General features: G+C 43.9%; 1 protein-coding gene across 1 annotated transcript; it reads left to right on the forward strand.

Annotated features, from left to right (window-relative positions):
- The first annotated feature begins 25689 nt into the window (after positions 1 to 25689).
- LOC120018175 (zinc finger and BTB domain-containing protein 16-A-like) lies at positions 25690 to 52554 on the forward strand. The gene is made up of 7 exons (XM_038961224.1): positions 25690 to 25779; positions 28695 to 29986; positions 33769 to 33869; positions 36600 to 36686; positions 47881 to 48051; positions 50009 to 50176; positions 50396 to 52554. The coding sequence occupies exons 2-7, from the start codon at positions 28791 to 28793 to the stop codon at positions 50623 to 50625; spliced, it is 1953 nt and encodes a 650-aa protein (XP_038817152.1). The 5' UTR covers positions 25690 to 25779; positions 28695 to 28790; the 3' UTR covers positions 50626 to 52554.
- Positions 52555 to 65239: the final 12685 nt, after the last annotated feature.

A 65239-nucleotide genomic window follows, 5' to 3' on the forward strand; every position in this document is an offset into this window, starting at 1 on the left:
AGGGTCTATAAGGCTCTGGTCAAAAATAGTTCACTATGTAGGGAATAGGGTGCTATTTGAGCCACAGCCTTAGTTTGTCCCCCAGACTGGTCCCTACTGTAGCTAATTGAACAACACAGAGGCATTCATGAGATGGTTCACTTGCAATGTGTGGGTGTTGAACTTCAAAGCCATGCAAAATAAAATGCAGAGGTCCCTAGAAGTTCAACTCTTCTACGACACCTAACATGAGTTAACAGTGGTTTGGACTGGCGTGAGAGTAGCAGACCCAGACTGTTCAGTGTCAACAACAACAACAAGAGTAGCAGACCCAGACTGTTCAGTGTCAACAACAACAACAACAAGAGTAGCAGACCCAGACTGTTCAGTGTCAACAACAACAACAAGAGTAGCAGACCCAGACTGTTCAGTGTCAACAAGAACAACAACAAGAGTAGCAGACCCAGACTGTTCAGTGTCAACAACAACAACAACAAGAGTAGCAGACCCAGACTGTTCAGTGTCAACAACAACAACAAGAGTAGCAGACCCAGACTGTTCAGTGTCAACAACAACAACAACAAGAGTAGCAGACCCAGACTGTTCAGTGTCAACAACAACAACAAGAGTAGCAGACCCAGACTGTTCAGTGTCAACAACAACAACAAGAGTAGCCGACCCAGACTGTTCAGTATCAACAGCAAGAGTAGCCGACCCAGACTGTTCAGTGTCAACAACAACAGCAAGAGTAGCAGACCCAGACTGTTCAGTGTCAACAACAACAACAAGAGTAGCCGACCCAGACTGTTCAGTGTCAACAACAACAACAAGAGTAGCAGACCCAGACTGTTCAGTGTCAACAACAACAACAACAAGAGTAGCAGACCCAGACTGTTCAGTGTCAACAAGAACAACAACAAGAGTAGCAGACCCAGACTGTTCAGTGTCAACAACAACAACAACAAGAGTAGCAGACCCAGACTGTTCAGTGTCAACAACAACAAGAGTAGCAGACCCAGACTGTTCAGTGTCAACAAGAACAACAAGAGTAGCCGACCCAGACTGTTCAGTGTCAACAACAACAACAAGAGTAGCCGACCCAGACTGTTCAGTGTCAACAACAACAACAAGAGTAGCAGACCCAGACTGTTCAGTGTCAACAACAACAACAACAAGAGTAGCAGACCCAGACTGTTCAGTGTCAACAACAACAACAACAAGAGTAGCAGACCCAGACTGTTCAGTGTCAACAACAACAACAAGAGTAGCCGACATAGACTGTTCAGTGTCAACAACAACAACAAGAGTAGCCGACCCAGACTGTTCAGTGTCAACAACAACAACAACAAGAGTAGCAGACCCAGACTGTTCAGTGTCAACAACAACAACAAGAGTAGCCGACCCAGACTGTTCAGTGTCAACAACAACAACAAGAGTAGCAGACCCAGACTGTTCAGTATCAACAACAACAACAAGAGTAGCAGACCCAGACTGTTCAGTGTCAACAACAACAACAAGAGTAGCAGACCCAGACTGTTCAGTGTCAACAACAACAACAACAAGAGTAGCCGACCCAGACTGTTCAGTGTCAACAACAACAACAACAAGAGTAGCCGACCCAGACTGTTCAGTATCAACAACAACAACAAGAGTAGCCGACCCAGACTGTTCAGTGTCAACAACAACAACAACAAGAGTAGCAGACCCAGACTGTTCAGTGTCAACAACAACAAGAGTAGCAGACCCAGACTGTTCAGTATCAACAGCAAGAGTAGCCGACCCAGACTGTTCAGTGTCAACAACAACAACAACAAGAGTAGCCGACCCAGACTGTTCAGTATCAACAACAACAACAACAACAAGAGTAGCCGACCCAGACTGTTCAGTGTCAACAACAAGAGTAGCCGACCCAGACTGTTCAGTGTCAACAACAACAACAACAAGAGTAGCCGACCCAGACTGTTCAGTATCAACAGCAAGAGTAGCCGACCCAGACTGTTCAGTGTCAACAACAACAACAACAAGAGTAGCCGACCCAGACTGTTCAGTATCAACAACAACAACAACAAGAGTAGCCGACCCAGACTGTTCAGTGTCAACAACAACAACAACAAGAGTAGCAGACCCAGACTGTTCAGTGTCAACAACAACAACAAGAGCAGCAGACCCAGACTGTTCAGTGTCAACAACAACAACAAGAGTAGCAGACCCAGACTGTTCAGTGTCAACAACAACAACAAGAGTAGCAGACCCAGACTGTTCAGTATCAACAACAAGAGTAGCAGACCCAGACTGTTCAGTGTCAACAACAACAACAAGAGTAGCCGACCCAGACTGTTCAGTGTCAACAACAACAACAAGAGTAGCCGACCCAGACTGTTCAGTATCAACAGCAAGAGTAGCCGACCCAGACTGTTCAGTGTCAACAACAACAACAAGAGTAGCCGACCCAGACTGTTCAGTATCAACAGCAAGAGTAGCCGACCCAGACTGTTCAGTGTCAACAACAACAACAAGAGTAGCAGACCCAGACTGTTCAGTGTCAACAACAACAACAAGAGTAGCAGACCCAGACTGTTCAGTGTCAACAACAACAACAACAAGAGTAGCCGACCCAGACTGTTCAGTATCAACAGCAAGAGTAGCCGACCCAGACTGTTCAGTGTCAACAACAACAACAAGAGTAGCAGACCCAGACTGTTCAGTGTCAACAACAACAACAAGAGTAGCAGACCCAGACTGTTCAGTGTCAACAACAACAACAAGAGTAGCCGACCCAGACTGTTCAGTGTCAACAACAACAACAAGAGTAGCCGACCCAGACTGTTCAGTATCAACAGCAAGAGTAGCCGACCCAGACTGTTCAGTGTCAACAACAACAACAAGAGTAGCCGACATAGACTGTTCAGTGTCAACAACAACAACAAGAGTAGCCGACCCAGACTGTTCAGTGTCAACAACAACAACAAGAGTAGCCGACCCAGACTGTTCAGTGTCAACAACAACAACAACAAGAGTAGCCGACCCAGACTGTTCAGTGTCAACAACAACAACAAGAGTAGCAGACCCAGACTGTTCAGTGTCAACAACAACAACAAGAGTAGCCGACCCAGACTGTTCAGTGTCAACAACAACAACAAGAGTAGCCGACCCAGACTGTTCAGTATCAACAGCAAGAGTAGCCGACCCAGACTGTTCAGTGTCAACAACAACAACAAGAGTAGCAGACCCAGACTGTTCAGTGTCAACAACAACAACAAGAGTAGCAGACCCAGACTGTTCAGTGTCAACAACAACAACAAGAGTAGCAGACCCAGACTGTTCAGTGTCAACAACAACAACAAGAGTAGCAGACCCAGACTGTTCAGTGTCAACAACAACAACAAGAGTAGCCGACCCAGACTGTTCAGTGTCAACAACAACAACAAGAGTAGCCGACCCAGACTGTTCAGTATCAACAGCAAGAGTAGCCGACCCAGACTGTTCAGTGTCAACAACAACAACAAGAGTAGCCGACCCAGACTGTTCAGTATCAACAACAACAACAACAAGAGTAGCCGACCCAGACTGTTCAGTATCAACAACAACAACAGCAAGAGTAGCCGACCCAGACTGTTCAGTGTCAACAACAACAACAAGAGTAGCCGACCCAGACTGTTCAGTATCAACAGCAAGAGTAGCCGACCCAGACTGTTCAGTGTCAACAACAACAACAAGAGTAGCAGACCCAGACTGTTCAGTGTCAACAACAACAACAAGAGTAGCCGACCCAGACTGTTCAGTGTCAACAACAACAACAAGAGTAGCCGACCCAGACTGTTCAGTGTCAACAACAACAACAAGAGTAGCCGACCCAGACTGTTCAGTATCAACAGCAAGAGTAGCCGACCCAGACTGTTCAGTGTCAACAACAACAACAACAAGAGTAGCAGACCCAGACTGTTCAGTGTCAACAACAACAACAACAAGAGTAGCAGACCCAGACTGTTCAGTGTCAACAACAACAACAAGAGTAGCCGACCCCGACTGTTCAGTGTCAACAACAACAGCAAGAGTAGCCGACCCAGACTGTTCAGTGTCAACAACAACAACAACAAGAGTAGCAGACCCAGACTGTTCAGTGTCAACAACAACAACAAGAGTAGCAGACCCAGACTGTTCAGTGTCAACAACAACAACAAGAGTAGCAGACCCAGACTGTTCAGTGTCAACAAGAACAACAACAAGAGTAGCAGACCCAGACTGTTCAGTGTCAACAACAACAACAACAAGAGTAGCAGACCCAGACTGTTCAGTGTCAACAACAACAACAAGAGTAGCAGACCCAGACTGTTCAGTGTCAACAACAACAACAAGAGTAGCAGACCCAGACTGTTCAGTGTCAACAACAACAGCAAGAGTAGCCGACCCAGACTGTTCAGTGTCAACAACAACAACAAGAGTAGCAGACCCAGACTGTTCAGTGTCAACAACAACAACAAGAGTAGCAGACCCAGACTGTTCAGTGTCAACAAGAACAACAACAAGAGTAGCAGACCCAGACTGTTCAGTGTCAACAACAACAACAACAAGAGTAGCAGACCCAGACTGTTCAGTGTCAACAACAACAACAAGAGTAGCAGACCCAGACTGTTCAGTGTCAACAACAACAACAAGAGTAGCAGACCCAGACTGTTCAGTGTCAACAACAACAGCAAGAGTAGCCGACCCAGACTGTTCAGTGTCAACAACAACAACAACAAGAGTAGCAGACCCAGACTGTTCAGTGTCAACAACAACAACAAGAGTAGCAGACCCAGACTGTTCAGTGTCAACAACAACAACAAGAGTAGCCGACCCCGACGCCAGGTTACGTACATTAATGTTTATTTAGACCTTGTGTATCTGGCGTTAATGAATTAAAGTAGTGTATCTTGAGACGAACATCAATCCTATTAGCCATTAGCAGGGTTTCTGCTCTAGTTTTAATTGGCATGGTCTTGTATGTATAGGCACACTATGTTTTTGCCCTCTTCCCCATTTCACATGCTTTGGTTCTACTTCTGAAGCTGGAGTCTTAACCCTTATTGAATTTAGTCAGCATGGTGTTGCTTTAGAGTTACAGAGACAGTGACAGTTTGCACTGCTCTGACTAGGTAGCTAGTTCATTCTGAGGAATAGAATCATTTTAGTGAGTGGACATTTCATGAATCAACCATGGGTTTTGTACAGTACTAGAATGCCTGCCCTATAATATGTATACAGTAGATGTATGAACTATACATCAGACAGTATGTTGCTGTTGGGGAACACAAATAATTCAACACTTAGTATGTCAATATATTATTAATGTCTAGTTGAATTTCACACGATAAAGTGAACCTCTCAGCAGGCTGTGTGTAAAAGTGCAATCTAGGCATGTTATCCTGTCCACAGGAACCACTACTATACACCAGTAGCATTTAACATGCTGAGACCTAAATAGCCTGCAGTATCTGATTTCAGCCACCTCACTCTACAGCCATTGTGTGAAAAGCTCTTGATGGCTCCATCCATACAGCTTCTTGAACCATTAGTGATGTGCTCTGCTACTGTACACATCTCTACTATACAATACAGAGGGTTGTGATCTTTCTCTACAGTAACTCTGTCTCTCTCGTAAGGGCAGGCCATGTGTAGTGTCATCACCTTTTGAATGTACAGCCATAGGAAAAGCACTCAATGCTACAATGGTTTGTCTCCAGGCTCAGAGTTCAGTGTTACTATGATAAAACTACAGAGTGTTATAATGTATGGGTTCTCAATAATGCATGGATCACAATGGGGTATGAGGTTAACATTGATGTACTGCAAACAGAGGTCCTTTGTTGCTTGCTACCCTGTGATTTCCTGCCCTATAGAGTCTGGATGGGAACGTCGTAGTGAGGAGTGATGCTCGTGTGTCCTCCCTCACGCTGAAGTACGCCAAGTTTACCGACGCTGGCCAGTACCTCTGCTCTGCACGCAACGCCATCGGAGTGGATTCTCAACCCGCCTACCTGGAAGTCCGCTGTAAGAGCTCTACATGTCACAGGGCTGCGTCTGAAATGGCATCCTATTCACTATAGTTCACTACTTTTGCCAGGGCCCATAGGGTCCCAAAAGTAGTATACTATATAGGGAATAAGGACGCAACCACTGTCTCTAGTGTTCAGTCTTCATCAGGCCTGGCCTACTGCCTGCAGCTTCCAACGTTTGTGCCAAAACCTACTCTTTTAAATATTTAAGACAAAAGACAGCAGTCTCTTATACACATTGCTGGTTCATTCCTCCATAGATGCCCCTAAGATCCAGGGCTCAGTGACAGTGTATACCTGGGAGGGAAATGCAGCTAACATCAGCTGTGAGGTCCTGGCCCACCCCAGTGACGTGTCCATGCTGTGGCTGAGGGACGGGTTTCAGCTTCCCAATGCTAACGTCACCAAAGCCAAGGTTTTCCAGAGCCCCACAGCCAGCTACCTGGAGGTAGAGACCCACTCAAATACACACACACTCGCAAACACATAGGCATACTGCGCACACACACACACGGATGCTTGAGCACACACACATACACGAATACACACACAGAATTAAGAACACTCTACATGTCATAAAGATTTAATGTGTGACAGCTAGTTTTTGCAGGTTTCTCCCCCAGTGGAGAGACTGAGTGTGTTTTCATTATTCAGTAGAGAGAAGCACAGAGACAGAGGAATACAAACAGGCATCTCTAATGGACAAACAACAGTGGAACAAACTGACTCATGCATCTTAGTCACCTTGTGTTTGTAATGCTTTGCTGCCCACTTTCATGCATCGATTCTCTCTTCTGTTCCAGGTCACCCCAGAGTCTGAGAATGACTTTGGGAGCTACAACTGTACTGCTTCCAATGAGATGGGCACAGAATCCAAGGAGTTCCTCCTCATTCAGGCTGGTCAGTCACAATCACAATCTGTAGCTAATTATCCAAAATCGTCATCCTTCTATATTTTGAATCTAATATTGAATGTCGTCATCGAATGAAATATACTGTAGTTTTCTAATGAGTAACTTTGTGTGATTCCTCTCCTCTCTAGATGTCCCGTCAGCCCCGTCACTCGGGGAGGTGGAGCCGTTCTCCAGCTCAGCCAGGGTGGAGTTCCAGGAGCCTGATGCCACCGGGGGTGTACCCGTCCTCAGGTACCAGGCTGAATGGAAGACTGTGGGCAGGGGCAGCTGGGCGCAGAGGGTCTATGAGGTCCAAGGAGGTGAGTACAGGGGCAGGACGGGGGGGCTACGAGGGTAAAGAGAGAGAGAGTATGTGAGGGATAAAAAAAGGAAATGTGCTTTGCTTCTTTATGTTTCTTTTTCTCATTCATTGGCCTTTTTTAAATGAAACATCCGTCCTATATAATAATTTAGCTGGATGGATTTACCCTCAAATGAGAGAAAAAGCTCATGTTGTTGTCTGTAATCACTGCATCCCTGTTACTTGAAATGGATATTTCTGTCTGAGTGCAGTTTGTTGTGGATGTGTCAGTAATTGTAATTCTCACTTTTATCCTCAGGAGTTCTGAGTGAAGTTACCATCATAGGCCTGAAGCCTGAGACCAACTATGAGGTGAAGATGTCAGCCATCAACGGCAAGGGAGAGGGTGAAACTAGCCCCGCTCTGGTCTTCAAGACAGAGCCTGTCCGTAAGTCACACTTCACACCTCCCTTCTCACCTCCCCAACAACCACCTTGCCACCACCCATTGCACTTCCTCATTAGAATGAATCAATACATTCAGCCCTGTTGATACAGTCTGTTTGTCAGCTCCACCATAGACATATTGGTCAGCACTGGCTTAGAACCTTCAGATCAGACATATTGGCCCTATGCTGTGCTTGTAAATCTAGGAAGAAGCTTTTACTGCACAACAGGCTTGCATTCTCACTGCTAGGATGATGACGACAACCCTTGTTCTCTTTCTTTCTCTCTCTCTCTTTCTCTCTCTTTCTCTCCTTCTTGCTCTCTCCTTACCCTTGATCGCCCCCTGTTGGTTGTAAATGTTACTGGGAGTGGAATGTCTGCCCACTCCTAACTCAGGAATATTATGCCGTGCCCTGCATATGTAGAGTTGAACTGATCATTTGGTATCCGAGGACATTCTGATTGGTTGATGCTGCTATCATAAAGCCTTGATAGTTTATTTTCACACTCTTGTTGTGTAGTTTTCTGTTTATTCATTTTCTCTCATCTGTTTTTCTGTCGGACAACTCAGGTTATTCTTACGCAAGTAAGTGCCTCATCATCATACACACTCACTCTGAGTATTAGTTTGAACTTTGGACAAACTTTCTAAGTGTTTGCAAACAGTCTGTCTCCAGTTTTAAAATGGTCTAGTCTATTTATACAGTCAGTGGATTTCATGTGGCTTTCATTTGCCTCCGCATTTTCCATTGAGATTTGGCAGTCATGAAATATTGTTTCATGTTTCTTTTGCTTTCTGTTCTCTCAATTTCACCTAAATAGTTTAATACCTTTAATCTGCAGTAATATTATATTGCAGATATCAGATTTGTACGGACATACTAACAATTTGTGAAGCCTTTGTTTTTGCCCAATATCTCTTCTTCTATATGATTTCTTAGATGGCATTTTTCATTTTTTCACTGAGGACTCAGGTTTGTTATGCGGTTATTAGGGATTAGGCCAAAGATCATAGTTATTATGAGTAGTTAGCATTTGACTTAGACACTGTTATACCAAGACAAATAGCCTAGAACCCTCCCTATTACCTGCTGCTCTTCTTACTGTACAGTACCTACAGTAAGAAGCTATGGTAATTTACTGATACAACTTAACTCTCCACAAATATTATTGTGTTTTCATGTCATGTGTAGGTTGTACATGTACAACTGATACTACAATGTCCGTCAGTATTGGCAATACTAAGTAGTATTAGGAATACGTCTGTATTTCTGTCCCCTTTTTCAATGCTGCTGTTTTCTGTCAGTATTTCCAATATGTATGTCTTTATTGGAAATACCGCAGCGTTTCCTCTGTTGTCAATCATTTTGTCTTGCAGGAGAAGGATGGTTTGGGATGTACCCTTTTCCATTTATTACCATTGTAACGGCTTTCCTCTTCCTCTTCATCCGAAGAGGAGGAGCATGGATTGAACCAAGACACAGCGTTGTGATAAGACATGATATTTAATAAACAAAACAGAAAACACGACGAACACTTGAATAATTACAAAACAATAAAACGATGTAGACAGACCTGGACGACAACTTACATGAAACACGAAGAACGCATGAACAGGAAAAATGACTACATAAAACGAACGAACAAACAAAACCGAAAACAGTCCCGTGTGGCGTAACATACACAGACACTGACACAGGAGACAACCACCCACAACAATCAATGTGAAAACACCTACCTTAATATGGCTCTCAATTAGAGGAAATGAAAACCACCTGCCTCTAATTGAGAGCCATATCAGGTCACCCTTTAACCAACATAGAAACACATAACATAGACTACCCACCCAAACTCACGCCCTGACCGTCAAACACATACAAAATAACAGAAAACCGGTCAGGAACGTGACATAACCCCCCCCTCAAGGTGCGTACTCCGAACGCACCACCAAAAGTCTAGGGGAGGGTCTGGGTGGGCGTCTGACCACGGTGGTGGCTCAGGCTCTGGGCGAGGTCCCCACCCCACCATAGTCAATCCCAGCTTACGTCTCCCCCTTAGAATGACCACCCTCATCTTACACCCACTTAATTTAACTGGTAACTTTAAGATAAGGGGCAGCACCGGGACAAGGGGCAGCACCGGGACAAGGGGCAGCCCCGGGATAAGGTAGCTCAGGACAGAGATATAGCTCAGGACAGAGAGGTAGGTCAGGATAGAGAGGTAGCTCAGGATAGAGGGGCAACTCCGGACTGAAGGGCAGCTCCGGACAGAGAGACAGCTCTGGACTGAGGGGCAGTTCTGGATAAATGACCGCTCTGGGCTGAGGGGCAGCTCATGACTGGCTGACGGCTCTGGACGCTCATGGCTAGCTGACGGCTCTGGACGCTCATGGCTGGCTGACGGCTCTGGACGCTCATGGCTGGCTGACGGCTCTGGACGCTCATGGCCGGCTGACGGCTCTGGACGCTCATGGCCGGCTGACGGCTCTGGACGCTCATGGCCGGCTGACGGCTCTGGACGCTCATGGCCGGCTGACGGCTCTGGACGCTCATGGCTGGTTGGCGGCTCTGGCAGATCCTGTCTGGTTGGCGGCTCTGGCAGATCCTGTCTGGTTGGCGGCTCTGGCAGATCCTGTCTGGTTGGCGGCTCTGGCAGATCCTGTCTGATTGGCGGCTCTGGCAGATCCTGTCTGGTTGGCGGCTCTGGCAGATCCTGACTGACGAATGGCTCTAGCGGCTCCTGACTGACTAACGGCTCTGACGGCTCGGGACAGACGGGCGGCTCTAATGGCTCGGGACAGACGGATGGCTCAGACGGCACTGGGCAGACGGATGGCTCAGATGGCGCTGGGGAGACGGATGGCTCAGATGGCGCTGGGGAGACGGATGGCTCAGATGGCGCTGGGGAGACGGATGGCTCAGATGGCGCTGGGGAGACGGATGGCTCAGATGGTGCTGGGGAGACGGATGGCTCTGGCCGGATGAGGCGCACTGTAGGCCTGGTGCGTGGTGCCGGAACTGGAGGCACCGGGCTAAGGACACGCACCTTCAGGCTAGTGCGGGGAGCAGGGACAGGGCACACTGACCTCTCGAAGCGCACTATAGGCCTGGTGCGTGGTACCGGCACTGGTGGTACCGGGCTAAGGGCACGCACCTCAGGGCGAGTGCGGGGAGAAGGAACAGTGCGTACAGGGCTCTGGAGACGCACAGGTGGCTTAGTGCGTGGTGCCGGAACTGGAGGCACTGGGCTGGAGACACGCACCATAGGGAGAGTGCGTGGAGGAGGAACAGGGCTCTGGAGACGCACAGGAAGCCTGGTGCGTGGTGTAGGCACTGGTGGTACTGGGCTGGGGCGGGGAGGTGGCGCCGGAAATACCGGACCGTGCAGGCGTACTGGCTCCCTTGAGCATTGAGCCTGCCCAACCTTACCTGGCTGAATGCTCCCCGTCGCCCGACCAGTGCGGGGAGGTGGAATAACCCGCACCGGGCTATGTAGGCGAACCGGGGACACCATGCGTAAGGCTGGTGCCATGTAAGCCGGCCCGAGGAGACGTACTGGTGGCCAGATATGTAGGGCCGGCTTCATGACATCCGGCTCAACGCTCAATCTAGCCCTACCAGTGCGGGGAGGTGGAATAACCCGCACCGGGCTATGCACACGTACAGGAGACACCGTGCGCTCTACTGCGTAACACGGTGTCTGCCCGTACTCCCGCTCTCCACGGTTAGCCTGAGAAGTGGGCGCAGGTCTCCTACCTGCCCTTGGCCCACTACCTCTTAGCCCCCCCCCCCAAGAAATTTTTGGGGTTTCTTCACGGGCTTCCGTGCTAGCCGCGTACCTTCATAACTCCGGTCTTGAGCTTGATTCTCCGGCTTCCAGCCACGTCTCCTTGCTGCCTCCTCATACCACCGCTCCTGGGCTCTCGCTGCTTCCATCTCCTCACGAGCGCGGCGATATTCCCCAATATGAGCCCAGTGTCCTTTTCCCTCCAATACTTCTTCCCATGTCCAGGATTCCTGTTTCGTAGGCCACTGCTCGAACTCACGCTGCTTGGTTCTGGTTCGGTGGGTGGTTCTGTAACGGCTTTCCTCTTCCTCTTCATCCGAAGAGGAGGAGCATGGATTGAACCAAGACGCAGCGTTGTGATAAGACATGATATTTAATAAACAAAACAGAAAACACGACGAACACTTGAATAATTACAAAACAATAAAACGATGTAGACAGACCTGGACGACAACTTACATGAAACACGAAGAACGCATGAACAGGAAAAATGACTACATAAAACGAACGAACAAACAAAACCGAAAACAGTCCCGTGTGGCGTAACATACACAGACATTGACACAGGAGACAACCACCCACAACAATCAATGTGAAAACACCTACCTTAATATGGCTCTCAATTAGAGGAAATGAAAACCACCTGCCTCTAATTGAGAGCCATATCAGGTCACCCTTTAACCAACATAGAAACACATAACATAGACTACCCACCCAAACTCACGCCCTGACCGTCAAACACATACAAAATAACAGAAAACCGGTCAGGAACGTGACAACCATATTTTGAAAGTTATTGTATTTGAAATTACTGTAAATCTAGAGCATAAGCCACAGTAGCTGAAGTCATCATTTATCTCAGAGGAAAACCTGTCATTTGTCCCTGCTTGTGTTTTCAGTGTTGTCAAAAGTTCACTGTTGTTTTGTGTTAGTCTTCAGTTTCTGTTTTGTTTAATTTTGTCTTCAAGTCTTATAACTGTTTTTCCTGTCCATGTTTACATTGTCTATTTTTATATCTTTTATGTTTCCACTTTCCTTTCAACCAATCACATGCGTGCGTTTCATGTGACTGTCATCATGTGGCTTGCATGGTGCTGATGATGTCATCACTCTGCAGAAGGTAACTTTTTGTTCACAACTTTCATCAGAAGAAAGTTAATTTTACTGGAGTCATTCATAACATAAATACTAAATGTCCCAATTCAATAATGTCCCATGTATTTCCATTTATTTTCCATCTTGTTAACCCATCATGTGTAGCCATTCACCTGTCTAGACTGATTGGAGCTCCCTGGACTGTCACAGCTTTTTAACAAGGAAGTGTTCCTACTGTATCTCCTCTCAGTACTGTGAATGATGTTCCCTGTCTGACCTGCAGCGTTGGCAGCTCAGTGATATATTTTACTGGATTCTCTATCCACAAAACTAATTTGTGTTAGCTACTGTATATATCTGCAGAAATCCCATGTATTTAATTTTGTGGTGCTTAAAAAAATCTTTCCTGCTTTGAACGAAGCAGGCCTTTTTTCAACCGAACAAATACGTTTAAATATGAAGCCTGTCATAAATGATTTTATCCTAAGCAAGTTTGTGATCTCAGAAGTGCATGTCATCCTCTCCTATGAGCGTGGACTTTTCATCCAACTTGTCTATCAGTAATTATTGACTTGCAAGGCATTTGTGACGTAAAATTGGCTTCTACACATTTTTTTGAATACCATTAGGCCACTGACTTAGATCTAAATCAAGTTCCCTGAAACTAGCTCTGATAGTCTTACATTTTGTCTCAATTAACTTCCTTGTTATGGTCCCCCCTACTCCCACTTTTCCTGTTTAGTGTGCTGCATGTTTGTTTCAGTGGCGATCACTCTCACAGATTGTAATGGGAGTTATTCATCCTAATAACGTATTTATTCATCCATTCAACAAACAAATACACCTTCTGATATAACTTTGAATTTATCCCAACAATTTCACCGATTTATCACATTGTACTAACTTTTTTGCACTAACCCTCATTTGTCCCTCTCAAGTAGTTTACAGTGTACAAACATCCCCCCTACTGGCTGTGTCCTGACCAATCATGTGTAATTGCTGTATAAATGCTACTTACATTTTAGCACTCCACAGTAGTCTCACAGCTTGTTCATGAGGGCTTTTAGTTGGAGAGGCAGACAAGTGCCTCTAGCAAAACAGTATGGAGGAAGGGTGCCATCTGGAGAACACTAGGACAGAATATTAACAGTTTTCTTCGCATCTTTGAAACAGGTTTAGGAGAAACCAGTTAAAGGTTTAACAGCAGCTGCTGGCCAGCTGTAATACATTCTACATCTTCAGAATGACCACTTCAGCTCACCAACTAACCTTGATATCACTGATGTGTCTGTTTAGGGGAACCTGAACCGCCTAAGCTGGAGGGAACACCCCAAACCAAAGGCAACTCCCTCAAAGTCAACTGGATCAAGCAGGACGATGGAGGCTCACCCATCACACACTACCTAGTCCGCTATAAACCAGTGAGTACTGCTACTACCTAGTCTGCTATAAACCAGTGAGTACTGCTACTACCTAGTCTGCTATAAACCAGTGAGTACTGCTACTACCTAGTCTGCTATAAACCAGTGAGTCCTGCTACTACCTAGTCCGCTATAAACCAGTGAGTACTGCTACTACCTAGTCTGCTATAAACCAGTGAGTACTGCTACTACCTAGTCTGCTATAAACCAGTGAGTCCTGCTACTACCTAGTCTGCTATAAACCAGTGAGTACTGCTACTACCTAGTCTGCTATAAACCAGTGAGTACTGCTACTACCTAGTCTGCTATAAACCAGTGAGTACTGCTACTACCTAGTCTGCTATAAACCAGTGAGTACTGCTACTACCTAGTCTGCTATAAACCAGTGAGTCCTGCTACTACCTAGTCCGCTATAAACCAGTGAGTACTGCTACTACCTAGTCTGCTATAAACCAGTGAGTACTGCTACTACCTAGTCTGCTATAAACCAGTGAGTCCTGCTACTACCTAGTCTGCTATAAACCAGTGAGTACTGCTACTACCTCGTCTGCTATTAACCAGTGAGTACTGCTACTACCTAGTCTGCTATAAACCAGTGAGTACTGCAACTACCTAGTCTGCTATAAACCAGTGAGTACTGCAACTACCTAGTCTACTATGAACCGGTGAGTCCTGCTACTACTTAGTCCGCTATAAACCAGTAAGTACTCACACTACCTAGTCTGCTATAAACCAGTGAGTACTGCTACTACATAGTCCGCTATAAACCAGTGAGTACTCACACTACCTAGTCTGCTATAAACCAGTGAGTACTACTACTACCTAGTCCGCCATAAACTGGTGAGTACTCAAAATACCTAGTCCGCTATAAAGCAGTGAGTACTCACAGTACCTAGTTCGCTATAAACCAGTGAGTACTCACACTAACTAGTCCGCTATAAACCAGCGAGTACTCACACTACCTAGTCAGCTATAAACCAGTGTGTACTCACGCTACCTAGTCTGCTATGAACCAGTGAGTACTCACCCTACCTAGTCTGCTATAAACCAGTGAGTACTGCTACTACCTAGTCTGCTATAAACCAGTGAGTACTCACACTACCTAGTCCGCTATAAACCAGTGAATACTCACTATACCTAGTCTGCTATAAACCAGTGATTATTGCTACTACCTAGTCTGCTATAAACCAGTGAGTACTCACAATACCTACAGTAGTCTGCTATAAACCAGTGGGTTTGGGGCACTGTACAAAGCACCATAGACAGTTGTAGACAATGTGCATTCTTATATGCAAAAAAATTATGCTCATGTACCCATGTCCTTTCAAGGAATACATTCCTAAAAGAGACTGTCAGGTACTGTATTGTATCATTAAGTTGACCATGGATTGTGTGTGTCCTTTAGAAGCGTCAGACCGACTGGAAGCCAGAGATCCGGCTGCCCAGTGGCAGTGAGTATGTGGTTCTGAGCGGACTTGAGTGGAACACAGAGTACGATGTGTTTGTGGTGGCAGAGAACCAGCAGGGGAAGTCCCAACCTGGAACCCTGACCTTCAGAACCTCTCCAGAACCCGCTGCCATCCCAGGTACCCACACTGTGCACAGGGCACTCACAATGGCACTGCCACACAGCTGAGGCAGCAAACTCGATCATGTCCCAAACAGGAGCATTTTCTGTTCTCACAACCACATAAATCTGACAGTACACTTAATAAGAATTAGACGTCTAGATGTTTTCAGCAGGCAAAATTAAGAAAATAGAAAAACAAGCCAGCTGTTGATCAGAGCTGTTCGTGGGTGTTCGCTGTGCAGCAGGAAATGTTAAAACTAGAACTCTCCACCGTTAGTCCCAAAGGGTATGTGAAGAAGGTATTTTTGTCTGCGAGGACCACCCAAACGAACACTTATTTTTGACCATGTCCAGAGTTTGTTTTTAATAGTTTATTTTTTGTGATGTTGGCATACATCGCACCATTTGTTTCTAATTTCCAATCTGTTCGATTTAAACTCCTTCACCGAAGTTGTGTGTGACACACTGTATGAGTTTGCCTTCTCAGTGTTACAACAGGCTCCGCTATGGACAGAGGCTATCCTGCTAAAGTGATGGGTACAGTATGTTGCTGGATGGTCTTTGTCCGTGTGTGTGGATGCAGTCTGTTTCTACATAGTTTGGCCTTAACTGATGCAGCAGCATTCCTGTACCATAGCAGGTCTTAGCTAGCTGAAACTGACTGCTGACACCCACAGACACCTGTGTTGCAACATTACACAGCTATGATGCAACAAATCCCTGCCAGGCCTCAGGCGATGCAGAGTGCTTTACTGAAACATAGCAGGACTTATCCCTCCTTCTCACTTCTCCTGTTTGTGCTTTCCTTTCTAACTCACCTCCCAGACAAACTCGCATCCCATTCACAACCATTCAACCCCCAGTTTCCTTACTCATGGTTTGTGGCGTAGTCCTCTCTCACATGCTGTGCTTTTGCTTTAACTTGCTTTAAAGCTAGAATCCTTAGTTGCCACATAAACATTTTTGACTTATAAATGAATGATATATACCCATTGATTCTTGACGAATATAACTTAATAGAACTTAGTTCAACAGTTGTAAACCATCAGAACCCAAAATATATATATTTTTTATTTTTTTTACAGTGTTTAGCCTCAAAACATGGTTAAAACTATAATTTTGATATAATGGATGGTCAGGTCAGTCCTTGCATCCATAGCTCTGTCTATGAATTTCAGAGTGGTTGCTTTTCTCTAGGCCCATCCCTCAGATTTTTACCAAAACAGAGGTGGGGTGCCACATTGCTATTGTTTGCAGATTCCAGATTTAACTGCTTGTCAGTTTAAAACTACTTCTTTAACTTTTATTTTTTTCTTGATTCAGTTTTGTTTTCCAACTTGACATTTTCTCTTCTCTCTCCTCTCCTCCCTCGTTCCATTTCCCCACCCTTCTGTCCATTTCCACTCCGTTTCCCTCTCTTAATTTCCCTCCCCCCTTCCCCCTCTCTCTTCCCTTTTCTCTTTATCTCTCCCTATGTCTCTGCACTCTTGCCTGGTTTTGGAAACTGGTGGACTTCACTACATGAACATTTTCCTCATTACGTATTCTTCTTTTCTGAATATGTGTCGCTTCTTTCGGTTGGTTTTGACTATATTTGGTTTGAGCAGCGACCCAGGGCTGTTCGTCTGTGACATACACTCTGATCTCCCTCGTCATGTCCATTGTAGCTGTTTTGCTGCTCTCATAGCTAGTTATATGAGGCGATGCTGGTCTCTCTCTCTCACACACATAGAGGAAAGAAAGCTAGCCTTTCTCTGCCCTGGCTGGTTGTCTCTGGATGGATGCCTAGACAGACACATGTCTCTCAGTGGGTGGGGGAGTAACTACAGAACAAACCAGCCCGATTGGCTGAACTGAACCAAAGGCAGTGGTATCAGCTTAGCTTGGTTCCAGATCTGTTTGTGCTGTATAGCCAATTCCTATGGTCGCTGACGACAGCCATAGGAGTTGGCTATTCAGGACAAACATATATGGGACTAGGCTAGTATCAGCTGTCCCTTACAGCTCAGTACTGTACCACTCCGCTCAGCAACATAGCACAGCTAGTAGCAGCACTCCAGTTGACATTAATGAACACTAGGGTATTGAATGAGTGGTAATGCTATTTTGAATTATGAATACTGTGGTAGAGTACTGAGTGAATGGTCTTTTTTCACTTACTACATTGTATGTACTATAAAGATTTGTAATAACATACATTTTTACATGGACGCAAGTATAGACATTTAATTAACAAATAACCAAATTATAATATGCTAATATTAATATTGTTGTTTTTATGACACATTGTGTACATACATATAAGTGTGTACACAATGGTTTTGAAGCAGTTGGGAACTGCAGCAGTTGATTGTTGGTTATTGATTCCTGAAGAACTACAAATGTCATTGAAAACTAGCAATACATTTTTTTATTAAATGAAGTTGTGATTATTTTGTTCCACAACTGCATCATAAATAGACCCTGAGGTCATTACTGATTTGTTAATAGTCTTTTTTTGTAAATGAAGCAGAAGTACTAGAGAGCTGACGTTCAGGTTGCTTTCTTTAGAATGGAAACTGGACAGATAATGCTAGAGATCATGTATTGTGTGGGGTAGTGTCTAGCTAGCCACAAGTAAATGGTTGTTTACAAAAGATCTCTTGATGCACATATTATGCATTTTCTTCAGGTGTTTTTGGTTATGACTAATATCAAATAAAGTTGATTTAATGCGTCTTAATGGGTTTGCATTTATTAGAGGGCAGGTGATGGAGATAGATGCCTTTACTGTTCCAAAGACAAGGTACAGGTCACGTGTGGTGTCTGTTGAGCCTTGTCAGGGAGACATTGATCTCCCAATTTGAGCACGTCAAGGTACCAGTATGAAGTTAACATCACAAAACATCTGATTAGAAGCTGTGATATCTTGAAACTATGTCAATGTGCATGACAGGTGAGTTGTCTGTGTTTTATGAAACCATTGTGTAGAAAACAGAGATATTTTCATTTTCTAACAGTATGTCCACATGCATTCAGCTGTCTAACTGTGGTGCTGTATGTTCCTAGTGAGTCATGCTGTGTCTGTACTGTAGATATAGACGGGGAGTCTGCCCTCTCCACGGGCATCATGGCAGGGATCCTCATCTTGGCCTTCGTCCTGCTGCTCCTGGCTGTGGACGTCACCTGCTACTTCACAAACAAGTGTGGCCTCATCATGTGTCTGTGTGGCAAGCCAGGCAGCGGGGCCAAGGGACACAACCTAGAACAGGGCAAGGCTGCATTCATGTGAGTGTCTATTGTCTCAATATGGCACCCTGTTCTCTATATAGTGCACTTTTTTGGACCAGGGCCCATATGGGCGGCAGGTAGCCTTGTGGTTAGAGAGTTGGACTAGTAACCGAAAGGTTGCAAGATTGAATCCCTGAGCCGACAAGGTAAAAATCTGTCGTTCTGCCCCTGAACAAGGCAGTTAACCCACTGTTCCTAGGCCGTCATTGTAAATAAGAATTTGTTCTTAACTGACTTGCCTAGTTAAATAAATGTAAAAAAATAAAAAATAAAAAAAAGTGAGTAAGGTGCATTTGAGATGCAAACAGGCTGAAAAAGGAGTCTCTGCACACTTCAATCAGATGCAATTTCACCGTTTTAATTTGCTAAACTTTGGGTCCGTAATGACCTTCGTCTGAGATTTTTCTAATTGCGTCATCCTCATTATGCAGTAGTTCTGTGTCATGGTGTCCATGTAATCATCCCAGAATCCTCTTTGGTCCACAGAAAGGACGAGTCCAAAGAGCCGATAGTGGAAGTGAGGACAGAGGATGAGTGCACAGCCAATCACAATGCAGGAGGACCCACAGAACCCAATGAGACCACACCCCTTACAGAGCCAGAGTGAGTATAGCTTGACATACAGACACACATACACACAGGTGCATACATACACACACACACACACACACACATATAATTGTTAGGCTAAAGCATAGTTCACTCCTCTTGTAAAAATCACAATATTCTTGCACAATTTTGAGTACATTAATGAATGTTTATGACTTTTTGAGCATAGGCAGTTGGTTTATACGTATGCCTGTGATTCCTATAAACAGAGTGCACCGTCGTGTGCTCATGTGTTTATGCTCTTTGTTGAAATTTCTCTATAGTCACATTCACACTGCACTTAGCCCAGGGTTAACAAATGATTGTGTAAAAGGAGGGTTAGCTAACCCTAGGCTAGTTTTAACCCAGGGTTAAGGATAGCCCTGGTCTAACAACATGCAGTGTGAAAAACCTTGTGTGTGTTGTTGTTTCTTGTGTGGTTGTTTTGGGGAGGGGGTGGAGGGAGGGGTGTGGGTGTGGGTGAAGGTGTTTTTGCTGCCACAATACATTTTTCTCAGGAGGATTTTCTCAGGAAATTTCTCAGGAGATTTAGCTTTTCGATATCAAGGTTGAATCGCTACCAGTCAAAGACATGAATAGATCCACTGTGCTTTTGTCCTCCTGTATATGGTGAACTTGATGAAACCAGTCTAAAAACTGAGACATTAAAAACTGAAGTCACATGAGATGAGTGTCTGGTACTATTCAACCCTTCAGGTGGTTGTGTGTAGTGATGTGGTTTCCTTTAGAAAGACCTGTGTGTTTTCAGTTCATTAGACCCTACATGTTCTCCATGTCTGTGCATGGACAGTGTCCTTTGTTATTTGATGTGCCTCACTGCATGGAACCCCCTTGTGTGTCCTTTCTCTCTAGTTGATGTTGGCTGCTCTGTGTGTGTGATATCTAACTGCATGCCTCCCCTAACCCTAACCTCCTGCCTGCTCCTCATGTACACCCCTCCTCCCCAGTCCCCACATCGGGTCCCAGTCACCTCAGTGTCTAGTGTGTGTGTCTCTGCTCTCTCCCTGCTCTCTCTCCCAGGCTGGCTGCCCTGGCTCTGGACACCCTCTCGTCTGTAGCCACCATCTCTGACACAGCCAACACAACCTATGACCCCGCCCAGGACAGCCCCTCTAGCGAGAGCACCGCACTCACCTGTAGCCTGTCTGCCCCCTCTACTGACCCCCTATCTACCCCTGTTACTGACCGCCTGCCTGCCGCTGCCCCCGCCCCGGCACCAACCCCAGAGTCCAACACAGTCCCCCTCATCTCCACCTCTGACCTCACAGCAACCCCCCTGTTAGACCTTCTAGAAGACAGCTCTCCTAGAGCAGAGGACAACATGTCTGCCACTGCTGTTAGTGCCACAGATAGCCCTAAATCTCCTAAAAAGTCCCCTATTCCAATTCCACCTAGACGTCGAAACTCTAACAGACCTGCCCCTTCTCCTCCCACTCCCAAGAGCCCCACACCTACCCACTCCACCACCGTGGCCCCCAGGCAATCTGCCCCAGACAGTCCCTCTCTTGCCCCCTCCACTGCCTCTCCTACCCAAAACACCAGGAAAGCTGCTCCTATTGCCCCAGACAACCCCTCTCCTGCTCCTACGGTATTCACTTTCCCAGCCTCTGACACCTCCACTGATAAACCTGCACCTACTGCCACCGGCACTGTTACCCCTGACCCTGGTACCCCTACTGTCCTGGGCTCTAGTACACCAGCCCCTGACCCTGACAAACCTGACTCTACTACCAAAGACACTCACACTCCTGCCCCTAATATAGACCCCACTACCACTCCCACATCTGTCCCTAATATAGACCGCACTACCACTCCCACATCTGTCTCTAGTGCTCCTACTACTGCCTCCAATGCTGATGTAACTGCTGCTATCGTACATGAGAACACAACCAAATCTGCCCTTGTTTTCCCAGACATTGTCATTCCTACTCCTGCTCCCACAAGTGCCCCCACACCTGCCCCTAATGCTCCCACTGCTCCGAGCTTTGCCACACCTGCTGCCCCCACGGTCACTATCACACCTGCCTCTACTACCTACGACACCCCAACACCCACTCTGACCCCCCACATACCCATCACCACAGAGCCCCAAGCCCCAGAGATAGAGTTTGAGTTGACCAATGGGGTGGCGACTAAGAGCCCCTCCCTGCCCCCAGCAGGGCCCATTAGGTTTCAGAGTAGTCCCACTCCCTCCCCTGCCCCTGTCCCTTCCTCCTCCTCCTTCCAGGCTAACGGAGACGGGTTCGGGGCAGACCTCCAGGCCTCAGGCCCTCCTGCTCTGGAGGAGTTAGACAGTCTGGCCAAGGCTGCTCCACTCAACAACGAGTATGGCTCCCCTAGAGGTTTATACGTGTCAATGTTTTTGTGTGCCCATTTAACTTCTATTCTATTATCGCTCAGTCACCACCTTTCCATTTGTCCTGTGAAGTGAAATTGTAGTAGTCAATTGTGGTAACAGTGGTGATAATTGTTAATTAATGAGACTTGTGTAATGGTGACAGAAGTGCTGTAGTCATTGCCATGGTAGTGGTTGTGTGTAGGTAGCATCATGTGGAGTGTACAGTGCTGTGTAGTAGTATGGTACTCCTTGTAGAGTGTGTTGTGGAGGTTGTGCAGTAGCAGTGTTGTAATGACAGTGCCGGGCATTGGTACTGCTCTTAGGCTGGGGATAGGGCCAAAGACTAGATCAGGCCTTTCACTCACCCAGACGATCATTTGGTTATTATGTGGTCCTTAGTAGTGCTCTATCACTTTGACTCAAGAGGTGCTCTGTAATTATATTACTTGTGCTGGTATCAATCGTCTAACAATTACTACCAATGGCTATTGTCTAAAAATATATTGGAAAAGTAGCGTTAAGAGAGTTGGGCCCGTAACCGAAAGGTCGCTGGTTTGAATCCCTGAGCCGACTAGGTGAACAATCTGTTGATGTGCCCTTGAGCAAGGCACTTAACCCTAATGTATCCTGTAAATCTCTCTGGATAAGCGTCTGCTAGAATGTAAATGTGTGTATTTGCAATGTTTTTTGTTTGAACACAGCTGTTGTTGTTTCTCTATTACATTGCGGGTAGACTGTAATGAGTGTTCATTTCTAATATTTTCTCCATTGCAGGAAGATATTTGGAGATGAGAAGAGTAAAGCAGAGGAGGTGAAGACAGCCCAGTCAGAGGTGACCACAGAACACAACGATGTCACACAGACAAACACCAGCGACAGCAAGGCATGATTGGGCAGCCTCAGCCCACCCAAGATGGCGGCGGCAGCAACACTCATTACAGTCTGCAGCAGTTTTTCTTTCCAGTGCCCTTTCTGCATTTCCAGAACAACAACATGTGTTTGTGCAATCGAGTCCATTAGAGCACAATCCGGTTGTGCAAAAAAAAAATATTCTCACGTTTGATTTGTTTTGCTACACCCATGGAACACTAAAGAACACCATTTGAGTGATCTCAAGTGGTATAGGAGACAAAATTACTCAGAGTTATAATTGTTTTCAGTGCGGTTGCAGATAAACAATGGATTATTCAGGAACATAACACTGAGTGTACAAAACATTAGGACCACCTTCCTAATATTGAGTTGCACCCACTTTTGCCATCAGAGCAGCCTCAGTTCTTCGGGGCATGGACTCTACAAGGTGTCGAAAGAATTCCACAGGGATGCTGGCCCATGTTGACTCCAATGTTTCTTACGGTTGTGTCAAGTTGGCTGGATGTCCTTTGGGTGGTGGATCATTCTTGATACACACGGGAAGCTGTTGAGTGTGAAAAACCCAGCAGCGTTGCAGTTCTTGACACACTCAAACCAGTGTGCCTGGTACCTACTACCATAACCTGTTCAAAAGCACTTAAATATTTTGTCCTCCCCATTCACCCTTTGAATGGCACACATACACAATCCATGTCTCAATTGTCTCAAGACTTAAAAATCCTTCTTTAACCGGTCTCCTCCCCTTCATCTACACTGATTGAAGTGGATTTAACAGGATACATCAATAAGGGATTATAGCCTTCACCAGGATTCACCTGGTCAGTTTATATCATGGAAAGAGAAGGTGTTCCTAATGTTTTGTACAGTCAATGTATAATATATATATATATGAAGAGATTGACTATATAGACATTATTTTATTATTTCCATGTTACATTGTTCAAATGTTTGAGGACTAGTCTCATCGAATAGTCTCATCGAATAGTCTGTTTGCATGTCTGATTTCCAAATGGTTCTTAATGTTTTGTTTGAAACATTTGACTGTTTTACTCTTTATGTCTGTATTAGGGTGGGTTATCATACAGATTGTTTTCATGTTTCAAACAGAAGTTCATTGACAGAGACTGACCAGCTACTGTAGCAGCCCACAGTGCTGGGAATGCTCGGGTTTCAGAGAAAGTCATATTATCATAGACATGTATCAGGAGTTATCATATGAGATGTCTTCAACTCACCGTACCTGGGGATTCAGAAAATGAATACTATATTGTGCTAAATGGAGAAGTGCGTATTGAGCAGCTAATATTGTACCGGTATTCACAATGGAACACAAGATAGAACAAAGTGCAACTGATCCAGTGGTTCTCACAGAGAAAGGTTGTAGAGAAGAACTTTTAGTGATCTAAGTGAATGTCTCATCATGACCCAAGCTTCACCACCTCCGTGTTTTAACATCAACTATGATGAGTATCTTATCATATTCACAAGAAAACAAATCAAATGCCTGACTTTTATTGTTTAAAATTGTGTTTTTGAAGCAAAAATCTTTAAAAGCATTTTTGTACTCTCTAAATGGAAAGGTTTCTTTTCCACTCCTGACTGCGAGCTTGTGCGCTGTGACTGTGTCAGTGGGTTGTCTTGTCGTCACTTTCAATAATATCTGCATAGCTTTGTCATGAAAGGTTTACCTGTATATTCTTTTTAAAATGGTATCTATAAAAACAGTACAGCAAATGACTTAATGTGGTCAATGTGACACATACAGTATATATACAGTTGTTGATCTCTCCCCGTCACACAGCGGTCTACTGTGGCCTGTAACACAGCCTGGGGAGATATGTTGAGTTTTTGGCATGATGAATTCAAACTGTACTTTATAAAATATGTGTAACAGAAACCCAAATAGACATACCTATATTTATTTAGGCAATGTGAGTTTCATAATGGGTTATGAGAGGGAGTTATCATAATGAGGTCTGTTCAGGCCTATAAAACGCTTTATTTTAGTCCCCAGTTGTTGTTCAAGTGTTCTGTAATGTTGTCTTTGAATTGATTTTGTTTTTGTACAATAGCAGGCATCATGAGCTTGCTGCCTGTTGAGTTTATAATACCAGAGACGGAGGGCATGGTGGCCATCTGACAACAGAAGAAAACAACACTCCAAAATGTTCATATGTTGTTCTGCCACTTTCATGTAAACAATCATTCCCCTCAGTACATCAGTGGCATAGAACAGTCATGCCAGAACCTGTACAATACAACCCTCTGCTGTTGTCATCCTCCCACCCTGTCCCTTGTCTCTGGAGCCTCGTGTTCTTATTGGGTCACGCCCAGTGGACCGTTCTGCTCTCAGCGGTGTACAGTCTGAATACTAACCCATTTACAAAATAAAACAAGGTTTTGGAACCTCACGCTGTTTACCATTGTTTTCATGGCAAATCCTTGTTTTATCTCATTATATTATTAGTCTGCCCTTTCCCCCCCCCCCCATCTTGTTTGTAGATGTAGTATACAAGTGTGAGCACTAGGTGGCATGAAATGACCATTTACAAGTGTTGTTTTTTTTGCCAGATTATATCAATGTCCTTGATGATAAAGTAATATGACTCCTTGATGAAGGTATTAAATTATTACATTCTAGATTAGGTGAAGAGATGGGAGAATGTTAGATGGTAACAGAGTATAATAATGTGTTGCTGTTGCTGTATTCCCAGAGTCCCTGAGTTAGTGACTCCTGTTGCTCCTCTGTCTAGACTAGAGTGACTAATAGAATTGTAATGAGCCTAGGTCAGATCCATATCACCCAGGCAGATCTACCAGTATTTTTTAAATCTGAATGTATAATTTTTCAGTAAGTAATTAATAATGGTTAATTTAACTAATTGGTTTCAATTGCATCTGGATCTAAAGACTACTGACTTTTATTCACCCTGCCCCAAACATAGGTTGTGAGGACTGTTGCCCTGTAGATGTCTCTCTTTCCAGCCTTGATAGGACCGGGAACAGAGGACAATCATTCAAAGCTGTGACGTCGCCTGGGTGATGATTTGCCTACTTGGAGTGTGGATGAGTTTGGAGCGGGTTCTGTGAATTGCCTTGCCATTATGTTGCCTGAATGATAACGCAATCAATCGGCTAAGTGAGGACATAACAGGCCACTAAGGTAAGGGGAATGATAGAGAAAAATATTGCAAGAATACTGCCATTGCACAGGTGATTCGAATATACTTTCTGAAATAGCTATTATTCAACCTATTTGCAATTCATGGACAATGTTAAATTATTAATTGACATATTTACTAAATGGCAATCCCTTTAAGTTTGTTATTGTATACGTGGTCGCATTTCCGAAAATGTTATTGAGCCTAAAGTTTCTCCGCAGTTAGTGTAACAGGGATTTAAAAACTTGACTGCTTAGTATGCTCGCGGTACGATCAGACAGAGAGAGACGTGACTGAGCCGTGATGTGCGGTGCGCCGAGGCTATATGTTGTTCCTATACAGTTTAACATTATGGCGATAGTGAATTATTTCATGTTTAGAGATTTAGTAACTATATAATTTTAAATGCTGGTGTTTTGGGGTAGGAATTCGTGATTCCATCAAAGCTCAGTTTGCACCTGATGCGCTCTGTTACTGAACTACCCAGACTGAGTTTCAGCATTACCCATCAAGTGGATATGGGTCAGTGGTCACTGAAGGTCAGAAAATATAACCAATAATCATGTAACTATTTGTCGTAGCATTTATTTATATGAGCTATATTGGTTTAAGAGTGGCCACCCCTAAAAACATTACGCCTTGATCACACCGACAGTGTTTTGCGCAAAATGGTACCATATCTCGATACACAGTACCAGTCAAAAGTTTGGACACACCTACTCATTCAAGGGTTTTACTTTAGTATTACTATTTTCTACATTGTATAATGATAGTGATGACATCAGAACTATGAAATAACACATATGGAATCATGTAGTAACCTAAAAAGTGTTAAACAAATCAAAATATATTTTAGATTTTAGATTCTTCAAAGTAGCCACCTTTTGCCTTGATGACAGCTTTGCACACTCATGGCATTCTCTCAACCAGCTTCATAAGATAGTTACATGTAATGCATTCCAATTAACAGGTGTGCCTTGTTAAAAGTTAATTTGTTGAATTTCTTTCTTTAATGTATTTGAGCCCAATCAGTTGTGTTGTGACAAGGTCGGGGTGGTATACAGAACATAGCCCTATTTGGTAAAAGACCAAGTTAATATTATGGCAAGAACAGCTCAAATAAGCAAAGAGAAACAACAGTACTTTAAGACATGAAGGTCAGTCAATCTGGAAAATGTCAAAAACTTTGAAAGTGTCTTCAAGTGTAGTTGGAAAAACCATTAAGCGCTATGATGAAACTGGCTCTCATGAGGACCGCCACAGGAAAGGAAGACCCAGAGTTACATCTGCTGCAGAGGATAAGTTCATTAGAAATAACTGCAACTCAGATTGCAGCCCAAATAAATGCTTCACAGAGTTCAAGTAACAGACACATCTCAACATCAACTGTTCAGAGGAGACTGCGTGAATCAGGCCTTCATGGTCGAATTGCTGCATAGAAACCACTACTAAAGGACACCAATAAGAAGAAGAGACTTGCTTTGGCCAAGAAACACGAGCAATGGACATTAGACAGCTGGTCTGATGTTAAAATGCTGGTCTTTGGTCTGATGAGTCAAAATTTGAGATTTTTGTTTCCAACCGCTGTGTCTTTGTGAGACGCAGAGTAGGTGAACCGATGATCTCCACATGTGTGGTTCCCACCATGAAATATGGAGAAGGAGGTGTGATGGTGTGGGGGTGCTTTGCTGGTGACACTGTCTGTGATTTATTTAGAATTCAAGGCACAATTAACCAGCATGGCTACCACAGCATTCTGCAGCGATACAACATCCCATCTGGTTTGCGCTTACTGGGACTATCATTTGTTTTTCAACAGGACAATGACCCCAAAAAACACCTCCAAGCTGTGTAAGGGCTATTTGTCCAAGAAGGAGAGTGATGGAGTGCTGCATCAGATGAACTGGCCTCCATAATCACCCGACCTCAACCCATTTGAGATGGTTTGGAATGAGTTGGACCGCAGAGTGAAGGAAAAGCAGCCTTCAAGACTGTTGGAAAAGCATTCCTCATGAAGCTGGTTGAGAGAATGCCAAGAGTGTGCAAAGCTGTCATCAAGGGAAAGGGTGGCTACTTTAAAGAATCTAAAATCTAAAATATATTTTGATTTGTTTAACACTTTTTTGGTTACTACATGATTCCATATGTGTTATTTCAAAGTTTTGATGTTCATTATTATTATACAATGTAGAAAATAGTAAAAATAAAGACAAACCCTTGAATGAGTAGGTGTGACCAAACTTTTGACTGGTACTGTATATCAGCCAGCAACTCTAATTTCTAGATCACACCGACAGGGTTTGCATTTCGTGAACACCAGAAGTACATTAATTTCCAATGGAACGTTGCGTTTGCCTTACAGCATTACGTTGCAGAGGCAGTTGCAGTGCATTCTGTGTGGTGCATACTTTGTATTTATCGAACGTGTTAGTCAAACTGTATGCGTAGACAGCTCGACAGAAATGGTAGCACAAGGTGAATGTTTAACTTTTGCATACTATTTTGCGCAAATAATCTGTAGGTGTGATCGAGGCGTAATACATTTACAGCACATGTAATAGTGTATGGCTCTGTCTGCTTGCAGCCTATGGCATGTAGGCATACGTAACCAGTCTCAAACAGACCTCATGGGGCACTGCTGGTTTTGGGGAGACTATAAATCCCCTGTGTTTGCTTCCAGTGTATTTCCTTATAGTGACACATTACTATACAATATCAACATTTTAGCCCAGTCCCTGACATTTGGTCAGCCAGTGCTAAAGTATTATTACTTTTCCCTCTTCAATTGTTGAACATGCAAGATATTGACACAAGACATAATTCTGATGTTTTTACAAAAACCATGGCAATCAACCAGACCATTCTTCATTACCATGATCTGAGATGTAATATTTAATGTGGTTTCTCCTTTATCTAGACTTATAAATACACTGAAGGAAAAGCAGGTGGGATAGAACACACCTCATGCGTGGGCTCAGAGAGGGTCCGAGGCCGTACGGATCATCTGACTAAAATGGGTGTTCTCCAGCTCCACAACCCCACTCTCCCCGCCACGCTCCTGTACAGGGCCAATCATATGCGTCTGTCGGGAACGCTGTGTGACGTAATCATCACGGTGGACGGCCAGGAGTTCCCGGCCCACCGCACCGTCCTGGCCTGCACCAGCAAGATGTTTGAGATTTTATTCCACCGCAGCAGCCTGCGCTACGCACTCGATTTCCTCTCCCCCAAGACCTTCCAGCAGATCCTGGAGTACGCCTACACGGCATCCCTGCAGGCCACGGCCGAGGACCTGGATGACCTGCTGTACGCCGCTGAGATCCTGGAGATCGAGTACCTGGAGGAGCAGTGCCTCAAGGTCCTGGAGACTATCCAGTCAGAGGAGAAGCAGGACCACCTGAGCCTGAGTGGGAGGAACCACGGGTCTGGAGAGAGCGAACAAAGCAGGGCAAGGCACTGGAGGAACATGCTAATATCCAAGAAGCATTCCATGCAGGAGGGTGGTATCAACCCCACCGCCCTGCACCACCTGGCACTGTACCACATGACTGACAGGAGTCCCTCTGGGCCAGGGGGACTACCTATGGGGCTCCCTGTAGCCAGCCCCACACAAGATGGAGGGGTTAGTCTGGAGGGCCTGGGTCAGTCTCCACTGCAGTACAGCCACAATGGAGCCCAGGACCCCTCCCTGCCTCTGGCTAAGAGGATAAAGGCAGAGGACAATAACATGCAGGTGGATGAAGCCAATGGCTACGAGGGCCGGTCCAACAGCGGAGGGGAGGGGGGCTGTGAGTCGGACCAGCCCAGAGATGAGGGCCCGGGGACCCCCCAAAGAGGCAGTGTCATCACCTCTGCTAGAGAGCAGCACTCGGGCCAAGAGGAGGGGTGCATAGTGGGGAACAACTCTCCTCTGGACAGTTTCCCTGGGCTAGCTGAGAAACACCTGGCCTCCCTCTACTCCTCCATGCCCTCCAACCACATAGGGGAGGTGGGGCTGCCTATGCCCATGTCGGTGGCCCCTTCCCTGGCCATGTCCCTGGACCTGAGGGCCTATGGGGGGCTCCTGAACCAGGGCCTGCTCCACAGGGAGATCCTCAGCAGGCTGGGCCAGTTTGCAGCAGGGATGAGGCGGGAGGGCCAGAGTCAGACTCAGAGCAGTGGGGACTGTGGTCTCCAGCTGCACGACAGAGAGGTCATAGAGCAACACAGGTAGAGCACAGAGTGTAGCTGACTGCATACACCACTCACTGTTATATCTCTAGGGGTACACAAGTATAATGGATATCTAGGTATCATTGAAGGAGGTCTTTTGTTAGAGAGTGAAACAGCATTTATTTTAGCAGAATGCAGATTATTATAATGTTGTGATAATTTAGTAAATGCTGGTAATCAAAGTAAAAATCTAAGTAAATTGCAATTTGCTTATGTCACCCCTTCACCCACAAAGTGTTCTGTCTGGTCGCTATACACTAGGAGGTCTGTGAGAGACAGACGGAGGGATGTGGAGTGTGTATGTGTGTGGTGAGTCTGGAGTTGCCATGCTAAATGGTTAATTGTTTTGTTAGGATGTGAAGGAAGAGATAAATTGTACTGCACAACTTCTAATTTAAAGGTTGGTAATTTTTGGGGGTCTTAATTAACTTTTAACACATTAAAAGACTTCAAAGGAAAGAGCTGGGAGCAATGATATTAAATATGTTAATTTGTTTAAAAAGACACCTGCTCTTGTGCCTGAATAGAGGGACTTCATAAGAGGTATGAAATAGGTCTTTCTTAGCAGCTTAGCAGACATGGTGTGGCATAATGAAGCTGTTTACAAAGTTGCAAACATTTTCACAATTCTGTAAGATAATTTTTTATTAGATGTGCCTCATACTTAAAACTGTCTGAGTGCATTTGGTATGCATTCCTTTGCATTAGTGAGGAGGGAGGAAGGAGAGTAGCTTGCCTGTACAGAGATCTAAAGGCCTCTCAGCATGTGAAGGTAGACGCCACTGGTTGATGGTTTAACCAGTGGCTGAGGGTTTAAAGAGGTTGGTGGGTTTGGACTAGAGATTGGTGGGTTTAAAATAGAGCTTGGTGGGTTTAAACTAGAGGTTGGTTGGTTTAAAGAGGATGGTGATTTTAGACTAGAGGTTGGTGGGTCTAAAGAGGTTGGTGATTTAGACTATAAGTTGGTCGGTTTAAAGAGGTTGGTTATTTTAGACTAGAGGTTGGTAGATTTAAAGAGGTTGGTGGATTTAAAGAGATTGGTGGGTTTAAAGAGGTTGGTGGGTTAGACTAGAGGTTGGTCGGTTTAAATAGGTTAGTGATTTTAGACTAGAGGTTGGTGGATTTAAAGAGATTGGTGGATTTAAAGAGGTTGGTGGATTTAAAGAGGTTGGTGGATTTGAAGAGGTTGGAGGGTTTGAAGAGGTTGGAGGGTTTGAAGAGGTTGGTGGGTTTGAAGAGGTTGGAGGGTTTGAAGAGGTTGGTGGGTTTGAAGAGGTTGGTGGGTTTGAAGAGGTTGGTGGGTTTGAAGAGGTTGGTGGGTTTGACGAGGTTGGTGGGTTTGAAGAGGTTGGTGGGTTTGAAGAGGTTGGTGGGTTTGAAGAGGTTGGTGGGTTTGACGAGGTTGGTGGGTTTGAAGAGGTTGGTGGGTTTGAAGAGGTTGGTGGGTTTGAAGAGATTGGTGGGTTTGAAGAGGTTGGAGGGTTTGAAGAGGTTGGTGGGTTTGAAGAGGTTGATGGGTTTGAAGAGGTTGGTGGGTTTGAAGAGGTTGGTGGGTTTGAAGAGGTTGGTGGGTTTAAAGAGGTTGGTGATTTTAGACTAGAGGTTAATGTGTTTAGACTAGTGGTTGGTGGGTTTGAAAGAGGTTGGTGGGTTAAAGAGGTTGGTGGGTTAGACTATAGGTTGGTCAGTTTAAAGAGGTTGGTGATTTTAGACTAGAAGTTGGTGGGTTAAAGAGGTTGGTGGATTTAAAGAGGTTGGTGGATTTAGACTAGAGGTTGGTGGGTTTAAAGAGTTTGGTGGGTTTAGTGAGTTTAAAGAGGATGGTGAGTTTAAAGAGGTTGGTTTGGTTTAAAAAGGTTGGTGAGTTTAAAGAGGTTGGTGGGTTTAGACTAGAGGTTGGTGGGTTTAGACTAGAGGTTGGTGGGTTTAGACTAGAGGTTGGTGGGTTTAGACTACAGGTTGATGGGTTTAGACTATAGGTTAATGGGTTTAGAATAGAGGTTGGTGGGTTTAGACTAGAGGTTGGTGGGTTTAGACTAGAGGTTGGTGGGTTTAGACTAGAGGTTGGTGGGTTTAGACTAGAGGTTGGTGGGTTTAGACTAGAGGTTGGTGGGTTTAGACTAGAGGTCGATGGGTTTAGACTAGAGGTCGATGGGTTTAGACTAGAGGTTGATGGGTTTACACTAGAGGTTGATGGGTTTACACTAGAGGTTGGTTGGTTGGTTGGTTTAAATAGGTTGGTGGGTTTAAACTAGAGGTTGGTTGGTTTAAAGGGGGTCCAGAGGTCCACAGACAGGTCCACAGGTCCTATAACTAAATCAATCAACCAAGCCATCATCAGTATCAGAGCACCAACCTCTACCCTTTCTTCTCCCACGCAGACGGCATTTCAGGCCTGCGCCACTCCGGGTTTTGAAAGAGCCTGATGACACAGAACATCCAGCAGTGTGTTAGCTAGCCAATGCTCAGTCATGGAGATAGGCAGAGGTTTGAAGGTTGGAGGAGTCAGTCCTTCTAGTGACTGCTGGTGTTGTAATGAAGCTGGTCCATGTCAGGAGACAGGTCACTGAGCATCATCCACCTCAGTCACATTGACATTTCTGAGTGGAGAGAACAGGGAGAGAGAAGTTTGTTGAGGCATAGCACACCCTTTCAGAACTTTTAACTTCAGGCTTTGATTAAGTGAATTATCTAAAGGAGAAAGCTAGGAATTGTATGAGGTGTCTGGTTTATAGTGGATCTCTCTAGTTTTCTGTTGAAAATCCTCTTTTCTGTTTTCTATTTTGATGTTTTCTATTTTGATGCTACTATTTTGCTGAGTTTTGTTGACATAATATTTTATTGGTACTATATATTAGATTATCTGTCCTTTGACTGTGGTCTGTTTTAACTGTCTAGAGGACTGCTGTCTGGCCATTGTGCTGCAGAGGGGAATATTAGGATAATAGTGCAGATGATGCCTCGCATGACTGAACGTGTGTGATATGATATGATGGGGTTTGCTGCAGGCAGAGCGGCGAGTCCTTTTTTTTGTACTTGTTATGAGAGGATTGTCTGTCTGGTTTTGCATGTGTGTATGTGTGTCCGTGTTTTTGTCTGTATGTGTATGTGTACGTGGGTGTTTGTGTTTTTGTCTGTGTCTGTATGTGTATGTGGGTGTTTGTGTTTTTGTCTGTGTCTATATGTATATGTGGGAGTTTGTGTTTTTGTCTGGGTCTGTATGTGTACGTGGGTGTTTGTGTTTTTGTCTGGGTCTGTATGTGTATGTGGGTGTTTGTGTTTTTGTCTGTGTCTGTATGTGTACGTGGGTGTCTGTGTCTGTATGTGTACGTGGGTGTTTGTGTTTTTGTCTGTGTCTGTATGTGTACGTGGGTGTTTGTGTTTTTGTCTGTGTGTGTATGTGGGTGTCTGTGTTTTTGTCTGTGTCTGTATGTGTATGTGGGTGTCTGTGTTTTTGTCTGTGTCTGTATGCACATTTATTTGTATTGTGCTTTCTAAAATTATCCCTGATATTTCTATTGTCTGTTCTACTTTTGCATTCGTACAGTGTGATACTGTGTGACTCACAACTCTTAGAGACCTCTCTACTCTAATGATGCAGCAGTACAAAGAGAGGGTTGCTTTCATGATGGAATGAAACATGCTTTTCTCTACAAGGACAATGATGCCTCTGCCTTTTGAAAACACTTCAGAAAAAAGCACCAAAACGTTTTAGAGCCCAATGTCTGCTATTTGTGAGACCTCAGTCATTGGTTCATCCCAGTCCTTTCTCCCCACAGGAAGCTGCACAGTGAAGGAGAGAAGGAACACGGCTGTGAGTTCTGTGGCAAACACTTCATGGACAGTGTACGGCTCAGGATGCACATGCTCTCTCACTCAGGTAACGCTACCATATAATGCCAATAATAGAGTACTTTCCATTTACAATACCCATAGCAGGACTGTACTGTTTTCACATGCACCTTTTCATGATGTCACACGTATATTAGAAGAGTGAGGAACATGAGACATGTGTTAAAGGAAAGAGGCTTCTTCCTGTCTGTCGCCTGTCTGTGACTGTCTGCATGTGTCAGTTAGTTCTTCAGGGTCTCTGTCTTCTCTTTGTCTTCTCTCTGTTGTATCTGTCTGTGTGTGTGTGTGTGTGTTTTTGGAGAGTCTGTCTGGCTCCTCGCCAGCTCTGTCCCTCTGAGTGATGACATCATCAGCTGCCGGCAGGCCTGGGTGTTCTGCCAGTGTTCCGAAGCGTGTGTGATGGCTCGCTCGCAGATGTGTGTCCAGGAACACACTGTACCCAAACGGCGACTTAATCAGACCTGACTGCTCTCCCAGCCACTTTATCCAAAATAGAGCAGGAGAAGGGGAGGGGAGTAGGCGGAGAGCTAAAAATGAAACTAAAATATAAACAGAAACCCCACTCTGATGTTAGGAAGAATAGACACAAGGAATGCTATACCTCCCTGGCTTTCCTCTCCTCTGATCTCTGTAAAAGTGTTTGGAGATGACAGACGGCGGACAGATGAGAGGTTCCCTTTCTCCAAACTGTGCTCATAAACTACCTGACCTCCTCACAGTAGACATATTTTAAATCCAGGTGTAGATTTAATGATGAGTTTGAAATTCCATGTTTGGAACTCCGTGATGGGAACACAATAGCTGCATCAGGTCTAGACACATTCTACTAGTTGGCTAACGGCTACTCTCCTTTACTCATCCTGTCTGCATCGGTATGACCTGATGAGACATACTGGCTATAGTGGGTGTTATATAGGCCTGTTACACATCATTTAGATACTTTGATCTTTCATTACAAAATAGATTTCTGGAACCTTCTTTCATCTGGTTTGTATTCACACACAAAATGTATAGCCTCTGTATTGCACAAAGAAAGAGAGCTTGATCTTATTTCATTGTCATTGTGTGTTGCCGTATAGCCCATAGCAGCCTTTAGATCCTCTGTTGGTTGCTAAGGAGCCAGTGCTCCACAGCTCTAATGGGCTGATTTGGTATTCAGCTCGATGCTGGCTCGTATTTTGGTATGCCAGACAAAGTGTTTTGATGGAGGGCTATTGCAGCCGCGTCTGGAGACAGTTTGATGGTTTATGGATGAGAGCACACTCCATGCCTTTGACGGCACAAGACAATGTTCTCTTCTTCCCTAATCACACACAATCTCCCAACAGCACAACATAACACACTGGACACACTGTCACAGAACGTAACACATTGGACACACTATCATAGAACGTAACACAGCCAAGGACAGCCCTGCAGTACATCACAATACATCCAGGTAAAGGCTACATAGTATGATGAAATGTTTTGTTTTCACGAAAATGTTCAAGGATCTGAAATGAGGTGAAATCTGTGGATGAGGTGGTTGTAGCTAGCTACAGAACTGGGACTAGTGCAGCTGTACAGGGAGGTGGGGAGAGTTGAAAGAGGACTACATTTAGGCTGTAGCGCTCCCAGTTTCCAAAGCTTGTGGGCGTTTTAATGAGTCATTTTAACTTCATTTAAAGCCAGCTGAGCAGAAAATAGATCAGTGAATGAGCCCTGGGCCAGTATAGATCTGAAACCGATTTACATCTCACCGAGAGCCAGCCCACATCCAAACAGCTGGGAGTGTATATTCAGTGTGTATGTGTGTGTGTGTGTGTGTGTGTGTGTGTGTGTGTGTGTGTGTGTGTGTGTGTGTGTGTGTGTGTGTGTGTGTGTGTGTGTGTGTGTGTGTGTGTGTGTGTGTGTGTGTGTGTGTGTGTGTGTGTGTGTGTGTGTGTGTGTGTGTGTGTGTGTGTGTGTGTACTCGCCCACGCCCACTTGTGTGTGCAGTATCACTATTTGTCAGAGCAACTGGCATCTCCTATAGCTGAGTGGTGTCAGTGCCCTTGTCTTCTCTGATCTCTTCATAGGAAAAGACAAGGGCATTCTAAAGGTGAGCAGGGTGCTGTGTGTTACTGAGGGAGATGGCTAGGGAGTGTTGACTCTGGAGGGTTTCTGATAAAGGCCTATGCTGCGGGCTCAGAGCAGAGCGTCTGCTGTGCACAGAACACCCAGTCCTTTTGTGGCAACTCAGGTAGACAGGCTGCACACTGTTCCGAGCATGATAACAGGGTAAATACAACTCTTCAGCTAAGCTCCTCACTGTGAAAGAGAGAGGCCACGGAACACTGTCTGGTGCCAGAGTTGTGTTTTTTCCACTGGGTTTTGTTCTTTTGTACCGTGTGTGACTCCTTATGTAACTGTAAACAACCAAAAGTGTTTACAGAAGAGAATGGGTACTTAGGGACTTTTAAATAGAGCATTGCATTGGCTAAAGGTTTGATATGGATTTTAATCCAACAGCTTTCTCACCTATAAAAAATGTGGTTTGATTCTGAAATAAAAGTGCAGCTTTTATAGCCATCTGAGAATCAGATGTTGATTGATTGCCATAACCATAAATTCCATCCATCAAATTCAGTTGCACCTTCTACAGCATGATTCAAATCATTTTGTACAAGTTGCTGGTTGTTTTCTCATACTGTATACTTGAATGTTTACATCTCACAAATAATGTACACCATATGTTGAGCGTTTGATGATGACACATGATTGTGATTTCCCCCTGCAGCTGGAGCTGAGGCCCTGGTGTGTGATCAGTGTGGAGCTACATTCTCTGCTGAAGATGCTCTGGAGGCCCACAGACAGACACACACAGGTACTGTCTGACACACACACACACACACACACACACACACACACACACACACACACACACACACACACACACACACACACACACACACACACACACACACACACACACACACACACACACACACACACACACACACACACACACACACACACACAGGTAACACCCACAGACAAACATAGCTCACAGATGAAAACGTACAGGTACCCAATGACTCACAGACACTCATTCACCGCCCTTAAACAAGCAGACTACAATGACTCACAGACACTCATTCACCGCCCTTAAACAAGCAGACTACAATGACTCACAGACACTCATTCACCGCCCTTAAACAAGCAGACTACAATGACTCACAGACACTCATTCACCGCCCTTAAACAAGCAGACTACAATGACTCACAGACACTCATTCACCGCCCTTAAACAAGCAGACTACAATGACTCACAGACACTCATTCACCGCCCTTAAACAAGCAGACTACAATTGACAGGATACTGTTTGAGGTCCGTATTTGTAATGTATTCTGTCTCTCCTGCTGCTCATTCAAAAACGTTTAATAAATATATGGCTATGGGGATTAACATTCTTGTCATTGTGCTGGCAGGGTTAAACTGTCCCTGTCATGTTGCTCCATAATTGATCAGCAAGGACGGGAAGGCCCTCTCAGATATCACCCACTTATATCTCCTGGCATCCCATCTGGGTGCATGCCTATTTACCACGGTGCTGGCAAGCCTGACACACCAGGCACGCCTAGGCCACACTGCAAGTACATGATATTGTCATAGATATGCCATGCATCTAGGCTATGTGCGTGAGGAGCTGAGAGGGTATTTACTCTATTGCTCAGACTCACATCAACAACTTGAATCAACACATTTTGTTTGGGAATGATCTCATGGTGATAGACTCTGAGTATTTATCCTCTCCAGCTCAGAAGATAATGGACATCAGTGCCTGTGAACTATTCTGAAACCCAATGGTTCTAATTAGCTAGACGCTCCTCTAATCAGCTGACTGAGTATCTCGTATTGAAGTTATACAAGTGAAGTTGAAGTCAAAGCTGCCTGTATTTGTCATCCTTCCAAATATTCAGACCCTCTCCCAGTGCCTGAATCCCAGTCATTACAGTATCTAAATCAAACTCTACCTTTAATGATCTTAAACTAACCCTACAGTCGATCCACAATGAGTGTCAGAATCCACACCTTTGCTGCTACTGTCAGAGAAAACTGGTAACCCGCTCCGAAGCGTTGGGGTGTAACTGTAACTCCAGGTGCCACACACAGTATGAATAGTTAATACCTGGAGACATGGCGGGTGTTAACTAGTTTCTACCTCCTCTCCCTCAGGTTGTAAACATCCAGGGCTCAGTTGTTGGCCTGGCAGCGTATCTAGTGCAGGGTACAGGAGGGCATTACTCACTCATTTTGTCATCATCTCAGCTTGGTCTAGTGTGACACATGACCCTCTTACTGCTACTTTGTACTCACAGGCTGTGCTCTGACCGGAATAGTATGATTTTTTGGAGCTGTTTGTTGGTTTTAGGGAATTCAGCTACAGTGGGCATTCTCTTTTAGAATATGCATTCACTGTACATTATAAACCTTCAAGTGTTTTTATACTTTCAACTTCTGCACTCAAAAAGATGTTGCATAAAGCTTATTTCTTTAAAAAAATATATATATATATATATTCTTCTTTTCTGACATTTCTGCTTATCTACCTTCTTCAGTGTGTAACCTATACACTGAAGAAGGATTCATGGGTTTTACAGACCAACCAAACTTTTGGGAGAGCGCTATGGTCCTCTTTTGATTATACTTTCAACACATCCTAGGTTTATAACCTTTGAGATCATTGGCTGAATGAATCTTGTTACCATGGCTTTGTATATCGCCATGTGACAGTATGCCAGTAAGCCAAACAAGTTTCTTCTTGGCACATTATCACAGGTCAGACCTTAGCAGCTGTAGCCCTTTAGTTTACTGATACAGCCTCCTCAAGGAGGAAGACACCCCTACTTGACAAAGACCTTGTTGGCTCTCATATCGATCACACTACAGTGACTGCAATGCAGAGCCTAGCTTATTTCCAGTGAGTGAGAGTGTGTTTTGGCAATGTGAATGTCAGAGGCGAGTGGCCGTGGGTTGGCGTTATGGGAAGGGGGTGAGACCGTGTGGAAGGGGCTGGTTAAGGGGGAGTTCCTGAGGGCATTGGTTGCGAGGGTTGGTGGCATTGGATTCCAGGACTCCCAGGAAAACAACATCATGTGCTGCTGTTTACTCAGTCCCCACCACAGCCCTCTCTGTCACAGTCTCCGTCCGCTCTGCCTCTGACCTACTTGTGAGTGCCCAAAATAAAATAATGGAACCGTCTCAAAACCTCTCACCCAACAATGACTTTATTTCATCAGACCATGTTAGCAAAGTTCTCTGTGGTGTCATCTTGTTTGAGCAGTTTTGGAAAAACCCAGGAATTTGAGCAAATCATAGAGTGTAGAAATGGACTGGATATGGTGCAGAAGATAGTGGCTAACCATTCTGCCAAAATGCCTGCAGGAGAAGGACCTAAGAGTGGTGTCTTTGTGTGTTCTTACAAACAGCTGCCCTTAAACTACACATTAACACTTCCTCTGCTGAATGTCTACAGTACACATAACCAGTGGCGATTTTAACATGGAAATCTTGGTGGGGCAAAAAAACAAATGTGGGATGCATGCCAGCAAAGCCACTACACAACACATCACTAAACAATACATTAATTGCACTATAACGGTGACAAACGGTGCCCACAAACTGTTAGGGTCCCTACAGCAGTCCCAACACAATGCCACTGCTAAACCTGGGTTTCAGCGGAGCCTTATCTGGCAGTGAAACAGTTAATTCAGCATAATGTACTGCTTCTAAAAAAACTGCTGATATGGCTGACTTGTTTAAACAAATGTGGTTTCTACTGACAAATAAGATGTACAAACTATGGCATAAGGGGACAACAAGCAGATAAGAGGCAATCTGTAATGTCAATTAAGACATGAATGAGCGAGCGACAACGGACGTAGTCAATATAACTATTTGTTCAGCACTTTTGAAATGTACAGCGACAGAATTCAGAAAATGGGCCGTTCTTACAGTGTTCTCCCTGTACCAGTCAGAACCATAGGATAAATAAAGGGGGCAAATAAACAGACAATGAAAGCTCTTAAAATATTCAATGATTACATTTCTCTAAAACTGGTTATAGGCTACATGTGCACCACCAAGTTAGAACAGTAGGCGAAATTAAGAGGAGAAAATAGACCAAATTATTAGGGTGAGGCACATTGAATGCCGTTTGGGTCTTTGCATGTCAAAAAAGATACACGTCATACAACACTATTTGACCCATTAAATAAGCTTTTTAATTTTACATGTCAAATAACACAATTCTATTATATAATGTTGTGTGTGCTGAATTTGCACGTGCAAGTCAAGCGCCACCACTACTATCAGTAGCACTGTTAAAGCTGTACAAAAAAGTTAGTAAACAAGCACACACCGGCCAGGAACGATGTGTTTACAATACCACCTTGGTGAAAATAGACCAAATTATTAGGGTGAAGCACATGGGCAACTAAGTATTCACCCCCCTTGGCTTTTTCCTATTTTATTGCCTTACAACCTGGAATTAAAATAGATTTTTGGGGGGTTTGTATCATTTAATTTACACAACATGCCTTCCACTTTGTGAAAGAAACAAGAAATAAGACCCCCAAAAAATGAAAACTTGAGCATGCGTAACTATTCATCCCCCCCAAAGTCAATACTTTGTAGAAACACCTTTTGCAGCAATTACAGCTGCAAGTCTCTTGGAGTATGTCTCTATAAGCTTGGCACATCCAGCCACTGGGATTTTTGCCCATTCTTCAAGGCAAAACTGCTCCAGCTCCTTCAAGTTGGATGGGTTCCGCTGGTGTACAGCAATCTTTAAGTCATACCACAGATTCTCAATTGGATTGGGATTTGACTAGGCCATTCCAAGACATTTAAATGTTTCCCCTTAAACCACTCTAGTGTTGCTTTAGCAGTATGCTTAGGGTCATTGTCCTGCTGGAAGATGAACCTCCATCCCAGTCTCAAATCTCTGGAAGACTGAAACAGGTTTCCCTCAAGAATTTCCCTGTATTTAGCGCCATCCATCATTCCTTCAATTCTGACCAGTTTCCCAGTCCCTGCCGATAAAAAACATCCTCAATGCTGCCACCACCATGCTTCACTGTGTGGATGGTGTTCTCGGGGTGATGAGAGGTGTTGGGTTTGCACCAGACATAGCATTTCCCTTGATGGCTAAAAAGCTAAATTTTAGTCTTATCTGACCAGAGCACCTTCTTCCATATGTTGGGGAGTCTCCCACATGCCTTTTGCCGAACACCAAACGTGTTTGCTTATTTTTTTCTTTAAGCAATGGCTTTTTTCTGGCCACTCTTCCGTAAAGCCCAGCTATGTGGCGTGTACGGCTTAAAGTGGTCCTATGGACAGATACTCCAATCTCCGCTGTGGAGCGTTGCAGCTCCTTCAGGGTTATCTTTGGTCTCTTTGTTGCCTCTCTGATTAATGCCCTCCTTTGAGTAAGGTCCCCATGAGTGACAGAACACTGAGCCAATCACGGCGCAATGCTCCTATTTTCTGCTGGCCCGCCCCACCACCACAGAAAGCACTGAGCTAGGCTGAAACACCTGTATTTGGAGCTGCCTTACTCAAGAAAACAAAAAGAGACCATGTTTGTATGCGGCTTTGTTAACTCAATTATATATATATCTTTTTTACATTGTTTGCAAACTGATATGTGACACGTATTAATGCCAAAATAACATGCAAAACCGGCAAGCCCCGCCAATTTGTATATATATATACTTTTTTAACAAAAAATGTGGCTCTGCCCCACCTACCCTGATTGACAGGTCACCACTGCACATAAACCCTATTATACAGAGAACACATCCTACTCCATCACACTTTATTGTTTATTCAATACTGCCTCAGTGCATATTGAAATAGACCTCATCTAATTGCGCAATAATTATTGTGCAAGCTGCATTCACAATAATGAATATGCAATCGGTTGAAATGTATACCCCTTATTCCACTTAGAATAGCTAATCATTGGTACAGATCTTCATCTACTGAGTCATACTGTACTCTACTTACCCCCCAGTCTATTTTGCTGGCCTCTAGCTATGTTGGGTTGTGTACACAGTACACACTGCCTAGTGCTACTCCACTCATTCAGGCCCTGCAGGCCTCTACTCTGTCTTAATGTATGGTGAATGCTATTGGGAAAATATGCAAAAAATGTTTGAATCCAAACTATAGATTGGAGACAGCGGGTGACCTCAATGAAATGGGCCATGGAAGATGGAATGGTGGTTAAACACCAGCAACGTATCTCTTGTTGCATTAATTATTGAGCTGGTTGTTCCTCGCTCTGGTAGATTAGCAGTCTGCTGACCAGTGGCTGGCCTACCTGGAATCATCTGAGATCCTGTATGGTTACTGTCTGTCTTTAGGCCTGTCATAACATCTAGCCTACGGGGACCCAGTCTGAACTAAGTGAGAAAAATTGGTTGTAAAACATCTTTCCTATGTCTTTTCAATGTCTTTTCAATGTCTTTTTTAACCAAAAATACATATTTCCAACATATTGAGCTCATAGGGAAGGCACTGGGTTTTCCCACAGCAGGTCTGGTGCTCATTGCTCAGTGTAATATACATAGTGTAAATGTGTAACTGCGTCACAGGAGCAGCTAGTGAGTGAACATGCTCAGGCAAGCCATACTAGGAGTTTTACTCATAGCACCTTCATGTTGAGCCAATCAGTTATAGCTTATTTCAGGGAATCTGAATTAATCCAATAAGCAAGCTCTTTGAAGAGTGTGACATAGTACTTACAACTCTTTCACCGGTCTTAAGAAAATTAGTTTAGACTCCTTGATTTCATAACCCAATATTTCCCAGAGCCACTGTGTGGGTTGAGCTAAACAGCTCTATAACCATTCATATCTTCTTTTGTATACTGGTTTAAAGGAGCAGTCCATGGTTGCTTTGCAGTGGAGTTATGGTGAAACCTGCACAGAAACGTGCTGTTAACACAGACCAATGAGATTAGATGGAGATCTGTGGTGAACTAAACCTAAAGACAGAGAACGTTGCATAGATCTGTATAAACATTATGCAATCCCTTGTTCAATTTGTACTGGGGTTACTGTAGGATTCTCAGGGTGGGAAAACTTTTGTTGGTCTTTAGAAAAGGAATAGGCTTTGCTTATTTGTGAATGGAGGGATTAGTTTGAACACTTCACCCCAAGGAGGGCCATGATTCAATCTGGTTGCCTAGAGACATGTTTTTGTCTGTTAAACCACTTCGTCTGTGTTCCCTGCCTTAGTTGGACTATTGACTGGCTGTTAAATGCTCCCATGTCATGTTCTGATCTGATGTCTGATCTGATAAACGATTGACGTTTAATTAAACTACCAGGCTGATATTCTCTTCCCTTCTCCTAGCTAGACATTCTCCTGGCTCCTTTTTTTCAGATTGGAACATAGGAACTCTGGAATTAGTTTAGTTCTGTGTACACTGTCTAAAGTTTACTGAGAGAAACTAAACTGAAGTTAAATAATCTTTCTCTGTGGAATGTCTGCAAGGTCCCTCCACTGTGTGACTCAATAGTGAGGCACAATGCTCAGTCAGCCATCCAGCCTTTGAGGAATACCATTGATTACATGGTGTTTACCACATTGAGGACCTAGGGTCAAGAGGTCAGAACACCAAATCCCATTCTCTTTGTCTGGTTAAGGTTGAGAAAGCAGGGGGCAGTGGCATGCCTATTGGAGATCGTGTTTTCACACAGAAGGGCTACTCTGCACTAAGGAGGAAAGCCTTCTGGAAAAGGCTGCTGTGAAAGCAAGTGTTTTTGTGTGAAAATTAACAGGGTGCACTGGTGCAGGTAGTCATCAAACTAATGAATGTCAGTATATATTATTATATTATACATACTGTTTGTGCTGCACTTCTGACTCTGTCACTTTTATCTACTGCTTTTATTTAAGGGACTACAGTGCCTTGTATTCAGTATTCAGTATTCAAGTATTCATCCCGTTGGTGTTTTGCCTATTTTGTTGCATTACAACCTGTAATTTAAATTTATTTTTATTTGGATTTCATGTAATGGACATACACAAAATAGTCCAAATTGGTGAAGTGAAATGAAAAAAAAATACTTATTTCAAAAAATGATAACAAAATAAAAAACTGAAAAGTGGTACGTGCATATGTATTCACCCCCTTTGCTATGAAGCCCCTGAATAAGATCTGGTGCAACCAATTACCTTCAGAAGTCACATAATTAGTTAAATAAAGTCCACCTGTGTGTAATCTAAGTGTCACATGATCTCAGTATATATTCACCTGTTCTGAAAGGCCCCAGAGTCTGCAACACCTCTAAGCAAGGGGTACCACCAAGCAAGCGGCACCATGAAGACGAAGGAGCTCTCCAAACAGGTCAGGGAAAAAGTTGTGGAGAAGTACAGATCAGGGTTGAGTTATAAAAAAATATCTGAAACTTTGAACATCCCACGGAGCACCATTTAAATCCATTATAAAAAAAATTAAGAATATGGCACCACAACAAACCTGCCAAGAGAGAGCCGCCCACCAAAACTCACGGACCAGGCAAGGAGGGCATTAATCAGAGAGGCAACAAAGAGACCAAAGAAGGCCTGTGGGAGACTCCCCAAACATATGGAAGAAGGTACTCTGGTCAGATGACACTAAAATGTAGCTTTTGGCAATTAAGGAAAATGCTATGTCTGGCGCAAACCCAACACCTCTCATCACCCGAGAACAACATCCCCACAATAAAGCATGGTGGTGGCAGCATCATGCTGTGGGGATGTTTTTGGGAAACTGGTCAGAATTGAAGGAATGATGCATGGCGCTAATAACAGGGACATTTCAGTCTTCCAGAGATTTGAGACCGAGACAGAGGTTCACCTTCCAGCAGGACAATGACACTAAGCATACTGCTAAAGCAACACGAGAGTGGTTTAAGAGGAAACATTTTTAAATGTCTTGGAATGGCCTAGTCAAAGCCCAGACCTCAATCCAATTGAGAATCTGTGGTATGATTTAAAGATTGCTGTTCACCAGCGGAACCGATCCAACTTGAAGGAGCTGGAGCAGTTTTGCCTTGAAGAGTGGGCAAAAATCCCAGTGGCTAGATGTGCCAAGCTTATAGAGACATAGTCCAAGAGACTTGCAGCTGTAATTGCTGCAAAAGGTGGCTCTACAAAGTATTGACTTTGGAGGGGGTGAATAGTTATGCACGCTCAAGTTTTCAGTTTTTTTCTTATTTCTTGTTTGTTTCACAATAAAATATATTTTGCATCTTCAAAGTGGTAGGCATGTTGTGTAAATCAAATGATACAACCCCCCCCAAAAAATCTATTTTAATTCCAGGTTGTAAGGCAACAAAATATGAAAAATGCCAAGGGGGGTGAATAGTTTCGCAAGCCACTGTATTTGTATTGGTGCTTCTGTCATTTTCTTTCAATGAAGTTGAGTTGTTACTGGTAACTAGTGTATTATTCAAGGTGTTGTCACTGGATGTGGGACTGAGATCATTGTTAAGCGAGAGCGTTTGTTTTGACAGTTTTACATTCTTTTCATGGCAGTGGGATGAGAGGGTATTGACTGAGCATCTGAGGGTCTAGAAGCAGGAAATGACAAGCAGAACAAGAATGAATCCAGACTGTTTAATGGTTTAGTTATCAAAATAGGCCGAACGCATACTTATAGGAATGGTCATTAAATTGACATTTTGAAAATGAAGGAATGAGAAGAATTGAGGAATGACAGCTCATGTCAAAATGTTGCTACTGAGTGAGAAAATGTACTAAGGAAAACATTTCATCATACAGAAGTAACTGACGGTACTGTATCATTTGGGGTTCCCTCCAGCATGTTGGTGGCTAGAAGGAGTAGAAGAGTAGAGAGCACTCCCCCTGCTGGCTGCATTGAGATTGTATGGCTTGACACGTGTCTTAGATTATTGTTCATGTAGTACCACCGGATAAAGCAGCACAGAATGGATTCAGTAGCTCCTAAAGGACTTTTTGCTTTTTAGGATACATCTCTATTTAGCCTAGACTTTTGGTGCATTCCAGTCAAGGCTCTTCTTTAGAAATAATCAGAAACCAAAGAAAGTAGATAGTCAGCTGGACAGTGAGACTTAACAGAGAAACGTTCCTGTCTAGTTAGGGTTTGGGGCGGTACAGGGAAGATCTTTTGTCCATCAGTAAAACATTGTGATCCGTGGATGAGAAAAGCCCTGATCATTAGGCTTATACACAAAGCCTGGAAGTGTAGGAGTTGCATGAGGAGCCTATGACTAATGGGCCGAGCCATTGGGGGTCTGTACCACATTGTGTTTCTATTGTGAAGATAGATGGCCACTGGAATAAAGCTAGTGAACAGGTGCAGTGCATTCCAGTAGGCTCGCTTTCTGATGTATGGTGTGGAGTGGAGAACATCTCTCATCTTCTCTCTTCTTTGTTAATGAGTAGAAATAATGCTAAATTCTTTTAGTGCCGTTTAGGGCAAACCACAGCAAGCTCATAGCCTACTTTAATTCCATCAAGTCCCATGGTCAATATCTAATAACGAGAGAGAAAAGAAAAATAGTACAGATGCATGTAATCTTAGAAATATACTGAATATTAGTAACATAATTCATCCTATAAATTAGGCCTGATGTAAGCTAGGCCTTTCACATTGTGTATTCCTAGTCGTTTGTGAAGAGGACCACGTGTAATGTGAGGCACTAAGATACTGACTGACTCCCTCAGAGTAGGTTATGTAGTGATTCAATAAGTGAACTGTACCTATGAATCATCATGACTAAAATAAAAGGAAAATGTTGGAGAAATTTTTAAAATGTGGATTGCAGGAAAATGGTAAACAATAGAGATAATATGATTTATTGCTGAAATTAAATTAATGATTGACTATAAATATCCTTGACTGTTAACTTGATTGAACTCCAAACACTGTCTGAAAATCTCCTGTCTTAGTATGAGTGTGCTGTATCTCATTCCCTGCACTAATTCCAATTTAATTGCCAGTTGCCTCAAGGCACTTCAATAACAGTAACAAATGATTTGATTTAGTGGACCTCATCAGACTGCATTTTAAATGCAACTCAGCAACCCCACTTGAATTCCAATGAAACACTCGCATAGCCTTCTGTTTACTAATGATCCACTGCTGGAGATGTCTGATTGAATCGGAGTCGTGAGCAATGGGACCTGCGTTGTAAATGATTCTAAACCCGAGCAGACAGAAATACCGACCTCATAACCTAACATTAACCACCTCTCTGCAAGACTCGTACATTATTATCAGTGGAATTGATTACTGATGATTCAGTCCTACCTCACATTTGAATTTTCATGAGAGGGATAAGCAAAGGGGTCATTGAATAGTGATACGAAAAAGTAAGAACCCTGTATATTGTGTGTGAGAATTTAATGGTGGTTCTTCACAGATCCTGTGTGAGTAAAACTAGCCTGTGTTTCCCTATCTGTATTCCACTCCACTCTCAGCGCAACAGGAGAGCAGCCCCAAAGTGATGCCAGGTCACACACGGGATTAAAAGGATTGTGTTTTTCCTGCAGTCCTGCCTTTAATGGCTTGATATCACTACTTAACATTCAGCACATAGCTCATAGTGTAGGCATCGTTCAGGGTGGAGCTGCTATCAGCCTCTCTCTGTGAACAGACACAGATGACTCCAGAGGCTGCTGGAGCACAGGCTTGATGGGGATTGAAAATAATAATTCCTGTTTTAACATCCCATAAGGAGAAGGCATTGATTATGTGATTGACAGTTCTAGCATCCTGTGTATTGTGTAAAAAATACATCTCTCAAAGACAATGACTTCCAAGTCAACGTCAATCAGAAAAGTGTATAAAGTCAAACTGAATGTATTTCACGCCTGTCAGGGGGGTTAGTTTAGGTAGAAACACTTTGCTCTTTGAAAGAAGCGTTCTCCTCAGAACACTCAGAGTCTCAGGCTCAGAGTTGAGTGACCCAGTTTCCCCACTGAGTGTATGTTTGGTCCTGAAATAACTGTGTCTGTGTCTCTGTGTGGTCTCCAGGGACAGACATGGCAGTGTTCTGTCTGCTGTGTGCCAAGCGGTTCCAGACCCAGAAGGCTCTGCAGCAGCACATGGAGGTTCATGCAGGGATGCACAGCTACGTCTGCAGCCACTGTGACCACCCCTTCCCCAGCCACACCACCCTCAAACGCCACCTGCGCTCACACACAGGTAAGGACTGCATCTGTGTCCATTGTCATCTTCATCATCACCACTAATGTTTTCATCATCATCATCATCATCACTGTTTTCAACATCATCATCACCACTGTTCTCATCATCATACCACTGCTGGCTTGCTTCTGAAGCTAAGCAGGGTTGGTCCTGGTCAGTCCCTGGATGGGAGACCAGATGCTGCTGGATGTGGTGTTGGAGGGCCAGTAGGAGGCACTCTTTCCTCTGGTCTAAAAAAATATCCCAATGCCCCTACACTGCCCTGTGTAGGGTGCCGTCTTTCGGATGGGAAGTTAAAACGGTTGTCCTGACTCTCTGAGGTCATTAAAGATCCCATGGCACTTATGGTAAGAGTAGGGGTGTTAACCCCGGTGTCCTGGCTAAATTCCCAATCTGTCCCTCAAACCATCATGGTCACCTAATAATCCCCAGTTTACAATTGGCTCATTCATCCCCCTCCTCTCCCCTGTAACTATTCCCCAGGTCGTTGCTGTAAATAAGAACGTGTTCTCAGTCAACTTACCTGGTAAAATAACAGGAAAAGAACCATCATCATCGTCACTGTTTTCATCAACATCATTACTGTTTTCATCATCATCATCACCACTGTTCTCATCATCATCATCACCACTGTTCTCATCATCATCAACATCATTACTGTTTTCATCATCATCATCACCACTGTTCTCATCATCATCATCACCACTGTTCTCATCATCATCAACATCATTACTGTTTTCATCATCATCATCACCACTGTTCTCAACATCATTACTGTTTTCATCACAATCATCGCCATCACTGTCATATCCATCAACATCATCGCCTACTCTAACACACAATCCAAAGCTGCAATGAGATTCCCATAAACCTCAAGCTTTTAATCCTTAAATACCTTGAACTACTACTTCTCTCTTGGCACTAAACTCAAGTAGCATAAGACCAGAGTTTTTCAATTACAGTCAGTTTCACTAATTTGATCATGTCTACATTCACTTAATGTTAATAAACTCCGCAATGACATGACAGCAATGCTCCAATATGGCCAGTGTTATGTTTGAGGCTATTTAATCCGGTGGATGTTTTTAGGTTCTTAGACACAGCCTTCTAGGCCCCTGCGATTCATGTCTGTCATTCCTACTGCAGTTCACCCCAAATGACAGAGCAAACCTAAATAAATATCTAAAGAACAGCAAATGTCTGTGTTATTCTCTGAGAGTTAGTCAGTGGTGCCCTAAGGGAGAGGGAGAGGGAGGGGGAGGGGTAGGGAGAGGGAGATTTTTACTGAAAGGTTGCCCCCTTCTTCAGATCCACGTCTATATTGAATAAAAACATAATTGATATGAAGAGACAGAAGGGAATCGGGGTTTGCCCATCGTTGTGTATCTTGTTTATACCACGGTCATCTTGGTAGTGTCATTGTGTAAATGTCATGTGTCTTGTAGCATGGGGGGCTTTGTGAAGCACCAGGCTATAATGAGCAGTGCAATGTATTGTCCCACTTGGCTGTTGCTGTGGACACTGAGCTAATGAGACACATAGGTCATTGCAAATGACTCAAAGCCACAGCCTCAGAGAGAGATGGATCAACTATGGAGAGTCCCACATGTCTGGAAGACTTCTATTAGCTGTTGGCGAGCAGCCAGATGGAGTGTCCTCACATGTCATAACATTATTATATACAGTATATTCTATTCTATTCTATTATTATTATATATATCTGAAAGCACAATCTTTTTTTCAGCCTGATATGCAAAAAGGTTCTGTTTTTATTGACCTGTACAACTACATCTATCATATGCAAGTAGTAGTCACGTTAAAATAAGTCTTTGATACTGTTTGTTTGCTGTTGAGCGGAGGCCTACCTGAACCGTTTGATACGGTTTAGAATTATGACACCTGTGATGACGTGTGTCCAACCTTTACCCAACCTGTGTCTAATCTGTGTCTTCAGGTGACCACCCGTTTGAGTGTGAGTTCTGTGGGAGCTGTTTCCGGGACGATGGCATGTTGAGGGGACACAAACGTATCCACACAGGAGAGAAGCCTTACGAGTGTAACGGCTGTGGCAAAAGGTTCAGCCTTAAGCATCAGTTGGAGACCCACTACCGCGTGCACACAGGTTAGAGAGCAGTGTCTGGCTGTAATAACACACACACAATCAAATCAGAGCGTAAATCAGAACAGTGCATGGTCATAATAACAACACACTCACACATCAGATTGTTTTGTGTTCATGACAGCATACACACAGGTCAAACCAATGTGTGTCAGATAGTACCACTGGTTTTAGCATATAGTCAAGGAAAGGTTTCACGAGTATGCCGTTGTATTCCTATAGGCGAGAAACCATTTGAGTGCAAGATCTGTCACCAGCGATCCAGGGACTACTCTGCCATGATCAAGCACCTGCGCACCCACAACGGAGCGTCGCCCTACCAGTGTACCATCTGCCAGGACTTCTGCCCCAGCCTGGCAGCCATGCAGAAACACATGAAGAGCCACAGACCCGAGGATGTGCCCCCAGACTGGAGGATAGAGAAGACCTACCTGTACATATGCTACGTCTGAGCAGGACTTAAACACTAAGACACACTATCCTAGGTGTGGGCAGGGTTTTCATCGTATTCTTTCCTCTGAAAGTTGATCATTTCTGTGGTTTGATTGGTTTTATCACGAATTGCCGCAATTATCTGTTATTACATTAAACCTGCGTATGTGTTGAAGACTGAAAGACTACTGGTCAGGTTACCACAGCAGTAAAAGTGTTACACTAGAAAGGATGAGTTCTATCTGCTGTGACTGTGATTGTGAGATGTAGAACCCAACTTCTCTGGTTTAATTGCAATACTATACTACATAGATTGATTGAGATAAACAATCATTTCCTGACTTATTATTTCCTGTTATAGATTGTTTGTTTTCTGCATGTTTTACTTGAATGTTCTCCATATGCTTGATTTAATTTGTGTATTATTTTTCAGTGAGCATATTACACATATGATTTTCCTTACCTGTCAGTTAGTCTGTCTGCTCATGCTGATTGACAAGCATTAAGGTGCAACAGGTTTTGATATTTATGTCATGCATCGTTTTTGTTACCAAATAGGTGTTGGTTATTTTGACCCAACCGCAAAGCCGTTTCTTTTGTTATTAGAATAAGTGCTACCTCTTCAATCTTCATCTTTTGCACAGAGGCAATAGCACATCTTAGAACTGGTGTTTTTCATTGTGTTTTCATCCATCTGTAGCTTTAACTTCAAATGTCCTTTTATATTGGTGAAGCGGCTTGAAATGTTCTGAGAATTAATTCATGGAATTGTTTCGGACGGTTGCCTGTTGGGTGGAAAAAAAGATTTGAAAGTCTTCAAAGTGACTTTTATGTGTATAATTTTTTATAAGTTCAATTATAGCAGTCTGTTAAATCACAGAATTAGATTTTTCTCTAAGTGATGAAAAGAAAGAAAATGTGAATAAATGTGTTGGCTTTTTTACTAAACGTGAAAAGATGATTCTGTAAAGTTAAATTACTAAAAGCAGGTTATCGTCAGTTGTCTGTTGCTGTAAATGTAATTGTATCTTATTTCTAGACGAGAGCCAGATGAGGGATTCTCTGATTTAAAGATGTTGTATTTTTGTATTACAGTGATCTGCAATTTGTTTACATTTGATTTGATTTATGAAACATATTTTCTTGTGTGTTTTGTAAGTCTCTGGAGTCTGATTTGAGTAAGAGCCCTCCCTGTGCCTCTTTTATAAATGGAGCATAGATGTGCTGAATACATGTACATGTATGTTTTATTGATCGTTGTTGTTCCTGGTTGTTTGTTTATTGCTAGTGAAGAAATTATTTTCACTGCCATGCCGTAGTAGACCCTATTGTCTAAACATTGTAATTTGAAACAAGATACTTCTCATGACTATGGTATTATGCCCCAGGCACCTCAAGCCTCAAAGCAACGAGTGAGATTTTCTTTCAAAATGTTCTGTCATGTCAAAGTAAAATTTGGATTGTGAATTCATCAAATGGGAAAAAATGCACAGAACACACAGAATACATAGCGGTGTTGTTAATCATCTTTATAAAGCTCAACGTTGGGCATAATATGGGTCTAACACTATGGCCTTCTAGAACAAACAGCCAGCACTCAGTGCCATGAAAACAATTAGAAGTATCAACTCATCTTCACTGTACTGATATCTATTCTATACTGAACAGAAATATAAACGCAACATGCAACAATTTTAATGATTTTACTGAATTACAGGTCATAAAAGGAAATCAGTCAAAAACATTAATTGGGCCCTAATCTATGGATTTCACATTGCTGGTCAGGGGCGCAGCCATGGGTGGGCCTGGGAAACCATAGGCCCACCTACCTGGGAGCCAGGCCAAGCCAATCAGAGGTTTTTCACCACAGAAGGGCTTTATTACAGACAGAAATACTCCTCAGTTTCATCAGCTGTCTAGGTGGCTGGTCTCAGACGATCCCGCAGGTGAAGAAGTCGAATATGGAGGTCCTGGGCTGGTGTGGTTACACGTGGTCTACGGTTGTGAGGCCGTTTGGAATTACTGCCAAATTCTCTAAAACGATGTTGGAGGCGGTTTATGATAGAGAAATTAACATCCAATTCTCTGGCAACAGCTCTGGTGAACATTCCTGCAGTCAGCATGCCAATTACATGCTCCCTCAAAACTTGAGACATCTGTATTGTGTTGTGTGACTAAACGGAACATTTTAGAGTGGCCTTTTGTTGTCCCCAGCACAAGGTGTACCCATGTAATGATCATGCTTTTTAATCAGCTTGTCGATATGCCACACCTGTCAGGTGGATGGATTATCTTGGCCAATGAGAAATGTGTAAATAACACGGATGTAAAACTATTTGTGCACAACATTTTAGAGAAATAAGCTTTTTGTGCATATGGAAAATAGCTGGTGTCTTTTATCTCACCTGATGAAACACGGGACCAACACTTTACATGTTGCATTTATATTTTTGTTCAGTGTACAAACACATGCACTATAAGGATCTTAGGATTTCCGTGGTGGACCAAAACTAACAGAGCACTTTGAAAAAAAGTTTTTCTTTGATCTTTCTATGTTGTAACAAAACGGAAGTTGTTTTATTTGGTGTGTGTACTATAAGGATGTGATGATCATCATTTAGGTAGATATTATGTCAATGTTTGTCTACCTCAGCGCCAGTTCAGTCAGTGCTTGTCCTGGTGTCCAATCAGGGTTGTTCTTCTTGCCATGTGTGTTAAATCCTTTTGCATTACAGCTTTGTAACACTGTGTGTGCAAGTGTTTTCTCAGTGTGGTTTCAGGCACAGCTCTCTTTACGCATCAGTGTTCTGTGGCATGATGAAAAAAGAATAAAACAATTTTACAATGCAGGTCTTTATTGTGTCATCAGTCAAGTAAAGTGAGTTCTTACTGTCTGTTTGTTTCTGCATACTATTCACATGCACTACAGGAATATGTTCAATATTTGAATATGTTAGAAGATATCCAAATGTAAATCCATGACGGTTGAGTTAATAATAATAATAATAATAATACATTTTATTTGCGCATTTCAAAATACACCAAAGAAACATGATAATAAAAAACGGTTGTGTTTCCCTGTCTCAATGTAGCATGCAGCTGAAGTCATGACAGGCGGTTTGGTGACCCTTAGTGGCACGATGCCAGACTAACAGCTGGGTGGGTTTGACTAGCTGCTACAGATGAGGGAAGGGATAAGTTGCTGCCTCCCTGCCCTCTCTCCCTCTGCTCTACCACACACATTGTTGTGTCCACCACTAAGCAGAATGGCAGCCATACAGTAGCTGCATCCAGTCAATAACAAGAGGGAATTCTTCATCACAGGTACTACCTTTGTTTATGTTCCTGTTTCTATGTTTATTTGTGGGTTTGGTATGTGGTGGTATAGACCATAGCAATGCTGTGTTTACATTTTATAATGGAAACTCAGTAAAAATGTAATTCTAACTTACTGAATCGAAAAACCAGTGGTGTAAAGTACTTAAGTAAAAATACTTTTTAAATACAACTTAAGTCATTTTTGGGGGTATCTGTACTTTACTTTACTATTAATATTTTTTGACAACTTTTACTTTACTACATTCCTAAAGAAAATGATGTACTTTTTACTCCATACATTTTCCCTGACACCCAAAAGTACTAGTTACATTTTGAATGCAGGAAAATGGTCTAATTCACACACTTATCAAGAGAACATCTCTGGTCATCCCTACTGCCTCTGATCTGGTGGACTCACTAAACACATGCTTCATTTGTAAATGATGTCCGAGTTGGAGCGTTCCCCTGGCCATCTGTAAATAAATAAAAAACTAGAAAATGTGGCCAGCTGCAATATTTATACTTTCACTTTTGATACTTAAGTATATTTTAAAACCAAATACTTTTAGACTTTTACTCAAGTATTATTTTACTGGGTGACTTTCACTTTTACTTGAGTCATTTTCTATTAAGTTATCTTTACTTTAAGTCAAGTATGACAATTGGGTACTTTTTCCACCACTGCGAGAAACAAAATAAAAATGGAAACACAGCATTGCTATGGTCTATACCAACACATATACTGAAAACAGTTTTTCAACCAGCAGAGCATAGTGACAACACAACATGACTTGGATATAGTAAAGAAGCTTCTACTTTGTTTGCAATGATGGAAAAGTCCACTAGTGTATTATGATTGTGCTGACATAGAACTATCCTGTCCTGTTTATGTAGTTGATGAGCATGAGATCCACCAAATGTAATGGAGCCATTTTGAAAAGATGAAAGGTGGGCTAAATTTAGTTACACATGTGCAAAAAGGATTATCTCCTCTGTAATCTCATGAAATCCATGGTCATGCTCTGTAGACGAGCAGATTGATTAAGAGCTGGTGATAATGTAATCTCCTCTGTTTAATTAGTGTGAGCATGGTGGGCAGCTAAAGCAAACCACATTACACACCATCTGGACTGGAGACTGACTGGAGCAGCAGCCCTGCTCTTATCCACCCTCTCCATCGTTAGTTTTTACAACAAGACACAAACAAGGACATGTCAACGCTTGCTCTATGTTCTTAGACTGGATACAAGTGTCATCCTGCACACATCATTAAAAACTATTATTGTTAACAGGATTTTTGAACCTGCACAGGTGATAAACTTTTTTCTAGTTTGTCTTGTTGACGGTATAAACGGTGGACACTCCTTTCGGTTTGTCTCGGTTTCCACAGAGGGCGATTCCAGCCATGTTCTCCACGGTGATCTCCAACAGTTGTGCACTCTATGGGGACTATGGCAACTATGGACCTCCCCCGTACCCCAGGAAGAACATCAGACCCAGAGCTTCACTTCGACACAACACATATAACCCATACAGGCCATACCTGAGGAGGGTCAGTATAACATCTCAATATTCACTGCAAAGATGACTGGTTTATTATTGTATTGTTATCAACATCTTCACTGTTCGATTTCAGATGACACCTTACTGTCTTGATGTCTTCATTGCAGGTGGACACAAGAGTATCTTTAGCCAATCCCAATAAAATCTCCAGGACCACCAGTAGGGGTCAGTATGTCACCATGCCTGTTCACCATCCAAAGCTGCATCCACTGCCGGTCAGTCACAGGATCATCCAATCACAGCACAAAGCAAGGCAGACCAGGAGTGCTGAGAGGTTCTCCAGTTATGATACAAGCTCCTGGGTTGAGAAAGGCTCTAGTAAACCTAGTAGAGGGAAGAAAACACAGAACAATGCCACATCTTCTTCTTCCAAGAGTACAGGAGACAAAAGACACAAGAGTTCCAGTTCTAATGGTCGCCAGCACCATCGCTACTTCACCAAGGATGGCATGTGTCGTGGCTCATCATACAGCTCCAAGAACAAGATGTGTGACCTGATCGGCACCCTTGTGGATCTGAAGTACAGCTGGATCTTATTTGTCTTCACCCTGTGCTACATCGTCACCTGGGCAGCCTTCGCAGAGCTCTACTTCCTGGGTGCCTGGCTGCGTGGTGATATGGAACACATACAAGACCCGCAATGGCAGCCATGCTTTGAGAAACTGGACAGTTTCCATTCGGCCCTCTCTATCTCCATGGACAGCCAAATCATCAACGGCTACGGCTCTAGAGTGGCCTCAGCCAACTGCATGGACGGGCTGGTTCTCATGATGGCACAGTCCATCATTGAATCAGTGTTAGACACCCTGATGCTGGGCTGCATCCTGGCCAAGCTAGCCAAGCCTAAGAAGAGGCTGCCCACTCTGTTATTCAGTCAGCACTGTGTGGTCTCTGAGAGGGATGAGAGGCTGTGCCTGATGTTCAATGTCAAGACTCTGAAAGAGACACACATGCTGGTGGCAGAGATAAGAGCCAAGCTGATCAAATCTCACCATACCAAAGAGGGAGAGTTCATCCTGTTGGAGCAGAGAGAGCTGACTCTGGGCATGGGGCCAGATGGAGCCAGGCTGTTCACAGTGGAGCCCCAGACCGTGGAGCATGTCATTGATGAACAAAGTCCTCTCTGGGGCATCAGCGCTGACTCTTTAGAGTGGGAGACCTTTGAAATTGTGGTCATGGTGGACGGAGCCGTTCAAGACGCAGGTTTGTACTGAGAGGTGGGGAAATCTGGAGTTGGAATAAAATAACTGTTTGGGCTATTTCAATCAGAAAAACTTATCGTTTTTCCAAATTAATGGTTGTGAGTTATTTATATGGTATCATTATCAAAACATGGGTAAAGGGACCTACAGTATCCTTAATGCCTGGTTCGGACAGCAGACGTATATAATATAATATGTATTTCTTCTCAGGCACAGCCTTCCATGTGAGGACCTCCTACACGGAAGATGAGATTTTTTGGGGACAGCGCTTTAAGTCACACAAGCCACTAGCTGAGAGGGGGATTGGTTCCAATCACAAGACCTCTGATAAGAACTATAAGGTCCAGACTGCCACTCACAGTGACAGAGAGATGGCAGTGAGACAAAGACATGAGAGATCTCCTGGACATGACACAGACTCTGTCCCCTCCAACATGTCGACAAGGAAAGTACATTACCAGTATTTATCTGATCAAATGTTACTGTGCAACTCAGTCACTAATAACAATGGCACAGGAACTAGGAAACTTAGTAAGAATGAGTTCTTTATATAAATATTGACGTTTGACAAGTCGGCATAGAAGTGTTAATCAACGTTTATGAAATCAAGACACACTGTACATATCCTTCAGAATGTTTATACAATGTAAATTGTATTAGTTCTTGTTGGTCTACTTACAGTATGCGAGAAATAACAAAAGGTATCTCACTGCCCATACATCAAGCTCTCCCAATTAAGATTTAAATGATGAGTGTCATTTAATGATTGTATTGCCATGTGCTGTGCCGATTTGATAAACGGACAAATGAATGTCAGTATTATTGTCTATTCACCAGCAAAGGGGATATCTCATTCACATACCATCATAGACTCTTGCCAAAGTTGATATTTATGTAAATTTACAGTATGTGTTACAATTCCCTTTAATCAATCCAATATGTTTTTGGATGTAAACCCACACTCATTCCCAGTCTGCATGTCAACACACAGTATTAGTCTGCCACATCCACCTCAGGTCACAGTATACAGACAGACAGACGGACAGACGGACAGATGGACAGACGGATAGACAGATAGACTTATTAGAGTGGGTTTGACTTGTACATTATTTCATCTGACAGTGATTCAGATGAGCCAAAGAGATGCAGGCCGTTTCCGGGATGGTGCTTGGACAGTCCGAGTGTAAGGAATGTCTTCGCTGGCAGTTATCCTCCTCACCTGGCTCTCTCCAGGCCTAATCCCATACCACGCCCATGGGAGACAGTGCATATCAAAGGTACCTTCTGCTGGCTGGCATTCTAGATGGCAGATTAAATCTACAATTTTTCATTAGGAGCATCTTGATGTTCTCAACTTACTGGATTAATTAAGCTTGCCGTAAGGTAGAAGAGAAATTTTCAAAAAATACTTGTTACCCATACTTACCTGTAAACAGATGAAAAAGTCCACATTTTATCATGTTTTAAGTAACATATTTAGTTGTATATCCTTGTCAAATAAAATATGATTCACTCAACCCCAAAAAAATGTTGGTTGGTTATTTTTTGTACTGCACCTGATGCAGAGTAAATTGTATATACTGTAACGGGTATCCAGAAATCATTGTTTTTTAATAATTCATAACAAAAACTATACAAATGCATGTATTTGTTCATTTTGAGAGAGAAACTGAAAATCTGTCACCTCACCAGCAGGCAGAACAGTGTTCATTTTGTTCTGGAGTGTCCTGGTGAGAGATGTGATACCTTTGGTTTCCAAATGAGTCTGACTGGGATTGACATGATATGAGGCTTTTCAACAATCTGTAATTATGACCTTTGCTCATGAAGCTACAATGTTCAGCTAATAATGTTCTGTCTGCCAAGTGGATGCTCTGTTGGCACAGGTAAGGGTGTTACTAAGCAACCTGTGCCTCTGCCTGCCCTATCAGTGGCTTGTGGGGTATCTCTGGAGATGTTCCCTCCTACAAATAACTGGTTGAGCCTGCCTCCATAGGCCCCATGACCTCCTTGGCAAAACAACAGGTTCATTCAACAGCGCAGAACCACTGCTGACCTCACTGTCTCTTTGTGAAGGGAAAATCCAAAGTTGCATTCTGTGAAATGGCAAATAGTCGACCAGCTGCGAGCGGAGCGCATCTCTGTCTCTAACCTGACACAGGCCTACAGATGAACGCTGAAGAGCCCACTACCACACTCTCCTCTGGACAACAGAACATACAAGGGAAACATGGTAAGACTCCGGGCATATCTATATATCTATGTCTCTCTCTTTACCCCTATTTACTTTCATTATCACCTTGATACCTTCTCTGTTGCCCTCTGTCTTTTGGCTATCGACTCACTCATTGAGTGTCAACATCACTGACAACAGATGTTGTTTTCATAATGCCTCTGTCTATTTACTGTACATGTACTAGCTGTCGTGCATGTTGTTTAACAACAACTATGATGATTTATTAATGGTTTTTAATAATCTATTGTCAATCCTCATAATGTATTTCAAGTACATGTACATTGTGTACTTTTTACTAATGTAATGTATTATCTGCTAGACAGCTAGAGGATAACTTAAAGAGAAATATATGCATACAGTGCATGCTTTGGGTTAAAAACAGCTGTTGATTATATGGGTAAATTACAATGTTTAAGCATCATGTTGGAGTAGATGGTTTTTAGATGGGATTTGTAAATATATAATGCCATCCTATTTTCCTACAATATCTCATTGCATGAGCTAGAAATTCCCTGTAGTATTTGACATGTTTGGTTTTAATTATGTCTTGCAATAGAAAACAATTGTAGGTAGTGATTCACCTGCATGTGAAATACCTGCTGCATAGGTCTGGTACTGTGTAGAGTAAATTGTATTTATTTATTTTATTTAACCTTTATTTAACTAGGCAAGTCAGTTAAGAACAAATCCTTATTTACAACGATAGCCTTTCCAGGCCAAACCATAACCCAGACGACGCTGGGCCAATTGTGCGCCGCCCTATAGAACTCCCAATCACGGCCGGTTGTGATACAGCCTGGAATCTAACCAGGGTCTGTAGTGACGCTTCTAGCACTGAGATGCAGTACCTTAGACCGCTGCGCCACTCGGGAGCCCCAAATCCATATGTCTGCAGCACAAGTATGACACATTGGCTGGGATTCTCACACATGGCTATGAATGATACATTGTGCTTCAGTTCACACACCTGGACACCTGTGACATTATCTACGCACCTTTACATACCTGCCATTCAAATTCCATACACCTGGACAAACCCTCCGGAGATCTCTTGTTTCACAGTCATCCTAATTAAATCTGTTTGATAAAGGGGATGAATAAGGAGGCATCCGTGTGTGTAGAAGGGGAGGAGTAGTCAGCCAAGAAGAATAGGTTATCTTCATATCCAGTGTTCCAGAAGACTGATATGAATAGTGTGTGTTGCATTCATCACATCTGTTGCAGAATCTTGATGGAGATACATTATCTGTGATTGAGAATCCTGTGGCTGTCAGTCATTCTTTCCACCCAGAGAAGACAGGAGTGGGAGAGGCCCGAGTAGCTCAGAGTCAGAGCTGCCATGCCTGGCTGAGAGGAATCCACTCTACAAACCACAGTAAGGTCAATGCCTGGGTGGTGCACTGTCTAATAGGGCTGCAACCACAGGCTATCATTAGTTGACAACATTATCCAATTAGTACACAAACAAGGCATGCTATTGTAACAGTGTAACTTTAGTGGGGACGGACTAAAGTTATACTGTTACACTATATAGTCTAATCTAATTAGAGAATATAGCAGCATTAAGCTTTAGTACTTTAGTATCTCATTGTCTTAAGTTAAAGTTGTACAGTAAACATCTACCCCTCACAGCTGCCATGCAGACTTTATATACTGTAAATCAGTTGATTATGACACTGCCTGTGAAATGTTAAGCCTTCATCTTTGTCACTGGTCAAGTTCCCTACATGTGGTATGCTTTGTTCACATCCTTAGTTGTGTGCAAGTTGTAGACTGTGTAATGGCTGTTACATGCTGTGTCGCTATCTCTTCCACTCTATGTCAGTGTGACAGACAGCTAACATGCCTTTTATCAGTATACCTAGGCCAGTTGATATCTTATCAGTGTCTAATTCAGCTGTTCTCCAGTGTCAGCCAATAGACTGGTGAGAGTACTGGCTGCTGTGTGTGCAGTAGGACTTCTGGGAGGCTTAGCAGTCGGAGTGTGGTTCCTAGGTGAGACATCCTTCAAGTGTCAAATCATGGAGTGTGAAGAGAATGATGACATGTTCAATGTTCTAATGTTTGTGCAATACAGATTCCTTGCTGTGGTGGATGAAAAACAGAAGTAGCCCGACATATAGAACACTGTATTTGAATGTTGAATGTTTTACAATGAGTCTGTTATAGCTGATTAACTATGCATGATAATCATGTCTCACACAATGACAGAGCTAGATTAAGATCATCTGTTTCACATCCACTACGACTATAATTCACTCTGCATGTTGTTGTTTCCCCTCCCACAGTCAGGTTGTTGTTGAGGCCTACCTCTTCCCAGAGTCCAGCAGGGCTAGGGGACACCAAGGAGGCGTCCTTCTGTAACGTGACTGAGGACATCTCTGTGGCTGACCCCAGGAAAGGTATGTGCCTCTCAGCCCCTCACTCACCACAGAGATGTCATCTTGGCTGTGTGATTGTCTATGTCCCAAATAACAGCGTGTTCCTATGTAGTGCCCCATAAGCTCCAGTCAAAAGTAGTGCACTAAATAAGGTATACAGCGCCTTCAGAAAGTATTCACACCCCTTTACTTTTTCCACCGTTTTTTGTGTTACAGCCTGAATTTAAAATGGATTAAATGTAGATTGTTTTTGTCACTGGCCTGCACACAATAGCCCATAAAGTCAAAGTAGAATTATGTTTTTCAAAAAAAAAAATATTACAAATAAAAGCTGAAATGTCTTGAGTAAATATGTATTCAACACCTTTGTTATGGCAAGCCTAAATAAGTTCACGGGTAAAATGTGCTTAACAAGTCACATAATAAGTTGCATGGACTCACTCTGTGTGCTATAATAGTGTTTCAAATGATTTTTGAATGACTACGTCATCTCTATACTCCACACACGTGTCCCTCAGTCGAGCAGTAAATTTCAAACACAGATACCACAAAGACAAAGACCAGGGAGGTTTTTCAATGCCGCGCAAAGAAGGGCACATATTTGTAGATGGGTAAAAATTAAATAGCAGACATTGAATATCCCTTTGAGCATGTTGGAGTTATTAATTAGGCTTTGGATGGTGTATCAATACACTCAGTCACTACAAAGATACAGGTGTCCTTCCTAACTCAGTTGCCGGAGAAGAAGGAAACCGCTCAGGGATTAACGTTCCTGCAGGCTAAGCTCCAATTGTTGTCTGCATTGTGGAGCTGTAGGGCATTATATAGCCACCTGCCCAGTAAAGAGACCTGAAGCCTTAGTAGGTACAAGTACTCTGGTGAGTCTGACTGGGAACCCTCTGTCCCATTATCTAAACTCCTTTATGTGAGCTTGCTGTTGGGAGACCAGTCTAAGTCTCTCCGGGAGCTTATTGACTCTGGGGCAGATGAGAGTTTCATGGATGCTACCCTGGTATCAGAACTAAGTATCCCAACTCAACTCCTCTCTGTTCCCATGGATGCCAGGGCACTAGACTAGACCGCTCCACTGGTAGAGTCACGCACAGCACAGTTCCCATTAATATGCTGTTATCTGGAAATCACAGTGAGTCAATTCAGCTCCTCCTCATTGAGACCCCTCACATACCTGTTTTGGGTTTTTCTTGGCTCCAGAAGCACAACCCAGATAATGACTGGACTAGTGGTTCCATCCTGGGTTGGAGCTCGTTCTGCCATTCACACTGCCAGGCACAGCCTTCTCCGAAACATCTGCCTCCAGGGTTAAGTACGTTCTTGGATCTCTCTGCCGTGGCCGCAGAGTATCATGACCTCCTGGAGGTTTTCAGCAAGGCCCGTGCTACCTCCCTTCCTCCACATCGTCCTTACGATTGTGCTATTGACCTCCTTCCGGGCACCACACCGCCTCGAGGCCAGCTATATTCTCTGTCTGGTCCTGAGACCAAGGCCATGGAGGAGTACATCGAGGACTCACTGGTTGTTGGGAGCATTCGCCCTTCTGCCTCTCTTGCCGGTGCAGGCTTCTTCTTTATGGGGAAGAATGACAATACCCTGCGTCCATGTATTGATTACCGGGGCCTCAATGACATTATGATTAATAATCGGTACCCTCTACCACTCCTCTCCTCAGCTTTTGAACCTCTCTAGGGGGCTACTATCTTTTCCAAACTGGATCTTCAAAATGCCTACCACCTTGTGCGGATACGCAAACGAGACGAGTGGAAGACAGCTTTCAACACTGCCAGTGGACACTATGAGTACCTGGTTATGCAGTTTGGATGGCATAACCAGCTACTCATAGTGCCCTGGTCAACGATGTGCTCCGGGACATGTTGAAACGTTTTGTTTTTGTCTACCTCGACGACATCCTGGTTTTCTCTCGTTCTGCCCAGGAACACATTCTCCATGTTCGACAGGTCCTTCAGCGCCTCCAGTTGTTTGTAAAGGCTGAGAAGTGTGAGTTCCACTGCTCCACTATCTCCTTTCTGGGATAAATTATTGTTGAGGGGAATGTTCAGATGGATGCCAAGAAGGTGAGCACGGTGCTGGATTGGCCCCAGCCCACATCCAGGGTGCAGCTACAACGGTTTCTGGGATTTGCACATTTCTACCGCCTTTCATTCGGGGCTACAGCAACCTGGCGGTTCCCCTCTCTGCACTCACCTCTCCCAAGGTACCATTCATATAGTCTCCAGCAGCGGACAAGGCTTTTGGGGATCTAAAGCAACAATTTACTACTGCTGCCATCCTTCCGACGTGGGAGTAGGGCCGTTCTTTCTCAGCGATCCGTCCAGGACCAAAAGCTTCATCCCTGTGCCTTCATGTCCCATCGTCTCAACTCTGCAGAGAGGAACTAGGATGTTGGGAACCGATAACTCCTAGCTGTTAAGATGGTTCTGGAGGAGTGGAGACACTGGCTGGAAGGAGCGGAACATCCATTTCTGGTATGGACGCATCATAAGAATTTAGAATACCTCCGCACTGCCAAGCGCGTCAACCCAAGCTAACCGGCTGTTTATTCCTGATTCAGTCCAGTCTCAGGTCCTGGAATGGGCTCACTCCTCCAGGCTTACCTGTCATCCTGGTACTCGTCGAACTCTGGCTTTCCTCAGTCAATGCTTCTGGTGGCCCACCATGGTTCCTGATGTCTCGGCCTTCATTGCCGCATGCATGGTGTACGCGCAAAGCAAGACTCCGCGGCAAGCTCCGTCTGGCCTCCTACAGCCACTCCCTGTCCCTCTTCGCCCCTGGTCCCATATTTTCCTGGATTTTGTCACTGGGATTCCTCCGTCAGATGGCAACACCACCATCCTGACAGTAGTTGACAGATTCTCCAAGGCCACCCATTTCATCCCTCTTCCGAAGTTACCTTCAGCCAAGGAGACGGCCCAGCTTATGGTAAAGCACGTCTTCCAAATCTATGGACTCCCGGTTGACATTGTCTAGGACTGGGGTCCTCAGTTTTCGTCCCAATTCTGGAAGGCGTTCTGCACTCTTATCGGGTCATCAGCCAGCCTGTCCTCTGGGTTTCATCCCCAATCTAACGACCAGTCGGTGCGAGCCAATCAGGATATGGAGACGGCACTCCGGTGTCTTGTTGCCAGTAACCCCACCACCTGGAGTCAGCAACTGGTCTGGGTGGAATATGCCAGGAACATTCTCCCCTGCTCGGCTACAGCACTATCCCCCTTCGAATGCTCCATGCGGTATCAACCCCCGCTCTTCCCAGAGCAAGAAGTTGAGGTCAACATACCTTCAGCCCAGATGTTTGTCCGCCGCTGTCGGCGTACCTGGAAAAGAGCTTGGGTGACTCTTCTCAAGACCCCCTCCAGGTATCGTCGACAAGCGGACCGCCACCGGACTCTGGCTCCTCGCTGTCGGGCAAAGGGTATGGTTGTCCACTCGGGACCTACCCCTCCGGGTAGACTCCCATAAACTTTCCCCTCGTTTCATTGGTCCTTTCCCCATTCCTAGAGTCATCAGTCCCACTGCTGTCCGTCTGCTGTTGCCGCATACCCTCCGTGTTCACCCTACTTTTCAAGTGTCCAGAATTAAGCCCTTGTCTCACAGTCCTCTGTCTTCTGTTTCTAGGCCCATCCCTCCCTCCTGTGTCATTGATGGCAAGCCAGCATATACAGTGAGACGCCTCCTGAAGGTTCAACCACAGGGCAGGGATTTCCAGTACCTGGTTGACTGGGCGGGTTATGGCCCGGAGGAGAGGTGCTGGGTTCCTGCTAAAGACATCCTGGACCCGGCCCTCATCGCCGATTTTCACCGCCGACACCCCGGTCAGCCAGGTATGCGCCCAGGTAGGACGCCAGGTGGCATCCCTAGAGAGGGGAGGGGGGGTACAGTCACGCCCTGATCTGTTTTACAT

This window comes from Salvelinus namaycush, chromosome 23 (assembly GCF_016432855.1).
Source record: "Salvelinus namaycush isolate Seneca chromosome 23, SaNama_1.0, whole genome shotgun sequence".
Classification (NCBI taxonomy): Eukaryota; Metazoa; Chordata; class Actinopteri; order Salmoniformes; family Salmonidae; genus Salvelinus; species Salvelinus namaycush.

Bases quoted from the DNA above. Each gene is read 5' to 3' on its own strand.
- LOC120018175 (XM_038961224.1), top strand. From the start codon at position 28,791: ATGGGTGTTCTCCAGCTCCACAACCCCACTCTCCCCGCCACGCTCCTG. The intron at 33,870-36,599 runs GTAACGCTACCA...TTCCCCCTGCAG, and splicing joins GCACATGCTCTCTCACTCAG to CTGGAGCTGAGGCCCTGGTG. The intron at 36,687-47,880 runs GTACTGTCTGAC...TGTGGTCTCCAG, and splicing joins CCACAGACAGACACACACAG to GGACAGACATGGCAGTGTTC.